Below are 72,089 nucleotides of genomic sequence, written 5' to 3' on the forward strand. Positions count from 1 at the left end.
TAATCAATGACCTTTCTAATTTGTTTATAGCTGAAAATCAGATTTACAAGGATAAGGGAACACTTATGGAGGTGATGCGACATTATGGAGTTGTCAAAAAATTCAGATTTCTTGTATCTCGTTGTAGTTCTTATTGGTAATAATTTAATTGATTGTTTGTATGTGTAGTTATTTTTGTATGAATTTGGTATATAAGTTTTTGATGGATCTTTTTTGTTTTCTGCAAACTTTATCACATGCAGTGTCCTTCTGAGAATTGTTCCTAGTTGATGAATTCATCATGTTTGAATCAATCGGGGCTATTCAAAATCAGAAAATACTGTGCGGATCACACTTGTTCCATTAGAGATAGAGAGTATGCAAGGCGTCAGGGAATCACTGACGTTGTAGCAGTTTTGATAATGGATAAATTTATTGATCCAGCAATTGTATACACTCCGAAAATTATAGCGGAAAACATGTTGAAAGTACATGATATTTCGCTGACATACATACAGGCCTGGTGAGCTAAAGAAAAGGCAATAAAATTGGTGCGTGGAGATCCGGCCTAGTCATATGCTAAACTACCAGGTTTTTATTTGAACTAACTTTTGTATTTTATTTTATTTTATGAACTGAATTGGTATGAATTTTAGCAATGCAACAATTTGGTAGTCATTTGGCATGCAGTTTGTTTACAGATTGGTATCCATTATCCATTTGATTTCCATTGTGTATCCTATTGATATCCATGCTACGTCCAAACTGAATCCAATTGATACCAGTTTGTATCCAGTTAATATATTGCTGTGTTGTGATATTCAGATTTCAAATTGTAAAAATAATTGTAACAATGGAAAAACTTTCAGGTTATCTATACATATTGGAGCAGACCTATCCTGGTTCTGTTTTAAAATTTGAAAGAAATGAAGGTGATAGCTTCTTATATGCATTTGTTGCATTAGAAGCATGTATTAGAGGTTGGGAGTATTGTAGGTCAGTTGTAGTGGTTGATGGGGCAGCCTTAAGAGACATACGGTGGTACAATGTTGACTGCAAGCACTATGGATCCAAAAGGTATTATTTGAATCTTTTATATTTATATGCAAGAATAATTATGATATAAGGTGTGTTTTCAAACTATATGATTTTTTTAAAAAATAATGCATCAGATCACATACTTTCACTTGCTTATGCGATAGTGGATTCTGAGAATGATGCATCGTGAACCTGGTTCTTCGAACAGTTTAGGGAAGCATATGGAGAAAGGAAAAACATGTGTTTTATGTCAAATAGAAACGAGAGAGCATATGAAAAGGAACTGCAAGAGTATATCCTCGATTAGAACATTATGCTTGCATATGACACTTATGCTGTAATGTTTTGAAAAACTTTCATAGGAATAGTGAAGATTTGAAGAAGCTTTTTTTTTACCATGGCAAAGGCTTATACAATACAGCAATTTGAGGCGATTATGCAAAGAATAGACCAAATAGATCTAAGAATAAGAGGTTATTTATTCCATATCGAGTTATAGCAAATGATCAAGGGCTTATTCAAAATGTAAGCGAATATGGACCATGACTTCAAACATAGCCGAATCTTTAACTAATGTTAACAGGATAGCAAGGAGGTTGCCAATGATTTCACTTCTCGAATTTATGAGGATAACAGTTCAAATATGGATTCATAAGCACAACAAGGAGGCTACAAAAACTAGATCAGAGCTGACGAAAAAATATGATCTTAAGCTCCAGAAAAGTATTGCTTTGTCTACCAATATGAGGGTATGATTTTTCATTTATTCATTTATATGCAAAGGTATTCATGTATGCAATTTGTATTATTACTAAATGAATTTAGTATAAACTGCCAACTAGCATGAACAGTACATTATACAAGTAGTTGGAAATAATTGGATATCCATTTTGTATATATAGTTGAAACTGTAACACCCCAGAAAATTTTTGAACTAAGACTCAAACCCTTATTTGTAATGAGTGAGATTTTTGCAAGGAATTTAAAATTTCTTGAGTGGTAAGGTCACTAGACGTAGCACCTTGAGTTCCAAAAAGAATCAAATTGAAAATGGCAAAATCTGAAATTTTGCAAGTTAAGCCAAGTATGAGTTATGGATCCACTTCAAACTACCATAACTCCTATATCAGGATGATTTAGGTGTGCTACAAGATACCTTAGGAAAGGTCTTCGAATTATCTTTTCAACGCCACCAAGTTCGCTCAATTCCGAGATCTAAGTAAGAAGTTATGACGGATTTACTAACGTCATGCAAACCTGGCAGCAGTTCCGCGATAGCTCCGCGACGCAGAGCCAACACGGACCTCACTTCCTGGCGAAAGATCTTTTCGACTCCCAGCTCGTTTTAATTATTTCTTTAGGGGTATTTTAGTCCTAAAAACCCTTAAGAGGTCATCTAAATTGCCCTAAACGTGTAGAGAATTAGTTTTCTTAAATCTAAACCCTCTCATCCACTCCAAAGATTCTACGCTCAAGAAATTGAAGAAAAAACTAAGGCTAGGGTTCTTCTTCAAAGGTTTTCCTTCAAGTTGCTTCAAGAGGATAATTCTTACAGGTATGTAAGCTTCCATAGTGTTGGATTTGTTCACCCACACGCCAATCATGTTAATTTAGGCATTAAGTTCATTCTAGAAGTTGAAAGTATAATGTTCTTGAAATTGGCTTTAGTTCTTGAGTTTAAATCAGATTGTTGAGTTCTTAATGAAATCATGTTGATTTTAGAGTTGTATATGAGTAGGTTCTTGTGTTAATGTGCTAGGTATCTAAATCTAAAGAGGGATTGAAAAAAATAATCGAATTTAGGCGAATTGGGTTAGAAAATGAAGAAGGACAAAAGTCGGGTGAATCTGGTAACCAAGTCCGCGTCGCGGACCTGCATCCCCATTTCACAAAGTTTTTCTTCGCGTCGCGGAGAGGTCACGAACCTCTCTGCCTCAAAAGTTAATTCACGACCAAATATGTTAATTCATCTTTGCGTCGCGGACTTGTTTCCAAACAATGATTTCTTGATCATTTTTCATGTTTAACTATCTAAAAACACTCTTACACATCACGAGATCATTCCTATCACAAATCACAACCTTGAATTCATAAATCACATTCAAGGTGGAGTTGAGAGTCAAGTCTTGAAAGTTCTCTCAAACATTTGTTGGAGAAAGTCCCTTTGAGTCCTTTGAGGAGTCTTCTACAAATTCTAATAACTTGTTTCAAGACTCGAGCAAGTGAGTAGGGGTGAGGAGAATGTATTCATGAGTCTACTTTATCATTACAAGATCCTTCATGTCATGAACCATAACTCTTGAATTCATAATTCACATTCAAGAAAGACTTAAGAGTAGAGTTCAAGAAAGTCTTTGAGTTCAATTATGAATCCTTTGAGATCGACAATTGATTTGAACTAAGTTTTGAGGAAGTAAGTAAGAGAATGAGAAGAGTCGTATACACGAGTTCCATATTGATATTTTGACGCTTGAGTCGAGTCGTTCATGCCTATAACTTCTGCATGAACTCCATCAGTTTAGAATCTTTGAAAGGAGTAGTATCTTTATGTCCTAAGTCTTGAGTATCGAGTTCCAAAGCCTTGTGAGATTATAGTCCTAATCATGGGACTATTACCTATTACCCATGAAGTCCATGAGTTGAGTTATTCATGCCCATAATTCCGCCTGAACATTATAAGTAAAATAATCTTGAGATGAGAAGTATCTTTGAGTCCTTGAGTTGAGTAGTCCATGCTCATAATTCCACATGAACCCTCTGAGTTGAGCATTCTTGAAATTTGTAGTATCATTGAAGTTTTTGAGTTCCAAGTATATGAGTCTATCTATGGTTATTGAAAACCTTGCATTGAGTCGTTCAAGTCCATAATTCGGCATGAACCATATGTTTAAGAAGCCTTTTACAAATGTTTAAACTTTGTTTTAAGACTTAAGCCTTGTTTAAGTTGAGTAAAGAGTAAGAGTAAAGTTCATTTTCTTTAAAATTGTAATGACCCGAAAGGTCATTTTGGTAATTTTTCATGGAAATGACTATTTTTCCCTTTCGGTAGTTGCCTCAAGTCTCATGTTTTGTGGTTGTAAAGTTAGTTTGAGGAAAAGTTGGTAAAAAGTTGAGTTTTTTATGAGTTAAAGTTGGTTAAAAAGTGCTTTTTTGAGTTATTTGGAGTTTCGGGACTCGGATCGGATTTCCGTCGATTCCGGCAGTTTTAGAATGTCGAAACGGGTCTGTGTGTAGTTACGGAGTTGAATTTGGAGTTGAAACGAAGAATTGAGGTCCTAAGTTGCTAAAGTTGTGAAATTTTGATAAAGAGTTGACTTTGGTCAACATATGAGGTTCTGAGACTCAGATTGAAATTCCGAGAGTACCGTTGGTTTCGGGAGGCGATTCTAAGTCTAGAATGAGTCTTGGTTGAATTTTTAGACGCTTCGTTTGAGTTTCAAATTTTTTTGGCGTTAAACTAGTTTCTTGGCATCTTATTGAATTTCGGGTCAAGGAGTCCTCGAATTCAAATTCCGACGGTTCCATTGAGTCCGGAACGTCGAATTTAGTGAGGGTACATATTTAGTTTGTGTGCACGAGATTTCGAATGAATTCCGAGGGTCCAGCGGGGACTTAAACTTTGGTGTTATTGTTGTTTCAGCTGCTGTGTTTTTTTTTAGCTGCAACAGCAGGTTTTTACTTTTTTAAAGCCAAAAACCAGTAGCTAAATTCCCACAAACTTGAAAATACCCATTTCTCCATTTTTAGACTTTGAGAGCTCGAAAATAGGCGATTTCAAGTGGTTTTTCGCAAGGAATTCATTGGGTAAGTTATTTCCAACTTATATCTTTGATTTTCATCGATTATTTATGGATTTTAACATCAAAATTTGAGATCTCAACTGTAAAATTTGGGGGGTTTTGCCTAATCNGAAGAGCTTTGTGAAGGTGTTGGAAATTGAAAATTTTATGTTTGTTTGAAATGGGTTTCGGTGAAAAAATTGATTTTTGAGTGCTTTATTTTATTACTTTGATTTGGGAGTAATAACTAAATTTGTTTAAAGGTTCTTTGATTATGTAAGAGATTGTTAATATGTAGAATTCCTGAAGAAATTTGTAGACATTTGTGCTGAAAAATAAAGATAAAGCAAAAGTGTGAAAAAGAAGAAGAGGTGTAGGGTGAGTGTGAAGAAGAAGAAGTGTGGGGCGGTTGGGGTGGGGTGGGGGAGATTATTTTAATTTAATTAGAAAGAGAAAGGAAATAAAATAAAAATATGAAATAAACATAAAAGCAACCCTATTTATTCGCTTTTCACTCTCTCAAAGAGAGTGAAATACACTTTCTCAGCCAACTCAGCATTAAGGGTTTATTTATTCTATTTTAAAACAGTTCAGGGGGGTGATAGTACCCCCGTAAAGTTTAAGTGGGTAGTTGAGAATCTGGTAATAGATTGGGGGGCATTTCACCATTTTCTCCATTTTCTTTAACGAACTAAGTTATTTTTACTGTTTTATAAAGCTTTTCATATATTGCATGTGTATGGTTGCTTTATATTGAGTTGAGTACCCAGAGTCGAATATCATATCTTTTAGTTGAGTATCTTATCTTTGAGTTGAGTATCTTATCCTTGAGTACTTCTGAGTTGAGTAAGTTTGAGTAGTTTTGAGTATCCTTGAGTATTCCTTGAGTTGAGTAAGTTTGAGAAGAGGTAAGTACGTTTCCTTTTTATCAATTTTCAAACTTATGTTTATGTTTTAGAATTCCCCTTACATACTCGTACATTCCACGTACTAAGCCATTTGGCCTGCGTCTTTCCATGATGCAGACACAGGTATTCGGGATCATCAACAGGAGATTCGTTGATACATTCGGGAGTTCGAGTTAGCTATGGTGAGCCTCCTTATTTCTGAAGGATTTCATTTACTTTTCAGTTTAGTCAGGATGTCGTGGGTATTGTCCCAATTTCCATCTTTATCAATTAGAGGCTTCATACATAGTCAGTATAGTTGAGAAGTTTGTATTATTCATTTATTTTATTAAATATTTTAAAGACTTAAGTTGTCTATTTTATGGAAAGTTGAATATATTATTTTTATTCTAAGTTGTTCATTTGAGTTAAAGTTTCGAAAAGTTGAGTTTATTGAATTTTATTCAGTTTTAAACTTTTGCATGCTTAAGTTAGTCTTCCGCTTGTAGTCAGTCAGGATGAGGGTTCGCTTGGGGACCATCAATGGTTCTTGAGTGTCGGCCACGTCCAGGGTGTAGACTCGGGTCGTGACAAACTTGGTATCAGAGCCCAGAGTTTAAGTGTCCTATGGTGTCTATAAAGCTGTGTCAGTAGGTTCTCGTTTAGGGTTGTGAGGGCCCCACTTCTATAAATGAGGGATTGCAGACATTTAAGAAAAATTTCCCTTATTTCATACTTTTAATCGTGCAATAGAGCTATGCTATAGAGACTTATTCTAACTCATGCGTTTCTCAGAATCATTCGACTACCCATCATACTAGAAGTTGTTGAAAAGTAGAGTCAGTTCTTTGTCGATGAGTTGTTCTTAGCAAGAGTTTTGAGGAAGTCATGAGACTCCAGTGGGGCTTAAGAGAAGTCCAAGAGTAAGCTAAGTGTTCAGTTTCAGAGGAATGCACCCATATTCATTTGAATCGTGCGTTTGAGCTAAAAGTGAGTTGTACTCTTTTCCTTAAGCCTTGTTTCAGCTGAGATCCTTATGAGGAAGTATTTTAGAGCTTGGGTAGTATTTTCACCGTGATGGGTAACATAAGTTATGAGATCATGAGCAATAGTTGTGAAAGAGCCAAGAGTTAGAGGAAAGTATGTAGAGGTTTAGTAATCTAAGTAAGGGAGATGGTGTTGTGACAAGCTATGTTACTATAGTCATGTACCTAGTAAGTTAGTAATGAGGAGTTTTCCCTTATGGATAGACTAAGCAGTGATGAGTTGTGAAGATTCCGTCATAGGAGGTAGAGTGTGTTGTAGCTAGAAAGGAGTTGGTGATGAAGTGTCATTGTGTAGGAAATAACTAAGTGTAAGTGGTGAATAGAAGAGAAAGAGTATTCATGAGGTTATAGCTCTAATCTAGGCTTATGAGTTTGAGGGAGAGCCCATAATATTCAAAGTGTAATAGAACTAATTAGGCATTGATAAATAGTGAATGAGTGAATAGTACTTATGTTGCGAAGTCGAAGGTGATAGTAATTGTAAGTATAAAGACTAAGAGATGACGATTGACTATTTGTCAAAAGGTCCTAGTGGACGAGTGCTTCTGAATTTGTATATAGTAATTATAAGTTAGTATAGTAAGCGAGCAATCATATTAATATTTGGGTTTAGTCATAAACATTAAGCTTGAATTTGAGATGAATGTCATGATAAAAGGAATGGCAACATGAGGGTAATGATGTTAGTCTTAAGATTTGATCTAGAAGACTTGAAGAAATCGAGGTGATTAGCTGCAATAGATATGGGTGGTACAAGTGAGAGACCCTAACGTTTAGATAAGGGCAGTGAAGTGTGTCTAAGTCACAAGAGTAACAAGAGCATTAAGAAGTGTGTCGAGACAGTACGTTACCGGATGAGGTTCCAATTAAGTTATAATTTTCCATGTGTGCCTAGATAGCATAATTGAGTTGTCAATGTAGAATAGGTCCATAGCCTTCAAGTGTNAGAGACCCTAACGTTTAGATAAGGGCAGTGAAGTGTGTCTAAGTCACAAGAGTAACAAGAGCATTAAGAAGTGTGTCGAGACAGTACGTTACCGGATGAGGTTCCAATTAAGTTATAATTTTCCATGTGTGCCTAGATAGCATAATTGAGTTGTCAATGTAGAATAGGTCCATAGCCTTCAAGTGTTAGATTTAGACCTTAGGAAGAGATAATAAGATGAGAAATCAGGTCACGTGTTGAGAATTTCTAAGGAGCTGGATAGTAGGAGTTCATGGAGTTGTTAGAGTACTAAGATTGAATGTGGTAGTAAAGAGTAATAGTTTGAGATGAGATTCCCTATAGAGAAGTATAGATTCTAAACTTAAGGATTTGGGTTAAGATTGAATATAGTAAGAGCAGATCATTAGACTCAAACCTTAGTAAGAGTAACCCATTCCATACCCAGTCCAGTCAACATTCGAGGACGATTGATCCCAAAGGGGAGATATTATAACACCCTAGAAAATTTTTGAACTAAGACTCGAACCCTTATTTGTAGTGAGTGAGATTTTTGCAAAGAATTTAAAAAATTTTGAGTGTTAAGGTCACTAGACGTAGCACCTTGAGTTCCAAAAAGAATCGAATTGGAAATAGCAAAATCTGAAATTTTGCATGTTAAGCTAAGTATGAGTTTTGGGTCGACTTTAAATGACCATAACTACTAGATAAAAATGATTTAGGTGTGCTACTAGATACCTTAGGAAAGGTCTTCGAAATATATTTTCAACGCCACCGAGTTTGCTCAATTCTGAGCACTGAGTAAAAAGTTATAACGGATTTACTAACGTCGCGCAAACCTGGCAGCAGCTGCGCGACCCGGAGCCAACACGGACCTCACTGCCTGGTGAAAGATCTTTCCAACTTCCAGCTCATTTTAATTATTTCTTTAGGGGTATTTTAGTCCTAAAAACCCTTAGGAGGTCATCTAAATTGTCCTAAACGTGTAGAAAATCAGTTTTCTTAAATCTAAACCCTCTCATTCACTACAAAGATTCTATGCTCAAGAAATTCAAGAAAAAACTAAGGCTAGGGTTCTTCTTCAAAGGTTTTCCTTCAAGTTGCTTCAAGAGGATAATTCTTTTAGGTATGTAAGCTTTCATAGTGTTGGGTTTGTTCACCCACACGTCAATCATGTTAATTTCAGCGTTAAGTTCGTTCTAGAAAGTTGAAAGTATAATGTTCTTGAATTATGTTCTTAAAATTGTCTTTAGTTCTTGAGTTTATATCAGATTGTTGAGTTCTTGATGAAATCATGTCGATTTTAGAGTTGTATATGAGTAGGTTCTTGTGTTAATGTGCTGGGTATCTAAATCTAAAGAGGGATTGAGAAAAATAATAGACTTTAGGCGAATTGGGGTTAGAAAATGAAGAAGGAAAAAGTCAGGTGAATCTAGCAACCCAGTACGTGTCGCGAACCTGCCTCCCCATTTCACAAAGTTTTTCTTTACGTCGCTGAGAGGTCACGGACCTCTCTGCCTCAAAAGTTAATTTGTGACCAAATATTTTAATTCGTCTCTGCATCGCGGACTTGTTTCCAGACACTGATTTCTTGATCGTTTTTCATGTTTATCTATCTAAAAACACTCCTACACATCACGAGATCATTCATATCATAAATCACAACCTTGAATTCATAAACCACATTCAAGATGGAGTTGAGAGTCAAGTTTTCAGAGTTCTCTCAAACATTTGTTGAGAAAGTCCCTTTGAGTCCTTTGAGGAGTCTTCTACAAATTCTAATAACTTCTTCCAAGACTCGAGCAAGTGAGTAGGAGTGAGGAGAATGTATTCATGAGTCTACTTTATCATTACAAGATCATTCATATCATGAACCATAACCCTTGAATTCATAATTCACTTACAAGAGAAAGTTAAAGAGTAGAGTTCAAGAAAGTCTTTGAGTTCAATTGCGAATCCCTTGAGATCAACTATTGATTTGAACTAAGTTTTGAGGAAGAAAGTAATTAAGAGAATGAGAAGAGTCGTATACGTGAATTCCATATTGATATTTTGACCCTTGAGTCGAATCGTTCATGCCCATAACTTCCACATGAACTCCATCAGTTTAGTATCTTTAAAAGAAGTAGTATCTTCAAGTCCTAAGTCTTGAGTGTCGAGTTCCTAACCCTTCTGAGATTATAATCCTAATCATGGGACTATTACCTATTACCCATGAAGTCCATGAGTTGAGTTGTTCATGCCCATAATTTCGCATGAACATTATAAGTCGCACAATCTTGAGATGAGAAGTATCTTTGAGTCCTTGAGTTGAGTAGTTCATGCTCATAATTTCGCATGAACACTCTGATTTGAGCATTCTTGAAATTAATAGTATCATTGAAGATTTTGAGTTCCAAGTATTTGAGTCTATATATGGATATTAAAAACCTTACATTGAGTTGTTCAAGTCCATAATTCGGCATGAACCATATTTTTAAGAAGTCTTTTACAAATGTTTAAACTTTGTTTTAAGACTTACGCCTTGTTTAAGTTGAGTAAAAAGTAAGAGTAAAGTTCATTTTCTTTAAAATGATATATGGGAATTAAGTATTCCCAAGAGTAAATGTTTTCACATTTAAGATGAGAGGAAACAGAGATTTCCAAAAGAGTTTTGAGCAAGAAAGGGAACATCGATTCCAAGAGAGCTTTTAAGCTAAGTTTTTGAGTAATTATCTCAAACTAAAGAAAGAATTTTGTTTTTACAAATAAATGAGCTAAGTGTATTTTAGGGGTAGTATTGAGCACCGATATAGGGGAGAGTTTGAGTTCAGATAACTCACGTCTTCATAAACCATGTAGTCATCATGGGTAGTAAATGATCATACTTTTTAGATGACTCCTTAAGATGATTATAGTATAGACTAGTGGATCCACTTAGTGAGTTAGGTTCTATACCCCCGACAAGGCATAGGACGGTCCTTGGCATCGTGAGGTAAAATGTTGTATCACCACTTAGGCTATTAGTGGTGGTAGTCGGTTAGAGAATCACCCACAGAAACTATACTACTCTATTATATAATTAAAGTTGAGTTTGTTATTGCATTTTCTTTAACGAACTAAGTTGTTTTTACTGTTTTATAAAGCTTTCCATATATTGCATGTGTATGGTTGCTTTATATTGAGTTGAGTACCCAGAGTCGAATATCATATCTTTGAGTTGAGTATCTTATCTCTAAGTTGAGTATCTTATCCTTGAGTACTTCTGAGTTGAGTAAGTTTGAGTATCCTTGAGTATTCCTTGAGTTGAGTAAGTTTGAGAAGAGGTAAGTATGTTTCTTTTATATCAAGTTTCAAACTTATGTTTATGTTTTAGAATTCCCCTTACATGTTCGTACATTCCACGTACTGACCCACTTGGCCTGCGCCTTTTCATGATGCAAACACAGGTATCCCGGATCATCAACAAGAGATTCGTTGATACATCCGGGAGTTCAAGTTAGCTATGGTGAGCCCTCTTGTTTCTGAAGGATTTCATTTACTTTTCAGTTTAGTCAGGATGTCGTGAGTCTTGTCCCGACTTCCATCTTTATCAGTTAGAGGTTTCGTAGATAGTCAGTATAGTTGAGAAGTTTGTATTATTCATTTATTTTATTAAATGTTTTAAAGACTTAAGTTGTCTATTTTATGGCAAGTTGAATATATTATTTTTATTTTATGTTGTTCATTTGAGTTAAAGTTTCGAAAAGTTTAGTTTATTGAATTTTATGTAGTTTTAAGTCTTTGCATGCTTAAGTTAGTCTTCCGCTTGTAATCATCCAGGATGAGGGTTCGCTTGGGGACCATCATTGGTTCTTGAACGCCGGTCACGTCTAGGGTGTAGACTCGGGTCGTGACAGAAACATTTTTTGTGGCTTATTTTTTTGTGACAGCATTTTAATGACCAATATTTTAGTGTGTTAGGTAATACCATCAACAGTTCATATGCATGTTGTTGTTGATTGACCAAAGCGGTACAGAGTATGCTTAAACACCATGAAATATAGTTGCGGAAGATTTCAAAATGATGAGATACCATGCGGACATGGAATGGCAGTTCTTTGGTATAACATACTGCACGAAACATATTATTTCTCACCTTTTTATTGCTTGAAGAATTTTCAAGATGCATATGCGATCCCTATTGAACCTCTCACTTGCGAGAGTACATAGGATATACCAAGTTATGTTTCAAAGCCTAAATTGATGTCGCCTGGTCCAAAGAGAACGGTAGGAAGACCGCAACTTAAACGCTGGAAGGGGTTTGTTGATGTGAAATTCAAAAGGCTTAAAGTTACATGCAGTAGATATCGTCAAATGGGCCACAACAGGATGACATGTTCAAATTATCCTGCGCCAAAAAAATGATAGTTTATTTGTTTAGACTATATAAAAATTTTATTTTATTTTGTCTTTTAGACTCATGTTTTGTTATGATATGAAATAGAATTTGTATGAAATGCATTACAGCTAAGTGTTTAATATACTGTTCATGTTTTATACAAGATTTATTCATTAATTATACAAACTGCATACTGCTGAAAATAAAATTCATTCCAGTTTAATATATAAGATAGTGTTCATATTAGTGATAATTATATAAAGTAATTATGGTATGCATTTGGTAGTCTAATAGCAGTTGATATTATTTAATGTAAGTTTTCATGAGTATTAATTTGGTATCCAACTGGTGTCCTATTCTAAATCAAAATAAAACAAGATGTAATTAATTTTGGTGCAAACGTTAATGATCGTTGTTTTAGATTGTCAGATTCGTTTCTTTCAGTATTTATACAAATTGTATATCAATTTCATACATCTTTAAAGTACTTAATCATGCTTGTTAAGAGAATATAATTTACAATTAGTAATAATTTGGTATCCATTAGGTGTCCAATTTGAATAATATAAAACAAGATGTAATTGACTAATTGAGGTTGTTACAAAATACAATGATCACTATTTTACATTGGCATAATCATATCTTCAAGTTATTTATACAGATTGGATACCAACTTCATTCATTTTTTATTTTTTTATTTTTTGTGTTAGAATATAAAGTAAAAAAATCAATCATGAATGAATTTGGATGTCATAAGTGTACAGTTTGAATACCAATTATAAGACAAAGTTGGTTCATCAACTATAAATTGATATTCTTTTTTGTTTCTAGTTAGTAATACACAGTAATATCAGTAAGTCTAAATGGTGAATTCAATTGGTATGCAGTTTATATATAATTGTCATCCCAAAAACTATTATACTCAATGTGTGATATATCTTTCAAATGGTGTATCCAAATGGTATGCAGTCTGATATACAAGTATCCTGAATTATAATAGCCTGTCACTAATTCAAATTTAGATGGTATCTGACTAGAATAAAACAATGGATATTATATACATCAAATACTGAAACACAAAAATATTGTCCAAAAGTTAAAAAAAAACATGTAATTCAAAAAAGTAGAAGGTGCAATCAACTATCTCAAAAAAAAATTTGTGGTCTTCGTGTAGGATAATTGCTGGTATTCGGAGCATGTTCTTTTGCTATGCGAGGTCCATCAAATTTGCTAGCAATTGTACCAGTTTCTTCATTCTCGTTAATCGCGCCATCCTCATACTTTGTTTTTCCATACTGCCATATGATTGTGGCATACCTTTGACAATGGTACTTTGCATCAATATCAACAGAACTCATATCAAAAACACCATTACTGATGTATTCAGCAAATAGACATGTGTACAAACCACAATCACTGGAAAAAAAATTAAAAGAAAAATCATTTTAAGAAATAAATTAAGTTAACTTTCTGATGAAATCAGTAAAGTATAGAAATACATACTTGGAACTATCTTCTTGTTGAGGCATATACATCATATGCTTGAGTTCAAGTGGGTCAGATTGAGACTTGTCAACATATTTGGGGAGTTAATTGACATACAGATCAAGCCTTTTACCATAAAATCTCGTGCTCATCAAAAAAAGTGGTATCATTGTAACAAGTTTACCAACAGCTTCATTAACTTTCTTGGTGTGAACATATCATTCGCTCATCGAATCATATAGATGTAGACATCTAAGCTTGATTCGGAAGACAACCAACAACCAATGAAATGATTCACTAACATTGACAGGAATAATGACATCATCAACACTGTCCCAAGGAATATTGGCAAGCAGTTTGAAACCTCTGATGCACTGACCAACATCGTGGTCAGGAGAAATGGATCTCATGTCGTAATTTGAATCTCTCCATTGTTTCTCAATGTTATCAACCCACGTCATAAACCAACAGTCAACCGTACTGTATGATAGTGATATNATTTTCTACTCACCAACCAAACATGAGAAAATAAGTCAAAAATCAACTTGTTTCCTACATACCAAACACACACTATATATCATCAAATACTAAAACACAAAAATATTGTCCAAAAGTTAAAAAAAAAACATGTAATTCAAAAAAGTAGAATGTGCAATCAACTATCTCAAAAAAAATTCCGTGGTCTTCGTGTAGGATAATTATTGGTATCCGGAGCATGTTCTTTTGCTATGCGAGGTCCATCAAATTTGCTAGCAACTGTACCAGTTTCTTCATTCTCACTAATCGCGCCATCCTCATACTTTGTTTTTCCATAATGCCATATGATTGTGGCATACCTTTGACAATGGTACTTTGCATCGATATCAACAGAACGCATATAAAAAACACCATTACTGATGTATTCAGCAAATAGACATGTGTACAAACCACAATCACTAGAAAAAGAATTAAAAGAAAAATCATTTTAAGAAATAATTTAAGTTAACTTTCTGATGAAATCAGTAAAGTATAGAAATACATACTTGGAATTATCTTCTTGTTGAGGCACATACATCATATGCTTGAGTTCAAGTGGGTCAGATTAAGACTTGTCAACATATTTGGGGAGTTAAAATTGGCATACAGATCAAGCCTTTTACCACAAAATCTCGTGCTCGTCAAAAAAAGTGGTATCATTATGACAAGTTTACCAATAGCTTCATTGACTTTCTTGGTGTGAACATATCCTTCGCTCATCGAATCATATAGATGTAGACATCTAAGCTTGATTCGGAAAACAACCAACAACCAATGAAATGATTCACTAACATTGACAGGAATAATGACATCATCAACACCGTCCCAAGGAATGTTGGCAAGCAGTTTGAAACCTCTAATGCACTAACCAACATCGTGGTCGGGAGAAATGGATGTCATGTCATAATTTGAATCTCTCCATTGTTTCTCAATATTATCAACCCACGTCATAAACCAACAGTCAACCGTACTGTATGATAGTGATATTGGAGAGTACTTTGCCTTCTTTCGCAGATAATACATAATGGTATTAACATGTTGTTACCAAAAACAAGCCATTAAAAAATGTTTCAAATATATAGAATGAATATCAATTTCATTCTAGCTACTTGTTTAATGTTGTTCATGAAAGTTTGTTTTTATACCAAGTTCATTCAATAATCATACCAATTACATACATGACCACTGTTGGATATAAAATTCATGCAAGTTTAATATATAATGTATTCTTCATATTAGCAAACATTTTATACCAAAGTTATTCAGAAATCATTCAAAATGCATACATGGTGGCTACTGTATAAAACCATTATATAAAATGGATATCAATTTCAAAACAGATTTTAAACAAAAATTACAAATATAATTACAAAAATCTGGAATATGAGCTGTAAATTAACTATTTAAAAAGTTGATAGATATGACTTACCCCGTGTTCCCAAGGCCTGCCAGTTTTAACCATTGTGTTGAAACTATTCATTTTTGAAACTTTGACAACACCAAAGTCCATTTGAGGTTCAAATTTATCGTTGATCTTTGAATAAGCAGATTTCATGTGAACATTAAAGATGTATAAAAAACATTGTATACGCATTGATTGGATAATATTTAAAGAAATAAATTGGATTTATTTACACATATACCTGCCACGCCTAGATGAAACATTTTTGAAAACTCATTTGTTAAACTCATCGATCAACTCAGCTCCAACCTCAAACCCATTGTGACTTTCAAATGAATGTTTGATACGACAAAAAATATGAACTCTTCTCAAACTGCTTTCGCCTTTCGACAATTAAATGTACGGAGATGTGTCATACTTGTCGGGGTTCTTATTGTTTGGTTGCACATCTGGAGTTGTATTAGCATTGAGAATTGGATCAAGTTCAACAATCTGTGTCATGGTCAAATCAGGATAATCATTCAATGTTGGTGGTTTTGAAGTTGATGATCCAAGTATATCAGCATGATCCACACGACCAACTGTTTGGTCAATTGAATTCTGCGCTTCAGCTATATATTTAAAAAAGAAAATTTAATAGTAAAAAAAAATTGTAAGTGAATATGCATATTATATTAGAATTGGTTCTCATACCATCGGTGTTTGAAATATCAACGTATTCCCTCATTAAAACTGAAGGCTAATCCATTGGAGCTTTTTCAGATTCTTCAACATGTTGATGGGCATCATCCTAATGTATGAAGTAATATAAAATTCAACCATACAATCATGCGTGCGTAAAAACTGTCTCATACAAATTTTATACAAGATTAATACTAATTTTAAACCAACAACAATAACCTGACATGAATAGTGCCTTTCAGAAATTTAATACTATATTAATATCAAAATTGAACCAACATAAAATAATGTACAATACCAATTCATACATTATTCATACAAAAGCTAATACAAATTTTATAATACCACTGACAAAAACCAACAAAAAAATGCATAAGAACTACTTCATTCAATATTCATACCAACATAATATCAATATCAAACAAACATAAAACTGAAAAATAATGCATAAGATTTGCTCATATAAAATTCATACCAATATAGTACTAACTTCAGTCCAAAGTCATACCAATATAGTACTAACTTCAGTCCAAAGTCATATCAATATAGTACTAACTTCAATCCAAAGTCATAATTACTGGCACATACACAATTCATACCATGATAATATCAATTTCAGACCAAAAATAGAGATACAACAATTGATTCAATTCTTAACTTTCTCAAATCCTTTAATACCTCTTGGTGTGATGTTTGTGTAGGTTGACCTCTTGAAGACCTAATCTCATCGATTATCAACTTTGTCGAATCATCGACATATGCTTTCAATCCGGTCATGTGCTTATCAACCTTGTCAATAGATATAAACATATATGTTAAACATTAAAATATTAGACAAAAAGAATTAATATTAGTAATTGAAAAGGGATTGGGAAAATAACATTATCCTTCAGTTCTTTCAACTCCCCTCAAACCTGTCATTAAACATTAAAGAGTGAATAAATTCTTTGTAATATGTAAAAAAAATATTAAATGATAATTTTTTATTGTATACCTCTGCAATTTTCTTTTTCAACTCAGTATATTTTTCATCGAAGTCAATATCGTTCCTTTCTAATGTTGCTTGATTTTCTGTCTCATTGTGACTAGAAGATTCATGTAAATTGTTCTGATCAATGGCATTCATCTTTTCGTCAGTAAGCACTATGTTCTTTAATTTATGCTGTAATAACAAAATAAGATGTGAGAATTAAAAATTATAAAAAAAAATAATAAATGATAATTATTAAAGGACAATAACTAAAAAATGACTTTGTTGCTATATGTTTTGAAAATTGTATTATTTAAGTCATCGAAGAAAATACTCTCACTCGATGTCTTCCAATTGAGAATACACGGTGTGCCAGTTGCAACACGGATAGCAACTGTGTTGTCAAAAGGATGACAACACTCATAAAACCAATTCTACAACGCTAAGTGGAATTGGCTAAATTTGAATGATGTACGATTATTTCTCAACCTACAACTACAAGCTTTAAGAGTCAATCTGAAACATTCATTACCCCATGAAAAGTTGACATATTGACCGGACTCAACCAAATCAAAATACATTTTAGGTATGGTTATTTTGGATACTAATGAAGTACAGAACACCAATTTTAAAATGGTCTTCGGGCTCAAATAAGTTAGCCTCTTTAAACTTATTCAAGAAGTTTAACTCAGGGACTTTGATCATTCCACCAAAATACTTTTGGATAAGTCTATTTGGAATAGACGGATCTAAAACAAAGTCGATAAGGAGTTCACATTTGAGACCAGTTACTGCTGCGAATTCCTTAATTCCAAAACGTAGTACTGTACCGTTTATTTTGACAATAAACATGTCATCTCTAACGTTTTCAGTTTCAAGAAGTAACAAATGGCGCAATAACTGACATTGAATCTTTATGTGGTGTATCTCATAAAATACACCAAATGGTGTTTGTTTCAAAAATTGTTGAAACCTTTCTTGCCCGAGGAATTTCAACATATCACCAAAAACATTCATGTTTGTGCATGAAGACCAGTGTGTGGATACCTTCCTTGCCTATAAAATAAAATTGTTTATACTAAATTAAAACATACTTCATACCAATATTTTTCATGTTTCATTTCAACACCAACTTCAATTTATAAGTAGTTATAATTAAATTATATCACATAAATTATATAAAAAATAAATCAATTTCATACAAACATTCATAAAACATATATAAAAGTATGTTCATACCAATATTATTCATGTTTCATACACATAAATTTTAGTTATACATTATACCATATTTGAAAAAAAATTCACACCAATATTATTCAAACATCATACCAGCTTCATGTGCACTGTGACATTTAACAAGCTACTTTCATAAATTTATCCAACTACAATAAAAATAATTTTCAAAACAACATTTAATATCAATTTATACAATTTTCATACCAATATTAAAAATTTAAATACATTAATGGATAAATTGAAAAAGAAACCTTCCTATTATGAAAAATCCCAATTTCATATTAATATTAGTCAAAATTCATACAAAGCAGAGTAATTTAACAATTCATACTATTTACATACTAATTTAACAATTCATACCGTATACACATTCAAGAGACAATCACACCAATGTTAAAACAGAATTCATACCATTTGCGTACCAATGTTATATCACAATTCATACAATATCCAAAAATCATATATTAAAGTCAGATTCATACACATATTATTCAGATTTCGTACAAGTTTCACCCAAACAAAAGTTTTGAAACAACAATAAGCATAATGTGATATTTTTAGTAAAAAAATCATTAATTTGAATAATGTGAAAAATAAATAAATATAGTACTTACCCTAACAATTTTTTTGCTTTTTTCGGACTTTGAGATTTCTGATTCCTTTTTTTTGTTGTTCTTCTTGTTGATGGTTTGGAGATTGAGCAACTTCTACATTTGATGCTTTTTTTGTTTTTTCTTTTTTATTTCACTAACAAAATCAGAAGGGGTTTCTACAATTTTCCCCTTCTTCTTCTTTTCCTTTTGATCTGCCGGACTCACCCTTTTCTTTGCTTCGTTTTTTTCTCCTTTTGATCCTACAAATGAGAGGAACCACCATTTGCCGGAGTTTTAACATTTTTTGACGGCGAGATTTGAGTCAATATATTGAAAGTTGGAGCATGTACTTCATCCATAGAAGCTTCTTCAACTAATCGAGGACTCTTTCGAGGCGTTACAATGATTTTCTTTGACATGATGATGATGAGAAACGGAACGAGAGGGACGATTGTGAAGTTGGGGTAGTGGAGAGGTGAGAAAGATGGGAGGAACGATTATGAATGTGGGGTAGTGAGAAAGATGGGAGGGACGATTGTGAATGTGGGTAGTGGGGTGGTGGTGTGTAGTATTGGATAGGCGTGGGGGGGATTAACGTATGGGAGGTTTGGAGTGTAACAGTAATCAAGAAACTCTAATCAATGTAAATCCTTAAATTTGTGTAACTGATAATTTTTGTTTTAAAAAAGGGACTGCAATCAAATTAAATAACTATTAATAATTAATAATATAAAAATATAAAGAGATTAATCATTTATTAAATAAAATTGTAATTGATTTTTAAATAAACTTAAATTTAATTGATATGATATAACTCGTAAATAAACTGTTATAAGTAAGAATTTTTTAAGAGTGTTTAAAACCCATAGTATTATCTCTTAAATGTGAATATGGTGTGATTTTTCCATGAAATATTAGACCATAGTCTTATGTTTGTAATAACTTGCAAATTTCCTAACCGTGGTATAATATTTTCATTTACTTAAAAGGTCCATTAGTTACGAGAGAAATAAAAAGAAAAAGAAAAATCACGCGATTAAGCAAACTTATATTACTTAATTACTCATCATAGCTATAGTTTGCTATAATTACCACTTGCGACTAATATTATACATAAATTACGTGGGCTGACTTTGAGTTTGTATAATTAGTCACGTTTGTATATGTATAATTCGCCAGAATATACAAATACATATGTATAATATACAATTACATATGTATAATATACAATTATCTAACCGATATACATATACAATTCACATCTCTCTCATTCTCTGCCTCTCGCTCGCTCGCCTCTCTCCTTCCTCTCCCAATCTCGCTCGCCTCTCTCCTCCCTCTCCCAATCTCGCTTGCCATATATACAAAGACATATGTATAATATACAATTATCTAACTGATATACATATACAATTCACCTCTCTCTCACTCTTTGCCCTCTCTCACTCACCTCTCTCTCCCAGTCTCGCTCGCCTCTCTCCTCCCTATGACATGTAGGTACGAATTGTAATTATCAAACTATAGTTATGTAGAGTAATTAGGCTATTTTTGAGTGACTATATGTAAAAGTTCCCCAAAAAAAAGGTTATTTACTAAAAGTGAAAAGTGGTGGAAGTGCATTGCCAGTCATTTTGGACTGCTTATAAATAAACACTTAAACTTACATAAAATTGAACAAATATGAGAAAAATACATTAAATAATATGTAAGTCTAGCTATAATTTAAAGTAAAAATTAGGCAAATGACATAGTATAAGAAAAATTCTTGTTAATCTCCATATCAACGAAAATTATCATCTTGAATCCAATTATGAGAAAAATACATTAAATTAATCACTACTAATTCATATAAGACTTTCATATTCTCTTTATGCTATCTTCTGCTCTAATTAAATAATATGTAAGTCTAGCTATAATTTAAAGTAAAAATTAGGCAAATGACATAGTATAAGAAAAAAATTACTTTCTTTTCGTACTTTTTCATTAATTACCAAAAATTCCTTTTTTTAGTGTTTTTCGGATACATAATATAGAAGTGTGGATACTTAATATAGCAGGGCAAATACTTTAATTAATAACGGACGGATACTTAAATTATTAAGTTGTTAGCAGCACAGATACTTAATTAACGGGCGGATGCATAATATATCAGCGCGGATACTTTAATTAATAACGGGTGGATACTTAAATTATTAAGTTGTTAGAAGCACGTATACTTAATTAACGGGCGGATGCATAATATAGCAGCGCGGATACTTTAATTAATAACGGGCGGATACTTAAACTAATAAAGTATTCGGTTAAGTTGAATTGGAGGAAAATAAGGAATTTTTGTATTTTAATAAAAGAGTAGGGAAATATTGAAAATAAATAAAGAAGTGTTGTGTATTTAAGTAATTTTTCCAAATTTAAATAGTTGTTCTAAAGGTGGCTACATGGATAAAATTCACAAATAGTTACGTTTTTTTAAATTTTTTTGTCATTTAAAAGCAGTAGTAATTAACGAATTATCATGGAATTTTATCCGTAGCTATTTTAATCACAAAATCAAAAGTTATAACTTGTTCTCTAACTAAACGTGCCAACGAAAGAGATTATGAGTTTTTTGAATTGTAATTAACGAAAGTGATAGAATTTTAAATCAAACTTCCTCATCTTTATAATAAATATAATTTTCATAGTCAGAAAATAAATATAGGAAAATTTAAATAATACCAAAAATAATAATATTGGGTTTCTTATCTTCCTCTCTGTAAAGCCTTCTCAGCAGTATCCATTTCTTCCAAGATTCTGACCTTTCTCTTCGCCGGAATGGGCGTAGTCGGCCCGAAACTAACATAATGGCCAGAAACAGCATTGAGTGCCGAATATATATCACGAAACGAAGCCCGACCCAACAAAGCCTTCTCTCTTCTGTACTTAGCAACCCAGTAATTCGACGCTTCTCTTAACTCAGCAACTGAATCAGCTATGTTCGGATCTCCTTTATCCATATTCAACGTAGATCTCACCTTCTGTATCACTTCCGATGCTTCCTTCACGTATTCCTCGTCGGTAGCCGCGAATGCTGACGTAGCGGGAAGGAGAAGGGATGGAGAGAGGATTCCGGCTGACAGAGAGAGGAATTCGCGGCGGCGGAGGGTGGTGGTGGTGGTGGTGACGGAGGAGATGAGTTTTGATCGGATTGGAGTGATGAGGGATTTGGGGGTTGATGTGGATGGGGTGATTAGGGTTGGAGAAGCCATTGATTTGATTTTTTTTTTTTTGAGAGAAAGGGAAAACTTGGGGAAAGAGAGAGGTGTTGTAGTTTTGGTGAGGGAGGGACATTAGTGCCACGTGTCTTATCATCTTATCAAGATACTATATAGTTTATGGATGAGAAAAGGTATAGTTAGATTTTTAGTATGATATATGGGAGTGACCTGGACATTTGCTCAATTTCTCGAAAAGTTTAGATTCTACGATAAAGTTTTTCTATTAGACACTATCGAATTAAATTCTTCTCAATATATATATATATATTACATAAGTTAACTATTTAAAATATGTCATTTTGTTTAATTATAATTATTAGCTTTAATAAGTTGAAATTTTCGAGTTTATTTCAATTAAGGTTAATATGTATAATTAAGAAGGTGATATACATCATATAATTAGTTTATACATGTAATAGACACTTGAAAACCATGTGTAATGTTTTTTCAAGAATTTAAGGCATAAGTGTCTGATAGAATTACTTTATTGTGTGTTTAGATGGTTAATTAAAAGGTGAGTTGTTTTGTTAGGACTTAGGAGTTTTTACTATGATTAAGTTTGAGATAGAAGTGTCAAAATGAAGATGGGCCAAGTCAGGGGGGTGTTTATGGACCTATTAAGAATATCATATCTTATGCATAACAGTCCTTCTTTATTGATCCATTATCCACAAGCCTAAATACACAACGAAATTATACAATCGGCTATTTTTTATTTAAAAGAGATATATATATATATATATATATATATATATATATATATATATATAATGAGTATGTAATGTGTACTGCTTAGGACGACTATTTGTGTAATGATTCCTATGGAGAAAGCCAACACAGCTTCTATGGGGGGTGTTTGTCTAAAAGACTTAAAAAGTAGGGCAAATTTAGAATTTAAAAACTATGATATATCATATGTACAATATGTATAGACATGCCCCTACTACTAATTATAAGGTGGAAAAAAACTCATAACTTAATTTATTTTATCAAAGATTGATAAATTAATAGATCTTAAGAAGATTGTCGTCCAAGATCATATAAAAAGGTCATTCCATCCCTAAAATGAATGATGTGAGTCTCAAACACCCCCACCCCTCCACACGTTCAGGACTGGACATCTGAAGCATGAACAATATAAAAGGGGGCTGACTATAGGACTAGGACTATGATAAATAAAGAAATAGATCTTGAGTCTAACTCAGGGGCGTATCTAGAGGGGGTGCCATGGGTTCACGTGAACCCATGCTCCCCTCTCTAGATCATATATAGTAGTGTTATATTTTAAGAAGAATATTTAAATATAGATGTGTGAACCCACGTTTAAAGTATCATATAATAATACAATGATGATTGGGTGCACCTCTCTAAGTGAGGATAGAAATTAAAATCTTATATCTATCTTATCTTTTTGAATAACACCTCTCCAAGTGGTTATCAGTTACCCAATTGGACACCCTTTGGCTTTTGGCGTTTCAACTAATTTTTCTTTTGTTTTTTTCCTTAAATTTTTCAAAAATTTTAAGTGTGTTACATTGAAAATTCCTAAAAAATTTAGCACTGTAAATTTTTTATATAACTAAATCAAATGTGTGCATTAAAATTTAAAACTAGTAGTATTATATATTTTGCATCTATAATTTTTAAAATTTAATGGTTCATATTAAGAACTTAAAAGTCAAATTGATCAAATTTATATTTAAGATGCATTTTATTCGTAATTGTGCACCCATCTTACTGAAATCCTGGATGTGCCTCTGGTCTAACTCATTTAAAAAACTAGCTCACCTATTACCCCGACCATATTAGAAGATATTTTCATCCGTAAATATACGACTCCAACATATTGTACAAGAACTTTATATGTACGTATTTGTATGATTGAAGATATGTGGAAGAGGCTAAATGTAGAATACAGACACAAGAGGTAGTTGACTTTAAACATGATAAGTATGTTACAAAATGAAAAGGACATAAACCATGAATACAATTTGTAAATGATAACACAATATAACCTTGTATATTACGCAATTTTAAATGAGCAAAGTTGTATATAACAAGTAGTCTATATTTTAGCAAAGTAGAATGATTATGACCATACACATCATGGTCTTCTTTACATGTCTGAAAAGCATTGATCTTCTTCAAGTCATCATTTCTGACTAGTCATTTTCTATAGGACATAAATTCTCCATTATTACATTTGTGATTCTTAGATTTTTATTTGTTTGGTTCGGTGTTTGTTATTTATTTTGAGATTTTGATTCATTTAATCTCACGTGCTGACAAGTTAGGTTTGTTCAAGTGGTTAATCAAATAATACTTTCATCATCAATTAATAGGTTGAGAGTTTGAGTCACGTTGAAGGGTAATTAAGTGGGAAAGAAAAATGTTTCTTATCAGAATATTTTTCATCTACTATGGATCGAAGGGTAATTACATATTTCTAAAATAGTGAAAAATCGATCAACAAATTCCAAAACAAAGTGAGACACTCTGAATATAATTAAAGTACTCAAAAAAATAAAAATAAAAAGTGAAATGAGTGTTCAATCCATAACTTAACGTATTTTATTTATATAATATTGGCTCCCATAGTAGATTATTTAAAGCTTGGGTATTCACTATGTGCAAGTTGGGTTGAGGTAAGCAAATGAATCTTTGGATCACTATATGGATTATGGAGTTGTAGTACTCAAATAAAGTGAAAAGCATGCATGGACCAAATAGGTCCCCAAAAACTTTCACTACGTGCTGAGTATACTGGCATTATTTTGGGTGCGCACTGGGTAAATTTATTTATGTGTAATAGCTCATAAATCGAACAGAAAATATAAATAGCATTAGACAAGTTTGATGTGACAAGCTTAACCGATAAGATGTTGAACGGAATGTAAATCACACTAATCATATATTGGCATTATGTCATGGTTTTATGTTGAATCAACTTTGTGTAGCATGAAAATATCTTGCCTTTTTTGAGGAGTGAATTTAGGTGAATTAATAATATTACACACATTATTTATTTTCTCTTATATCCCAGAAGAAATTTCACCCAATAGTCTATTTGTACAGATGCAATCATTCTCTAAAAATATTTTGTATTTGTAGTCAACATTAAAGTTACTTTTACTGTAAGTTTAAAGAATTGGTTTTAAATTTCAAAAAGAAAAAAATGAGTTCAAAACAAGTACTTAGATTTCATTGAAACTTTCTAAAAATATTTATTGGTAGCTCAAATTATCTGACTGTGATTTCTAAAAATAGTTGTCTCAATTTATTTATCATTTTATAAGTTCAAGACATTATATCAAAAATGATTATTAGCGGCAATTAACACTCTTTGTATATGTCCCTAAAGTCTTTAGCGACATTGGTTCTAATGTCACTTAACTAATGCCGATAAAGACTTTAACATTCTTTATTAATGTCAATATTTATTGCCGCTAAAAGTTGTTTTTGTGATAGTAAAAATGGTATAAAAGAGAAATACGATAGATAATTTGATAGAAAGAACGTAATATAATGTACCATTAAAAACTTCAATTACAAAGCTAAATTAATTAATTTATTGAACCTCGAGAACCGTCATTAGTAAAAAATAAAATGCTTGTGTTTTAAAGAACGAACTTATAAATGTTGACCAATGTTTTCTAATAAACTAAAATTTCCTTGATCCCCTAATCCTTGTACTTTATAATTAACTAGTGAATTTGATTGCGCTTCCCACGATTATAAAATATATTGAGAGCTATTTTTTTTACAAAGAGTCTTAAATTTAATTTATTTTTAGTATTTGAATTTTACGATTTATTTTTAGATATTTTAGTAGATAGACGAGAGCTTAAATGAATTAAATATTTTTATAATTTAAAGTTTATTAAAATGAAAAAACTAATTTATTTTTAAAAATTCATATTATGATGTTAATACAATGTTTTTTTAATTTAATATAGTTTAAATATATGTATTTAGGAAATAAATTATTGCTTTCATCAAACGGTAAATTTTTTGTTCAAATGATCTTTTCTGTTCAATTTTTTTTATATTTTATCCTTTCATTGTCCTTGTTTATATATATATATATATATTTATTATTATTTTTCTTTATTCTACTTACCAATAATTTTTTCTAGTAAAAAATATGCATCTTGGTTAGAACCTTAATCGTAAGAATTAGAAGAAAGAAAAAGATACAAAATCAGTGCATAATTTATATTTATTGTTGTTAATTTTTATAAAGTAGAATAAATGAAGAAATCTTTAAAGAAAACATAAATGATACTACTTATTACCATAAGAACTACCATAAAAAGAGATATATTCCAACATTTAATATATATTTTTAAATTATCAATAATATTGTTTGAACATAGGTGAGTAATTATCATATTCCAGACAAAATTACAATAACTAATTTGCATCTAACAAAGGTACATATTTGTGACAGTAAAAAATTCATAAAACTTCAAATAAAATAAATTTCATGGAAAGAAAAACACAATGCACACATCTTTCTTATGACCTTAATCATAAGAACATGGTGATAAGAACAATATAAAGTTAATGCATAATTTTTTAAACTCTTATCGACACTATCTCCGACAAACTAAGTCTTCTTCACCGAGTCAAGCTAAATCATGAATTTGATAATAATAATATAAGCAAAACACTACTTCAAATATGAAGTGAAAAAGATAGTCTTGAGTAGAAATCATAAAAACTCAAACCGAAGAAGTTACCTGAAAAGAACACACAACACACACATCTTCCTAATTAGAACCTTAATTATAAGAAAATAAATGAAAATAGAAATATAGAATCAATGCATAATTGACATCCCTTTTGACAAACTAATCAACATCCAAAAGCCTTCTTCATCGAGTTATGCTAAAAGATGAATTCGATCCTATAATAATAATATTAATATAATGATTAACAATGAAATAAAAAGAATAATCTTGAGTTACATGGAGAGAACACACAATTACACACATCTTCCTTAGAACCTTAATCATAAGAAAATACATGAAAATAATAATACATAAACAGTGCACAATTTTTGTTACTCTTGTCCGACATCCCTTTTGACAAACTAATTAGCATTCAAGAGCCTTCTTCATCGAGTTATGCCAAAAGATAAATTTGATCCTATAATAATAATATTAATATGAAGATTAACAATGAAATAAAAAAAAAATCTTGAGTTACATGGAGATAACACACCTTAATCACAAAAAAGTACATGAAAATAGAAATACAAAATTAGTGCAAATTTTTGGAACTCTTGTCCGACATCCCTTTTGACAAACTAATCAAAAGTCAAAGAGCCTATGCTAAAAGATGAATATGATTCTATAATAATAATATAAAGATTAACATTGAAATAAAAAGAATAATCTTGAGTTGGGGTCCCATGAAACAAAATATTATAAATTTATAGAGATAAAAATTGAGGAATAAATATCATAAACTGTCTTAAATTTTGTAATTAAATAACTAGGGGTTATGAATATGAAAATTTAAAATTCAAGGAGTTAATGATATTATTAAAAGTAGAAGTTTAATAGGTATAAGTTATGAATAAAAAATTTTAAAAACAAATAAAAGAGAAAAGAATACAAATAAAAACAAATAAAGGAGATAAAAGAAATAATTTATAGGAGTATTATATATAACTATGATTTTTTTGGATTGAATAAGTAAAGAAACAGTTTCAACAAAATCATAATGTGTTTTTGAATTGGAATAACAATAAATGCTGCCATAAAGGTAGCAATTCAGCAAATAATTCTTTAATACAGCCTCAAATTTGGGAAGTGGGTGTAATTTTTTTTATTTTAAAAGATTTGATTTAAAAATTAAATATGATAGAGGAGACGTGATAGAGCATTGTATTAAAATGCTAAAGAAAATTAAAAATTTGAGAAATTAAATAAATGTCTATTTTAGTCTATAAACTAATAGCATTGATGATGGAATGAGTTAAATATGGCTAATTGACTATCTTTAATGTTATAAAATATTTTCAAGTGAAAATATATCTTTTAAAATCACAAAAATGGTTCAAAAACCACAAAAAAAAAAAAAAATATAAATACATCCCTTAGAGAGCGTCATGTCACTATTTTCATATTCAGCTTTATATATAGAGAGAGATGATACATTACTCCTTTTTGCATAATTTTATCATCATATCTTATAATTTCAGAACATTAACTTTAATTGAGGAATATAGAAGGAAAATAAAGGACTAAATGAATTAGCAGAACAAAGAAATTGAAAGAAATTAATAATGTCGCGACTAATTTCGATTCCTTAAATGCCAGATTTGCTATTCTGTCAAACTTTGTTTTTCCTTTCTTCTTTCATTTTCTTTTCTATTCTGCTCTCATTGTTTTTCCTTTTCCCCTCCCTTAAATTCTTTCCTTCTATATGAAATATTATCTCCTCTTAATTTGATATAAATTCCACAAATAGATTGATACTTTCTACAAATAATTCTTCTTGCCTTTTAACACTCTCATTACTTTTCATATAAATATCTCTAACAAAATGAAAAAAAAATCGTAGTATGTATCTCCTTATTGGAGAAACTACTAATTGAAATGAGGAAAAGCTCATTCAATTAGTTATAGGCATTGATAATTAGGCCCATGAAACATGTCATTTCAGAAGGACTTTGAGATTGTATATCTTTCTCTTAAAGAAATATGCACATCTCAGAAGGAAAAGATTCAAATCGAAGGAGCACTTGGTTGCATATTCCTTGACCCTTCTATTTTATATGCGAAAATAAGCAGTTTTGCCTTTTCATCTTTCATTTAGTAATTGAATGCATATAGATCTATCTTAATGTATATTGTTACTCCCTCTGTCCCAATTTATATGACTCACTTTCCTTTTTAGTCAGTCCCAAAAAGAATGACACATTTCTATATTTAGTAACAATTTAACTATAAAATGTCTATTTTACCCTTAATGAAATGATTTACAGCCACACAAATTTCTATCATTCATTTTGGACCACAAGTTTTAAAAGTCTTCCTTTCTTTCTTAAACTCCGTGCCGAGTCAAACTACATCACATAAAATGAGACGGAGGGAGTAATATTTCAGTTTTTTGGCCTTTTATCTTCCATTTAGTAATTGAAAATGCATATAGATCTTAATGTATATGGTTAATACTTTCAGTTTTTCAGTTCTTCTTAAAGTATAAATAAGATAAATAAAAAACAAAAATAAAATGTAAAAAAAGGAGATAAATTATAAATGGAATGTTGGTCATAGAGAGGTGTCACATCACCTTCTCTAGATTCAGCTTTATATATATATATATATATATATATATATATAGAGAGAGAGAGAGAGAGAGAGAGAGAGACAGAGAGACAGAGAGAGAGAGAGAGAGATTAGAGAAACCATTTTGAAAAGGAAATAAAAATTATTTTGAAAAATATATAATGTTGAGTTTACCATATGGTCCTGTTGTGTAATCATGTATATTGTGTTGATTGCATTAAAAGAAAATATCTTTTTGACTTTCACATTACACATACCGGGAAAGCAGTCAAGATTTTTCTCCTTTTTCCTTTTGTTATATTAGTGCTAAATCATGCTCCCTACGCTACGTTAAAAATGATTTTTAGCGGCAATTATTTAGTAGCAATTAATAATTTTTGTATATGTCCCTAAAAATTTTAGCGACACTAGATCTAATAACACTTAACTAATGCTGATAAAGATTTTAACACTCTTTATTGATATGTCTATTTATTATCGCTAAAAATTATTTTTATTGTAGTTCTATCTAGTAAAATGCAAATATTCCATTCCCCTAATTGAATATATCTCAAGCCTTAGTCATTGAATTTTATACAAATGAAGTTGTTATTCTTTAACCATGACAAATATATTACTAGGGGATGAGGTGATCAAGGTTGGGGGTTGGTGAGGTGGGTGTCTGAATTAGTATTTTATATATATATATATATTCAATGAAGTTCTTAAAATAAATATATGAGTTGAACCAGAGTTATTAGAGTCGATTGGATGGATAACCCTTATTCTAGCTCCAGTAGTATTATATTCTTGTTTAGAGTGTTATTTGTGAAATTTGATTAATTCATATTAAGGACCCGTTTGGTCATACGATATGGAATCATGATATGATATCATAATATGGAATCATGATATGATATCATAATATGAAATTATGAGATGAAATTGAAGTTTATTTGTTTGGACATTCGATATGGAATTTTTGTGTTGCATATTTTCTCATANATTCTAGCTCCAATAGTATTATATTCTTGTTTAGAGTGTTATTTGTGAAATTTGATTTATTCATATTAAGGACCCGCTTGGTCATATGATATGGAATCATGATATGATATCATAATATGGAATCATGATATGATATCATAATATGAAATTATGAGATGAAATTGAAGTTTATTTGTATGGACATTAGATATGGAATTTTTGTGTTGCATATTTTCTCATAAACACAAGAATCTCATAAGTTGTAAAACTATTAAAATAACCCCAATTGTTTATTCATTCTTACCAAATAAACAAAAATTTATAAAATTACATAATAAATTATTACAAAGCTATTTGTTCTCCACTTAAGTAATTGTTTCATCTAACGTTAATTGATCAAACTTTAATTCAATAAAAAAATATGGGAAAAGGGTCTGATATACCCCTCAACTTTGTCATTTAGAGCAAATATACCCCTCTTTATGAAAGTGACTCATATATACCCCTGATTATATATAAATGGCTCACATATACCCTTTTCCTCTAAAGGAAATGAAAAAAAAATAATTTTAGTTTTATTTTTTTATTATTTTTTTAAAAAAAATATAACCCCATATGGGTATATTTAATCCTCCTCAAACATATTTTTTTTGACTTTTTTTTGTTTCAATGACTAATTTAGATTTATTTTTTTGATGGTCAAATTTAGTTATGTTTCACTAATATTCTTGTAAAACTTGTTATAGATGACCAATTTTTTTTCTTCAAATACAAAATTAAATTACAATATAGAAAAAAAATAGTTTTAAATTATAATATAGCCACAAAAAAATAGTTTTAAATTTTTTTCTTTACAATAAGGAATGAAAGAAAAAAATAAAATAAGAATAAGAAACTCAAATAATGATAATCAAAGAAGTCAAAAAATAATTTATGTATGAAAGAGATTAAAATATACCTTGAACTTTGCTAGAAGAATCATATATACCCCTAAATAATTTTAAAAAAAGTAAAAGTAAAAAATATAAATTTAAAACTAATTTTTTCACTTCCGTTAAATGAAGGGTATATGTGAGCTCATTTGGTAATGGTAGGGGTATATGTGAGCCGTTTGTATAACGGTAAGGGTATATATTTTCCACTTTCATAACGAAGGGCATATCAGCTCCAAATTGCAAAGTTGAGGGGTATATCAGGCTCTTTTCCCTATTTGTAGTGTACTAGTTTTTAATATGTTCCCCTACATAGTACGAACAATCTTCTCACGTTGAACTTACATTTCTCAATCATATGACCGAGAAGACGAACCAACATTGTTACTTTTAGTCATTTGTTAGTCAATATCATTCACAACTATATTTTCATGCTCATATACCATAAATATTTCATAACTCCTTTGGTATTCTCACAAATAATTATGTAACACTGCACAAGCTATGACAATTTTCACTTGTATGTCATTGGCTCGAGGCATTTTCTCTACCCCTTCTTACCCTGAAAAAGCAGGGACACCTTACGTTCTTGAACCGATAACCATCTTTCGGCTAACCTAGCCTCCTCCGTCCCTCGGGACTAACAAGGGGTAGTACAGGAATATTCACCTGTTGTCCATCGACTACGCCTTTCGGCCTGATCTTAGGCCCTGACTCACCCTCCGTGGACATATCATAATGGTTCAAGTCTTGTTTCGCTTGTGTGCAATTACACATTTTTAGTGCATTAATTTCATACTAAAACAAACATATTGGAAGTAGTGATTATCAAACATACATCACCAATTTTGTCTTTTTTTCATATTAAATTGTTTTAAAGATTTTCATATGTAGTCGAAAGAGAAGTTTTTTTTTATTATGAAAAAACAAAAAAGTATTACTTCCTCCGTTCTTATTTATATTCACCAAATCAATTCCTACTTTATCATTTATATTCATCAAATTTAAAGTAATAATAAATTTATCAAATTTAAAGTAATAATAAATTTTATGTTGGTGAGAATAATAATTTTCAAAAGTAATGATGTGACTATAAATTTTATTTACATATGAAATAAATGGTTAGTAAATATAAATGTGGGGTTGTTTTAACAAAATATAAACTTATGGATCAATTTTTGTATTTAAAAATCTCAAATCATGATATGAAATGCTCATATCATGATTTTTTGGAGAATATGGGATTTCATCTCATGATATGAAATCATGAGATGAAGTCAACATGAAATCGCATGTCCAAACATTAATTCCATCTTACGATTTCATATCGTGATATGATATCGCATGGTCAAACACCTACTTACTCTAGCCTTGCATATCAGTAGTATTCGCCTGGTTTATGCTACTACATGTAATTTATTGTGCTTTAGCTATATATCAATTAATTTAATTGTGGTTACTATTCTTTTTCTTCGTATACTTTAGAATGATTCTCTATTATTTGCGATTTCTTTTTTTTAAAAAAAAACTTATTTACTTCAAGAAAATATTTCCACAAATATTTATTTGAAAATATTTTTGTCCGTACCAACCATATGTCTATAAATGACATCAAGTTAGATTGCTAATCCTAAAATAATGTAAGTGGAAATAACAGTCGGTGCATATAAATGAAGTATCTCATTAATTAATATATGGACAAAATGCTGAAATAATTTTTTATTGTAAATATAGGACATAAGAAAACAACATATAACTAAAACTTTAAAGAGGAAAAAGGGGTAAAAATATATGAATGAACATGCAAAATGAGAAAAAAGGAAGGGATGTAGGGGCAGTGGGAAATAAGTATACTAAATCTTTGTAGATTCTTTTTATTAAAAAAATAAAAATTAAGCAGAAATGAAAACATTAATAAACTAAATAAAGGTATTACTGAAAAGATGTTGGATTTTCAAGGATATTAAAAAAGTAAGCATAAAAAAATACCATTTGTTTTTTCATATATAAACTACTATAGATTTAATGACAAATAAGACTTAAAAAGTAGAAATATGTGACTACTGTTTAGTCCACTTATGGAAAGAGATCTTCTTACATAATCCCAATTGATGAAATAAAGCAATACTAATTAATTAGAAGCAAATCCAACTTAGTGGGTTTTCCTTTTTTGTCGCTTTAATATTTTTTTCTTCTTTACTAGTACTAGTAAAATATTTCTTACAAAAATAACTTGAAGTGTGCATTATTTTTAAACAATAATAGTCTACATTATGCCATTTTTTTAAATTTCTCATCCGATGTACTTCTATATTAGTATTAATACTCTATCAATATTAAAAAGAGAGATTTATTTTGTCGCGAATATATAGAAAATTTATGTTATAAAATATGATTTTCTTAAAATTTAATTTTATCGTACGTACGAGCTTACTGAGAAGATCCATAGTGGAAACAAATTCACATGCAATATTGTTTTCCACTATTTTTTCTTTTTCACCGATTCAATCAAAATATAAATGAGAATAGCCACTGAACATTTTTTTTTGTGGATTTAATGAAAATTAAATAGAAATTTGCATTGGAAAATCTGACGTTAAAAACAAAAGAGTAAATTTTAGGTTTAGCAAACATAATAATCATATTTGTATGTTATAACTATAGTTTGTATAATTGCGCTCCATAACAAACTTTATGTTTTCGGTATACATATACATAAAAAATATATATTTGGGTCTATTTGTATATTTCGGTATACAAATGGATCCTACATTTGTATATTTCGGTCTATTTGTATATTTCGGTATACAAATGGAATGGCAAAAAACATGGAATGTACGTTTGCAGCGAATTACAAATAAAAGAAACTATATATGGCTATAAAATTTAATTTGAATTAATAATTTGCTATTTCATACAATTTTTCCAAAATAAAACGCTCTCTAAATTAAAAACGACTCTCCGTACTTAACAAAGTTTAAACTAAAAACCTCTATCGGTTACATTTTGCCTAGTGCATTCACTGCGATAGTTACTTGATTGCTTTTGCTTCAGAATTAAATTGAAATTCCACCAAAAAAGGTAAAAGAAAAAACACATACTCTATTAATTAGATTTTGAAAGTTAGGTCAAAATTAAAACTATGAAATTAATTTGTGGGGCATTTTTCTCTTTTTACTGTTCTAACATTCGGACGGACGAATAATTAAATAGATTGAAGAAAGGAACTAACGAGTGAATTATTTAAATATTTGCGAAAGGACATCCTTTTTTCCAAAAATTATTACTAGCATTATCTTCGAACTTTATAACCTGAACATGAGAATATAATGGACATACTATTAAAAAAATACTATGTTTTCACTGGAATTTCTCATTGAAAAATGTCTAATAGCTATTTCATAAAAAAAAAAAAATGAGTGGGTAAGAAAAGAAAAAATGATACAATAATATTTTCATACAAAAAAAATTAGGAAGCCTCTAACTATTTTGGTGAGAATTTGTTCATAATTTTTTTCAATCAGCTGATTTGGTAAGAAATAAATGAAAAAATCATATTCCATGATATCATTTATTAATCTGCAATAAAAAAATAATCTTTATTTCTAATAGCGACACACCTTTATCTTAATTATTTAACATTTTTTTGTGTAATAGTGACACATCTTTTCTTAATTATAAATAACATATATATGTTGTAAAGGAACAAAACAAGTTGACAAAAATCATTGTGGAAAAATTGTGTCTTGTTATTTGATCACAAAAAAATATGGGTACAGCTATGATATAAAATTGGCTGTCTTATACTTCAGTATTTAGTATATATAAGTTGTATCAATTTGAGACAAGAAAGTTCTCGTGATTTTTCTTTTATGGTATATTTACAAGTGGATTCAAAAGTTGCCCCTTTTATTAATTTATAAATATTAATTTAACAGTTTTTGGTTGGACAACAGTATACTTGTGAAGTCCATCACTGATTCCCACCATGAAAAAAAAACTCGAATTACTAAGAATTTCGATTAAATTTGAATCTCGCATTGTATGATTCGTTTGAGTATGACACTCTCAATAAAATTTTCTTCATATTCAGAACTCAAAAATTACTCGTGGAGCAATCCCATTACTGCACTACAATCCATATTGATTAATCGTTCAATAATTACTCTCACGCTCAAGCAAGAATATTTTTTTTATAACTAAAATATAGATAATTAAGCAACATATTCCTTCAACATTAAACATTCTAATGAAAAAGTAATCCAACCTTAAATACTCAATTTAGAATAACATATTCTCAACTAGTGTGTACCCAATTATGTGTAGCATAATCAATTAAAACTGAATTATCCCATTCATGTTCATCATTAGATGAAGATCAGATTAATAGCCAATCACATTAAAATTATATTTACAAGAAAATTAAGCATATATAATTTACGGAGAGAAATATTGAAAACACTCCCGAATTATTAATTTCATCGTCAAACTATTGACAACCTTAAAAATACCACTCTACTTAACTAACTAAATTAAGATTGAACACTATTTTTTTTATTTTTCACTCGATATTTGAAATCTACGTTGACGCCTAAGAAGAAAAAAGATAATGTGAACATCTTTTTATGCAAATATATTGGAAAGAATATCTTAAAGACTTTTGATTACTTTTTTTTACGTGTGTAAACTGTGTAGTAGTTGGATGTTGCAGGAACCTACCCTTTTTCCCACCATTCATTCTTCCAACTTTACAATCAACCTACGTATATATTTACGCAAGCAGACCAATAAGAATCGTGATAGAATGGTAAGTGACATTATTTTTAACCAAAAAATCTTGAATTTTGAGTCTCTTCAAGTATGAAGTCGCTTTTGTTAGGAACGTTTTACTCTTCAATGTGGAATTTTTTATCACTCCAATGTGGATACCGAACACCAAGTGGAAAATAAAATAAAAATATAAGTAAAGCTAATCTTTGAGATACGAGTTCAATCAAATACAGTAACTTTAATTAAAATTTATATTTATCTCAATCAACTTAATAGAGTAGACCTTCTCATTCATAAATTTCATATTTTTATTAGTATATATTTATTTATAAAAAATAAATATAAAAATACTCCCTCTATCCAACAATTGTTGTCCACTATTGACTTGACACACCCCTTAAAAAACTATAAATAGAAGGGTAATTTTTACTCTATAACCCTTTGAATTTAATAAATAAAATGTCTTGAAAAATGTAATAGGAAAATGACTATAATTAATGATAAGGATAAATTAGGAACTAGGGGTCGTTTGGTATGAAGGATAACTTAAAATAGTCCTGAGATTAAATTATAGTGCAACTTAATTTGTTGTTTGGTTGGCAAGTCCGGGATAACTTATCTCGGGATTAATAATTAGTACCGAGTTATCCCTTCCCATGGGTGGTATAGTAATCCCGAGATAACTTATCTCGGGATAAAATGACTAAATGACAAAAATGTCCCTTTAAACACTTTTTATACATTACTTTTCACATCCACGAAGGGTGTTTTTATAAATGTATATGTTGTTCTTAAGATTTATTATTTTGAATACAACAAACCAAACACTCAATAAAAAATAATTTTAACATAATTTATCCCATCATAACTTGAATTCAAACTAAACGACTCTTAAATGTAAAATTATCCATGAATTTCATAAAGTGGACAATTATTATTGAACATCTATTTTTAGCACAGTAGACAAGTATTATTGAACGGAGAAAGTAAGATTTATCAGTGTTGCATTTTAACATATTTTGATATCTTATTATAAACTATGATTTTCTTATTAAAACAGAATATATAAGAATCAGGAAAGTTTTGACAACTACCTTCCATATTTATGAAAGAAGTATAATTTTTTTAAATAAAATTANAATAATTAGTACTGAGTTATCCCTTCCCATGGATGGTATAGTAAGTTATCTCGAGATAAAATGACTAAATGACAAAAATGTCCCTTTAAACACTTTTTATACATTACTTTTCACATCCACGAAGGGTATTTTTATAAACTTATATGTTGTTCTTAAGATTTATTATTTTGAATACAACATACCAAACACTCAATAAAAAATAATTTTAGCATAATTTATCCCATCATAATTTGAATTCAAACTAAACGACTCCTAAATATAAAATTATCCATGAATTTCATAAAGTGGACAATTATTATTGAACATCTATTTTTAGCACAGTAGACAAGTATTATTGAACGGAGAAAGTAAGATTTATCAGTGTTGCATTTTAACATATTTTGATATCTTATTATAAACTATGATTTTCTTATTAAAACAGAATATATAAGAATCAGGAAAGTTTTGACAACTACCTTCCATATTTATGAAAGAAGTATAATTTTTTTAAATAAAATTAAATTTCAAATTATGATTTCAGAGAAGCAAGGGTCAACGCTTCACAAGATGCCACGTAATCTGGGCCCACAATTTAGCTATGGTATATGTAGGCTGTCGCGTGCTTTATCTGCATCATGATTTCATGTTGTCGCGCGTGGAATGCACTCTCCATTTGATTGATTGATTTGAGCGGCAATTCCACTTGTGAAATCACCATTTACTTCTATTAGTCGCAAATCGCAATTTATGTGAAAGTGTTTGAATCGAACATGAAATGTGAAATAAATCGTAAATATTTATTTGAATTTCATGTAAATAACAATGTCCGAAAAGTGTTAATTTGAGATGAATTTGAACTCTATATTTTTTATGTGATATTAATTGATTTTACACAATATTAAATTTTCTTAAAATTTGTGGTCTAAGTAGATTATTAGATATTTTGGCTGAAAAATTATTTTATTACGGATAAAAAAAGTGAAATTTTAAAATTAAATTATTTTAAATTATAGTAAGATGATATTTGCTTAGACAACCTAAAAAGAAAATAGTGTCACATAAAGTAATAGGTTTGTGTTGTCCTCACGAACCATGTCCCAATTACTGTCTACAATTAAGCTGAAAAGGGTAGTTAATACATCATGTCTATCATGACATTAATATAATTCTTTGCTTTTCCACAACTTATTCTGCTTAATTAAGATACTTTGTACCTCTAACATAATTTCTTAATTCCTTGCTTTTCCAAAACCTTTCTATATTTAGTTATGAATTAGTTTAATTTCAACTACCCCATAGAATAGGAGTTTTTCAAAAAATAAAAAATAAAAAATTCTAAGATAAATTTAAGAAAGTTCCAAAAAAGTTTTCTTGTATTTGCTAAAAGAATAAATTAATGGTGGAATTAAAAACTCTAATAAATTGATTCAAGAAAATGTTAAACATGTCATAGTTGGAAATCAAACCTATAACTTGAAATAATTTAAATTACATTCAATACTACTCGACAAGTTTCCATTATGTAAAAGAATTTCAACAATTTATTTCATACACAAAAAATCATTTGTACTTATATGCTCAATGTTGTTTTCTGATAAAGAAATGATGTTATATATGTTATACTAAAAAGAATTTAAAGATTTTTTTTTAATTTTACGTACAGATGGTATAAAAAAATGTCTACCAACCAATCAAATCTTATTCGACACAATCGATATTTATATTATAGTCTGACTAATTAAATTAACAGATTGAGTTATTCTAGAGACAACACTCATAGTAAAAACTCTTTCATGCTCAAACATCAAGCCCTAAAAATTCTACTTTAACTAAAAGCGTAAAAATTTCAACTATCTCACTACAATTTATCATGTTAGTACAATATAGATTAGGATGGAGGATCAATATATTTTCAGTGTAAATATCTCAATCATCTCATCACAACTTTGTTATCTTAGTAGAGATTCAATATATTTACAGTGTAAGAATCTTAATCATCTCACTACAACTTTGACATGTTAGTACAATGTAAACTAGGATATAGAATCGATATATTTTAAACGTAAAAATCTCAACCATGTCACCATAATTTGGAATCTCAACCATGTCACCGCAACTTGGAGGTTAGTACCACATAAATTGGGATGGAGAACCAATATATTTTCTTCCTTAAAAGAATGAACCTACCCTCTCCTCTTCAGTATTTCCTTTTTTATGCTTTTGCAATTAATTAATGCCAACTTCTATCTATTCCCATACTTCTCACTCTCTTCCCTTCTTCTCCTTTTTTCTCTTCTATTCAACAAAAAAGACATAACTTACATTCTTGATCCCAGCTATCACTAAACCAAGTTGAAGGTACCATTTTTAACCAACCCTCTCTTTGTATATCTCTTTCATTTTGCTTTTCCAACAATAAAAATCTCATCTTTTTCAAGAAAATTCCAAGTTTTTGCCGTCTTTTTCTCAATTTTCTGTGTAGAGTTCAGAAATGAAACCCCATTTCATGGTCTTGGTTAATTCTGCAACTTGGGTTTTAATGCCATGAAAAAAGGGGTTTGATATTTTGCTCCCTTTCTTGAATTTTGATTTTATTTTTTTTGCTGTTTATACTTTTCTAAGTTATAATGCTTTGATCTGATGTTGTTTTGCTTTTGGGGTTACGTAAAAAACGATTCTTGTGTCGACAAAATCTACCACTTTGTTAGAACTCTTTTGCTTTATCTGTCTGCTCCACTAAGTAGTGCAAAGATTCAAATTTTATCAGACTGTTTTTACTCTATCTTTGGGTTTACCTTTTTTTGTAACTTTGTTTATCCTCTGGAAAAGACTGAAATTTTGACATTTGAGGTGAAAGGTTGAATCTTTTTGACATTTGTGTGTAGTAACTTTTCCTTTTCAGTTTACTTTTTTTCAAATCTTTATACCTTGTTTTCTTTTGGTGTTTATGCGATAAATCTAACCATAAAATCTTTACCTATAAGATCTATAAGAAATACTAAGATTTTTTGGAACTTGGATTATAAATCTTTGCCTTCTCTGTTTTGGAAATGGAGAATTTTGTGGATAAGTTTTGATTTTTGTGAACATGGTGACAGATTAAAGAATTTGAATAACCGTGGGTGCTCTACCTAGTTTCCTGTTTTTGTGTTTTTTTAAAAATGTTTTCCAGAATATTCTGTTTTTCTGTCTACTTAGCTTAATTGTTTAATTAAAGATTAAGGGTGCATAAAATCTCTCAAATTTGATTTGTATAATTGAGATTCCCATTGGATGATGAAAGCTTAAGACAGCATAATATTTATATTATATTGATCAATCACATGCTAATCTATTAATCTGTGTGTTGGTTAGTTAGTCTAGTTTCAATTTTTGTAGGCATATCCATCTTGTTATGTAGTATTAATAAACTATTAGTATATTTATTGATCTCTTCTTGTGTTGTTTACTTGTTTAGTGACAATATTTTGACCAAGATAAAAACGAATCGCGTTGGATGGTTGTGAGTTCTACAGTTTTTTTGCTTAGTTGACATTCAGTCTGATCCAGTTTCATTGGGAGGAAGAACATTTCTTTACTTGTGGATCAGATGGTCTTTTAGTGTGTCTGAGAAAATGGGGGGTTGTGTTTCTACCAGCAATCATAGTACTTGTAGTAGCAGGAGCAACGGAGAACGAGTTTCCCCTGAATGTTTGGGGATAAGTATGTTTAGTCGAAAGAGGATTAGAAAAACTTTTTCTGATCCTGTTACTACATTGCAACATTTGACTTCGATACCTAATCGGATATTCAAAAATGGAAAGAGCAGGACTTCTTGCATATTCACTCAACAGGGTCGTAAAGGCATAAACCAGGATGCCATGGTTGTCTGGGAAGTAAGTACTGCTCGCTTGTGTAGAAACACTGTTGTCTGTTTGGAGTGTGATATGTTTAATTTTATGTATCTGTTTGCAGGATTTCATGGCTGAAGATGTGACCTTTTGTGGGGTATTTGATGGTCATGGTCCACATGGCCATCTTGTTGCACGCAAAGTCAGGGATGCGCTGCCCTTGAAGCTAGCGTCGTTTTTGCAATCATTTGACTCAAAGCACAATGGTTCTACAGCAAATTGCTGCAGTGTTAATGAAAAATTGGATGTGGTGGATCCTGATAAGGATGGAGGGATGGAGGATAAAGTGGACTACTTGTGGAGAGAAGCTTTCCTTAAATCATACAAGGCCATGGATAAAGAACTAAGGTCCCATCCTAATTTAGATTGCTTTTGTAGTGGAAGCACTGCCATTACTTTAGTGAAACAGGTAGTCAATTGCATTTGGTTATGATTGTCCTAATGCAATTTCTTTCATTCCCTTTTCGTCTAAGCTTATTATTAATATTTTGTGTCACAGGGTTCAAATCTTTTTATGGGCTACATTGGTGATTCTCGGGCAATCATGGCATCAAAAGACAGTAATGATTCAATGGTAGCAGTTCAATTGACTGTTGATCTCAAGCCTGACTTACCTAGTATGTCTATAGTAGCTAATCTTTCATATTATATGATCCCTTTCTGGAATGTCTTTGCTGATATTGTGTTTTGTGTTGCCAGAGGAAGCTGAGAGGATAAAACGATGTAAAGGTCGGGTTTTTGCTTTGCAAGATGAGCCTGAGGTGCAGAGAGTGTGGCTGCCATTTGATGATGCCCCTGGTTTAGCAATGGCACGGGCATTTGGGGATTTCTGTTTGAAGGAATATGGGGTGATTTCTGTTCCAGAATTTTCTCACCGTATTCTTACCGATAGGGACAAGTTCATTGTTCTAGCTTCTGATGGGGTATGTATCCCTCTTGAAATATTTGAATATTTTGCTAATTTAGTTATCAAGTTGTTGAAGTAGTTGAATCCAAAGTGAAATTATGCATGCCATGTTGTCCATTATGATTTTGACAACCTTTGTGATCTTGGATTTTTTGTTTTGTTTTGGATGGGATCACACGTAATGATCTGGAGAAAAGGGGTATCTATGAAAATAATTATGAAGTTGATAATTCAATTTTCTTTTTCATTTACTAATACAAGAATAAATAGAAAGATCATGCAGCACGTATGATCTCGCCTATTGAACTTCCATCATCAGCTAAGAATTCAAAGTTTAAGTTCTCAACATCAGTGATTATCTATACCGATGTAGTAAGGTATTCAGTTGCCATTCTCATAAATATTAATGGTGCGAAGTGGCTTCATTTCTAAGTATGCTATGAAGGTATTAGGTTGCTGTTATATTAAGTTGGCTGGTCAAAACCTTTGTCATTTTGGCGGAAGGAAGAAGTGTTTTGTTTTTTATGCAAATCTAGTGCATTGGACATGTGTTCACACCTGGTCTTTGAAGGGAAGGAGTTAGATTTTCTCAAACTAAATGTGCCTGGAATCCTCATAGGTAAGTGGTAACAGTCACTTCAGGACTTTGAAAAGTATTCGCTCATTCTGGTTTGAGGACAGAGTGAGGATAATGCCGGTCGCTAGAGCCTGGTACATTCTGCACGAGGTAGAAATCCAATAGGCAGAGGAAATCTGTCATTAGTTTTAGTACCTGACTTGCCAAGACTCCTTATGCAGTGAACTTAGATTAACTGCTGATGTGTTAGTAGATATCTTACACATGAAGAATTTAGCTTAGATACAGACAATTTTTGTTGCTTGTTTGTTGTCGGAGGAAAGGGGCCTTGCATATGCATCATGTACTTAGAATCTTTAAACAAATCTTTTGCAGTTCTGGTTTCTAAACATAGAAAGTATTCTATTCTACTTGCCAAGACTCCTTCTGGATATTTTACCCTTCCTTAAGTTACCTTAAGTTAAGTAAAGGTCAGCTTGTTGAATTTCTTTTACGGTCTTCGATGAATTTCTGTGAGCTTTCTTCCCTTTTCCACAAAACGGCTGATTATATTTCTATTTCACTACTGGAACTGCATATCCTGAAATATCTGGGCAATTATCTTTTTTTGTTTATGATTTTTTTTCTTATGCGGGGTAATAAGAACTTCTCTAAATATTTGCACTAAGCCAGTGGATCAGGCGTAATTACAGAAAGTGCAAATTCCCTGTTGTGCCTAGTATTGTGTCACTTTTTTGGTCATGAATTTCCCTACCTGAAGTTATTTTGATCTTTTTTCTTTTAATTGCTAATGCCATGATCATCCTAATTTCTTTATGGTGTCAATGCTGAGTTTTGATGGCAGTTGGTTTCAAAGACGGATTTTTTATTGGATAACCTGTTAGACATTGTAATTGATAGGAATTTTGAAACGGCTTTCCTGATTCTGGTAACTGGATGAAATGAGCTATACCACTTGTATCTAAAGTAAAGTGGAATATGGTTGGATAACGTCCTCGGTGATTTCACTTAGCATTTATAAGAATTATTCAAAAATATATTTGTAAGAATTTATTAAGCATCATTTTATTTTTTCATTTGAAGCTCCCACTTAGACGAGTAGACCACTTTAAAGCCTTTCCCATGCTGGAAGAGATGTCGTTTGCTTACGCCTTGGTCATTAATTACTTCATGCTGTTATAAAATGCTACTCTGTTTACCCTTCAATTCTTGTCCAACCGTGGGCTAGTATCTCGACTCCATGTATAGTTGAATTCTCTTTCAATGAAGTATGAACAATGAACATAGTGAGTAATTATTTTCATATCCAAAAAACTAGGCTAATTAAATGTCCGATCCATGCTAGGGAGCGGTGAACCAATTATTACTAGCAAGCTAGCTGTAAGAAAAATGCATCCCAGTAGTGTATACTAAAGAATACAGAGGCATATATTAGCATCAGTTACTGTTTTTGAATTGATGATATATATATTGTTTCAGGTTTGGGACGTCTTGAGCAACGAGGAAGTGGTTGAGATAGTGTCGTCAGCTCCTACACGAGCATCAGCTGCCCGAATCCTGGTTGACTCAGCTGCACGCGAATGGAAAACTAAATATCCAACATCAAAGATGGATGATTGTGCAGTTGTTTGCTTATTCTTAGATGGGAAAATGGACTCTGAATCCGATAACGAGGATCAATGTTTCTCCTCTGCTACCCTTCAGAGCAACCACTCTGGTAACGCTGTGGAATCAGACGATGGACAGAATTCCGAGCCATCTCTGCAAAGGAACTTCACGGTCAGATCTGCTGAAGAAAACGACACCTATAAACGAATCGTTGCAGAAGTAGAAGCAAATCAAGAAGCTATGTCAACTGAAGAACAGAACTGGTTAGGATTAGAAGGTGTCACTAGGGTAAACTCCCTAGTTCAGCTTCCAAGATTTTCTGAAGAAAGGCCAAGACCTTAAATTATATATTTGTTGTTATTTAGATCCCTTTCTTAAAGTCTTATGGATATATATAATTTTGCTGCAGCATATCCTAGTATTGTTTATGACATATTTGGGGTTTGGTTTGTTCACTGGGTTAAACTGACATCCAACTAACTGTAAAGTCTTAAATCTTCTTTAAGATACACTAGTTGTTTGTGTATTCTTTTAGCTTTTATGTGTGCCACAAAATTTTAGCCCCTCATAAATGATTTACTTTCTTTCATAAGAAACAACAGGTTTACCACCAAATGATAGTGGTGGAGTGGATGAAGTTGTTTTTCTGTTAATTAGAGGTCTTGGTTCAAGCCTTAAGTATGAAAAAAATCTTGGTAGGCCACATATTCCTTTTCAATTTTCACTAACATCCTTTACTTTTTGTGACTAGGCAGGCGTCAACCCTTATACATGGTCTTTCAACTTTGCGAAGAACTATGCCTTTGGTACACAATCCTTGTGACTCCCTATGTGGGGAGGCACAAACACATGTTTCATCGAAGTTACAGGACTATTTTATTGAGTTCCTTCGAGAGAGTTGTCTTACGTCCCTAAGTATTCTCTCTAGAGTTCAAAAGAGCCTTGCATGTTGTGGGGTTTACAACTTGTGGAACATTTTCATTTCTTTGACATGATGAATGCAACGTGCTAGTGATAATATAGGGTACCCTTTTTTAGGGGGGAAACAAGTGACTTTAATCAAGAAAAAATTAAAAGAAATGTTACTTTAATCTTATCTTTAAATTGACAAATCAGTCACAACATAATTATTTTTCCCAACATCATTATCAAAAACCTTTATCTTTAAACGTGTCATGTACTCATTCATCCATATGATTAGACAGCATTGCTCAATAATTCTCAACAAATAACTAGACACCCATAAATTACCTTCTACCTGCAATCACATCCTCTTCGATAAAAAAATATTCTTTCGTTCACAATCAACGTCTTTTTCTTTAAACTCATCTCCTAAAATGTATTTCCCATCATTCTCAACTTCTTCACCCGTAACATTAATATTTAAATTATCGCGTGAATCGACTCCGATTTCATCCCTAAAGATCTATACAACTCCTCCATAATATGTTCATATCTATTTTCTTGATTCATATTTAGGTCACTTAATTATGGTCATTTAGCAATACTCTTGATATTAATTACAATAGGCCCCATTTGTAATTAATTTTCCTCTTAGGTGATGTTGGCCAATAACACATGTCACAAATCACAATACAACTAATACTATGTTCAAGAAAAATACCAAAAAGTGTTACATATTAAATCCTTACACAAAAGAAGCAATTTTCTGTTGGTTCAGTTTTCTTTTTGGGTGTAGAAATTAGGTGTTAGATTTTAAAGAAAATTGTCCTTGCAAAAGTAGTTATTTTGTGATAATGGACCGAAAATTGGGTGAAGATTTTAGAGAAATATACATATATAATTGGTCGTCAAAATAATATTTCTTCTATCCTACTTTATATGACTTGCTTAATTTTTTTAGTCAGTCTCCAAAAAAATGATAATTTTTTATATGCAGTAACAATTTAACTTTAAAATGCTCATTTTATCATTAATAAAATAATTTATATGTCACACAAACATCTATGACTTATTTTAGATCAAAAGTTTCAATTTTTTTCTTCTTAAACTCTATATCAAGTCAAACTAAATCATATAAATTGAAATAGAGAGAGCAGTTAGTAAATATTTATACAAACAATATAAATTGAAATGAGATAGAAAAATAATATATTTTTTTTATACAAAATAGTGTTTTTAGCGACCGCCCGAATGTATAACTTGCCCAAATTTTTTGTCTAAATTTCTTTTTGTAAAAATTAGGTAGGATGATCAATTTTTGAGCATGCTATGAATTTTTTGTCACCATTAAAAACATATAATGTAGGTTTGAACCTCATGAATCGTTCCTTATTTTTAAATCTCATAAATCCTCTTCTAGTTTTCACTTGTTAATCCTTTGAATTTTAGAAATGTTTATTGGAGCTGTTCCATATTTCTTAGGGGTATTTTAGTCCTTAGTATTTTTCATTTTAAAAATATATGGCTAAATGTTAATAGCTTTTAAAATATTTTGATACATTCCACATATCTTTAATTTACTATCATATAATTCAAAAGTCCTCATTACTTTTTAAACATCAATTCGATCAAATCAAAATCATACAAACAAATTGAAACGTCTGGACTATAATGCATGCACCACTTAAAGACTTAAACAACAATCTCTGGCCTAGCTCATAATTCACCGCCAAAACACCACCAACTTTCTCACATACTTTCTCCTATATATAAACAAAACTTCTTCTCCATTTTACTCCATCAACTTCAACAATGGCCAACATTATTCATTCTATTTTCTCCTTCTTTTTCATCATCAACATTATTTTTCTCTCTTCCTCATATTATGCACTAGGAGGACGCGATATCCCGAAAATCAACGACAAAATTATACACCCCGATACGTTCATGCCATACGATGGTACGGTCCTAATTCCCGGTATTGGGAGGGTTGTTGTCCCACCTATTGGCACTCATGTTAATCCATTTACATACAATCCTATCACCGGCTCTAATAATGGCAACGGTTTAGTTATTCCAATTCCTGGCTCTGGCACTGGCATTGGCTCTTACATTCCTGGTGGTGACGATACACTTATTCCCAACCCTGGAGTCGAAGTCCCTAGTGGTGGTACCATTTCTGTACCACCATAGGTATCGTCATTAATAAAATAAAAAGGACAGTCTGATGCATGCATAGAGCATTGAGTTATTCACGTTATTGAATTTCTTAATTTTGATTTTGTGAAATAAACATGGAATTGCATGTAGTTGAGTAAATTTAATTATGTATTATAGTGTTTGTTTTTGTAGTGTTGATGTGTGCGTGCATGTGCGGCATTAATTTTCTAGTGTTTCTCTCCAATACATTTCATTGTATTCAATGTGTTTTAATTTTGTGCAAATTGAATTAGTATTATACTTAATATTGTTGTGTTATTTATTTGGTTCAATCTAAAAAATAAGATGGGATCGATCGGCTATATGAATCTATATTGTATATGAATATTTATGTATTTAAGTTCAAGTTATGTCATCATCGTACAACAAAAATTATGCCTCTGACATAAACTAGAACTACACATATTCCTCATTTAATTTGGAATTTTACACTGTAGAGGGCTAGTGGCCACCCAAAATAATGGTAGACAAATATATATAATTGATTTGTTATTTTCAGTTATTGCCCAACAAGTTATGATATATCATGTTTAATACCAGAAAATTTATATATCTACATTGTATTCATAACCATGTGATCATGTTCCCAACAGTTGTACTACTGCTTTTTAATTAAAGATCAAGTCAACAATCACATGTAGAAACTTAACTCCTTTGACTTCTAACCACCTATTCACACAAATAGATCAGATGTCATCTTCTAATGTCTTTGTCAATGTCTAGCAAAATCTTGAATGTTCAATATTTAAGATATATAGTTACCTCATGTTACTTAAAAATAGATGGTCTAAAATAGTTACTTTTAAAGAAATCAAGACATAATTAGTTGTTTGTTTTCACATTTATTCTTAGTTATAAATATATAAAGTACTAATGTGGCGCAAACTAGTTAATGTTTTCTTAACAAGTGTGTAAAACAAAACATGACAATAAAATGAATCGAAGAGAGTAAATTCTAACTAAAAATGAAAAGCTTGCCTGGTTTGTGTTGTTCATTTCAACAATCCGCAGGGCATCTTAGTATATAATAAAGATTTGAACTCCACGAATTCTTATTTTGGCTTAATGACAACCGATGCACTAAAGCTTCCGCTATGCACAAGGTCCAAGAAAGGGCCCAATCACAAGTGCTTATTGTATACAGACTTATCTTGCATTTCTACCAAAGACTTTTTAAGGCTTGAACCCGTGACCTCTTGGTCACATGGCTAACTGATAATCATCCCACCAATTTTTTACCACAGAGGGACAGTGGCAGTAGCTAGATTTGTAAGAACTAACAAAGTACACAATAGAACTACCCATCATTAATGCTGCATTTTGCAGGTGAACCTTACGATGTTGTGGTCCATAAGCTAGAAGGACATTCACCAAACAAAAACTCTTTAGTATTACAATTACAGTATGTTAAACAAGGCTGACAAGTGACAACAACAATAATTATGCATCAGTTGAAAAGAATGAAGATGATTTCAGATAGTAATAAGTGTCAATTGAGCATCAGAACTTAAGTGTTGCATCGACATATAAATTGTGAGATTAAAAGAACTAAATGTTATATATATATCAAGTACATTAAATAGGTAAGTCATGTGGCACAGAAGAATTTTGACATATATCGCGAGTACTGTGAAGACTTCATTCCCTCTAGATATCTCAGTCTAAGAAGAAAACAATCTCTAAACTGGAATAAAACCAGCACTTGTGTCATAAGAGCTTGGACTCTCTTGATCTGGATATAGCTTATAGTTAACCTGAAAATTACGACATGTTTAATGGTCAAAAGAACAGTTCACAATAAAATGAGATAATTGCAAGCTTCCATCCATGTGTTTTGGGGGTGGGGAATATGCAATTTCTATATAAGTAAGGGATTTGACATAAATATCTTAATAGACAATACTCATGACCGCCCGCTAATTTTTCAATAGAAGCAACCATACTTCATGCATTTCGACTTTTATAAAGTCCCAACTTTTCTAAGTTGGTGGAGATGGCTTCACTCCTTCCCTAAGTGCATGTGTTTTTGGAAAATGGAGATTCACGGAATACTCAAGAGGCTGGACATGTTTGCACTTGCCAAAATAGCAAGGTGAATGTGCCAGCCATGCTTGCACCTGAGAGCCTCAAATGGCAAAGCAATCCTCAAATGTCTGTTCTTTCATTTTCTATATCCATTTGGTTTCATTTTCAGGCTGTAGTTGAAAGATAAGTAAATTCTTCACATTTTAGTTTTCCGAGTAGCTAGAACAATTAAGTAGATAAAACTAGAGCTTCTCAATAGCCTAAACACAACTACTTCTCAATCCCAAACAAGTTAAGGTCAGCTCTACGAAGCATCACTTCTCCATAAGTTCAGCTGATGTCATCATCAATCTCTACTGTTTTTTTCTGTGTAACATGGAAAAAGATATTCATACAGAAGCCACGATTGACTTTTGAGTTCTCTACGCAATCTGTAATGCGACTTTTCTTTGTATATACTTTGCACCAGTCAACATTTTTCTGCTCTATAATACACCTTTTACCAATTAAAAAAAATAATAATAATATTAGAGGTTCTTTGACAAATAGAAATATATTAGAAGTTCTTTAACAAATAAAAATATTAAGAGTGTCACACCTAGGATTTGAAATTATAACCTAAAGCAATTTTTGAACCCCTTTTACTACAACACTAGAATATACTCTTATTTTCAATAGCCTAAACCATCAAAAAAATTGTAAACATCATTCCTGAAATAGACTAGCTGATAACTTGACCAAAAAGCTCAAGAAGATTTGGATCCGAACTTTAGTTTGCAACCAATGTATCACATAAATAATAGCATCATCTAACAAGATCTCTATCATTTTAGGCCATTACAATTCAATATCCTCGTGAACCTTTGGTGGGTGATGGAGAAGAATGGAATTCAAATTAAATATATAAATGTCCCTAAGGACATGTATGAAAGAGCCATTACTAGCATGAAAACAGTAGGTGATATGAAGGAGTTTTCCCTAACAATGGGTTGACATCAGGGATCGGCATTGAGCCTCTAATTATTTACCCTAGTTATGGATGAGCTAACCAACACAATAGAAATTGAGGTCCCATGGTTTATGCTATATGTTGATGATTTGTGTTAGTTGACGAAATTAGCGAGGGTGTCAACAAAAGCTTGAACCATCGAGAAGCACTTTAGTCGGTATGAGAAGAGAGAAGTTAGTCAGTATGAGAAGAGACAAGTTAAGGTGCCAAAATGCTTTAGATACCTAGGCTCATTGTTTCAAGAGGATGAAATAATAGATGAAGATGTTACTCATAGGATTAAAATCGGATGGTTGAAATAGAGAAGTGCTACCAGGTGTTATGTAATAAAAGGATGCTACCAAAGTAACAAGCAAGTCCTATGATAGGATATCTATAAGGCCAACAATGTTATATGGTAGTGAATGCTGGGCTGCTAAAGTTCAACATATCCACAAGACGAATGTTACGGAGATGTGGATAAGATTACAAATGGCTACATTCTCCAAAAGGTGCAAGTAGCACCTATTGAGGATAAAATGCAAGAAGGCTGCTTGAGATGGTTTGTGCATGTTGCGTCAACCTACAGATGCACCAGTTCGTAGGTGTGAAACTACGGTAAGTGAAGGCATTAAAGGGGGTGGGGTAGACCTAAAATCATATGGAAGAAAACTGTCTCAAAAGACCTACAAATGCTTGGTATTAATGTAGACTTAACTAAAGATAGGACAAAATGGAAGAAAAAGATCCATATAGATGATAGCTACTAGTTTGAGGATAGGTTTTAGACTTGTTAAAGAACTTCTAATATTATAATTACTATTATTATTTTTAAATTATCTTTCACTTATTTTATTTAGTATGATGATGATACGACATGGGCTTAAATGAAGAAATGGGAATTTATATAGCCGACCCCAACTTGTTTGGGATTGAGGCGTAGTTGATGTTACAAGTTTAATATGCTTATGCTCAAGTCAGCAACCACCACCAAAATAAGTTGGTTGAGGAGCAAACTAAAGACATCATAGTTAAGCTTGATACAAGGCTACTCATAGTACAAAAGATCCAGATTGGGATGAAATGAAATAGAAGTTCCAACCAGTTATTCCACTCTTAGTTATAGTAAATTGTTGTGAATAACCATTCATCCTGGTCATCAGGGGCGGACCCGCCCTATGTCAAGGGGTGTCATCCGACATTGCTTCGTCGAAAGTTTTTAATATTATATACATAAAAATCTGGAAAAAAAACAAACTATCACTACAAATAATATAAATGACACCCCTTAAACGGATGTGCAGTTTTGACTTGTTGGTTTGGCATGCGGCTGGAGAGCATTAATTCTCCCAATTGGTCAAGTTTGAACCTCAGTAAGTGCACATTTTTGTTTGATTTTTGGCTTTTCCAGTAAATTTTTGCACAACAGTTGAACTAGAATAGAGTTTGTGTAGTATGGTAGTAATTTAATCACTTGTTCGAAACAAAACTCAACACAATAATAAGTTATAAAGTTAAAACTAAGTCATCAGGAGAGTAGTTAGTATGCTTTAAACAATTTTTTATTAATATAGTATTGTTATATCAATTATTCATTTATTATTCATATCGACACCGCTTACAAAACTGGTCATGCACCAAAACACACAAACACACCCCTATAATGCCGTCAACAACTTAAACACATTAACTTGTCTAACTCTTTTCTAGAAAAGCTCTCCATCAAAAGAATTTTATCGGCATCAGAATTTCTTTTCCTAAATATTCACCTATTTCGCATGATCCCTTTTTCCAGCATTGACGTACATATAGACAGGGGCGGAGCTATGTAGGGCAAGAGATTCATCTAAACACCTTCGGGGTATAATTAAGGCCCTTTGAATTCACAGACTGCTAAACATCCCATCATTAACGTACCACTAAACTAGAGATTTATTTATATTTTCCAAATTAACATGGGGATACTAATACAAGCCAAAGACTGTTGATATTCTCAACACTAATTTTTTTAGCAAGGATATGATCTAAGCTTTGAGAACCAACTCAATTTCAGTTAAGGTATCAAATTTCTCCATTCTACAATTTACTAAACAAAATCCAAATGAACAAAACACTTGGATAATAAGTATATCTTCACAAGCTTACAACACTTGTGGTCATTTAAAACCTCCAGGCTCCATGAAATGAAGTTTCCAATTGATGCTTTTTCGCTTTTTCTTGATTGTGTTAGGGAAGTTAGCACTTCTAGTCCTCAAATATTGACAAAAAATCCAGTTTTGGTCGTCTTACTTTTTAGTTAAACAAATTTAACTTCCAACTAAGTTTGGTAGGAGGCATATACCTTTTAGAAACACAATTCTACTATAAGTATTTTCCTGGCATGTCTATCGGAGTGTGTAGCAGTAAAGCAATAGCTCTTGTCCATATTGATCTTCTGCCTAAAAACTACTTCATATCTCCTAAGCTATCTCATAATAAGCTTAAGGAAGTGTCTGTCCCAAGAAGAGAAGATGATAACATCAGAATTAATTATTGGGGACAGACAGCCTGGTAAAATAGCAAGTTTACATAAAACCCATTCTTCATATGGTTTATGATTTACTTTTTAAAAACGATCCACTTTATCAAATCAATTATACAACTAATATCCCCTACAATATTCTCTTCTTCTTTTTATAACCGTAATGTTTGGGCCAGTTTGCATCTACTTAGACTAATTTCACAGGGTACCTAATACCTCCCAGCAACATGTACCAGGTAAATCTACCCACTGATGCTAGCCGGGGCGTAGCTACATTGACTCAAAGGTGGCCACTTGAACACCGTTCGTCGAAAAATTATAATGTGCATGTAGAAAATAATATTATGTATATAGATCAAAAACAACTTATTAGAGATATACTAGAGTTTTGAACACCCTTAGCAATATTCCTAGCTTCACCACTGGCAGTCTAGGACAGATGCAAAAAGATCACATGCTTGAATTTGAGTATGAGACCTCGGGATTAGAGCGTGAGACATTATGATGCTCAACCCACTTCATTGACCCACTAGGCCACACCCTTAGGCCTTGGGTATATGTACTACCTTAATCACAGGTTTCTATAGCAAGATTTTCAGTCAAAAATCGAAAATAAACTAACAAACAAATAAAGATTGCCCCTTTTATCTTATCAAAAGGTTCAGGCATCGTCAATCTCCCAAATTTCGGATCTCAACATTCACATTACCACACAAACACACAAAACAAACATATTCAAGCTCAAATGCAATGTGAAAGGACAGAGTATAAAACGAAATGGGTATCAAAAGAAACAAAAATTAAGGAGAAAATTGAAAAGGGGTTGCTAAGAATCACCTGAATAGATCAAAGTCCCGCTATTTTGAATAGAATGTAGCATAGGAAACAGAAGAATACGAAGAGGAAAAGATAATCTATAAAGACGAAGAATTTGGTGGATCCGTGATTTCTATTCACCACCTTCTTTGTCTGCTTTGTATCGTCTCCGTTTAACTCCACCTTCGCCATTACTCTTCACAATCAAAGATCCACAGATCAAATAGATCTCCCTTTCTTCTTCTTATGCCCTTTCTTTGAACACCAGCTGTTTTATCTTATTTCATACTCCCTCCCATGTGGCATTTTTTAGTTTATTGAGAATTTTGAAGTTAATTAATTAGACTATATTAAATTAATAGTTAAAATTTATCTGATAAATATTATAAATTGTTGTGTCAATATGATAAAAATTACATTTCAAAATATTAGATCAAAATTGATGTACAAAAATATCATATATAATTAAGATAAAAGAAGCAATTTTATGTTATTTTTGTCATACAATATTCGTCACTAGTTGATTTGATAATATTCGTGCTATACATTATTTGCTATATAAAGTGATGATTTTTTAAATGAAAATATGACTCGAGAATTTATATTTTATAGAAGCAAAAACAAACATCATTTTGAAATTTACAAAAAAGAAATTCATATTCCGCCGTGAAAATTTTTTTTGTACCACGAAAGAAGATATCAAAGAATAACTAGTTGTCAGTATTATTGACTGTTTCACCATTTAATTATGGAGAAACTAAGCAAATACTACATAAAAGTAAAATAATTACAAATATATACGCCTTTACATTGACACCCCACTAAATAATTAACTATATACCCCCAATTAATTTCGCTTAACTGATCCTAAATAAGTATCATATTGGTATCATTAAGATTGATAATTTCGCATAACTATACTAAATCAGTATCATATATTGTATCGATATTATTAAGGCTTATAATTTCTCTTCATTGATACTGAATCAGTATTACTGTATTAGTATCATTAATGTTTTTTGTTCAGAAATTACTCATTAGCCAATTATACCATAAGGGGTCCTTTAGTTTGAATACAAATTATGATAGGATAAGTTATGCTGAGATAAGTTATACCGAAATATATTATGCTGGAATTATTTCTTATTGACTGTTTGGTTGGTTGCTTTCAATATAATATGCATTATATAAATTCTAAGAATAAGTTATTTGTTTACAAAAATACCCTATTTAGTTTTTTAAAAAAAAAAAAAAATCTTTTCATGCTTTAGTTATTTATTCTTAAAAATAAAACTTTTGTCTTATTTAGCTTAAATATTTTTGTTTGTGTATTTCCATAATTGTATCAAATGTATTTAAAAATAAAATTTTCATCTTAAATTTGTTAAAGTACAATATAATTTATTATTTATGTCACTTCATTTAAATACATATCATTCTTAAATTGTAAATACTAAAATTATCTTATTTTTTAATCATATTTCATGTTACTATTTCCTTTAAAATTTATGTGAAGTAACAATAGAATTCTTCCTGAAATTAGCGTACATGAGATGAAAAGAAGATAACAAAAAAAAATACACAAAAGATCCAACTAAAAAGAATATATACCAACATAAACTAATTTAAGAGAAAACTGCACAGGAAGCTTGTATTCAGTACCGTAGCATTTCGTTTTATCTCTCATTTTAATTGATCTATAAAATATAAATTTTTAAGTGGCTAAAAGAATATATAATTAAAAATATGTAATTCGATAGTAAGAAAATTAAATTAAAATATAAATAAACATAAGCATTAGTCAAATAAATTCATAAATAAAATTATATTTATATAGCGTAATTTTTTACTGAAAAAATATGAAGAATTATTGTAATAAAAATAAGGAGTAGTGAAAGTTATGACTATTATTATACATGAGATTAAAAAAAATGATTTTACATGGACATAAAAAAATGAGGTATAAAAAGAGTTCAAAGGGACACTTATGTCATTTTATCTATCTTATACCGGGATAAGTTATCCCGATATTACTATTCCACCCAAAGATAGGGATAACTTATCCCAGGACTAATTATTAATCCTGGGATAAATTATCCCATGTTGTGCAACTAAACAAAGGATTAAATGGTGCTCAAAATTTATCCCGAGATTAACTCCCCTTATCCATCACACCAAATGACCCCTAAGAGTATATGTATACAACAACAATATAATAGTATCATCAACTAATGAATAATTTCTGAACAAAAACCTTTAATGATACTCTCTCTCTATATATATATAGGGGTTGTGATGTATCTTAATACATGGTATGCAGAATTCGTATGCATTAATCATTTTTTATGCTGTATAAATGTCATTTCTTTTTAATATACCTTTTGCATTTTTGTATTCAAAATATTTTTGTATTCTTATCATTTTTATCTCATGGATTGCTATGATCAGTTTTATAGAACTTAGGCTTACTGATAAAAAAGCCTTCTCTAAATCATGTATAGATTTGTCTAGGTTGTATAGAGCTATGCGATGTTTCCATACTCTTTTTCTTACTAAGTGTAAATGATATTGAATATTTTTCATTTTATGCTATTAGCATGAATGATGTGTTGTGCTTGATTAGTACAATCATAATGATATTTTGATTCCCTGTAGGTACTCATTACTTTTTATTTCAGAGTAAAATATACAATAAGTACATGGTTAATCCTTATGATAACAACGTTAAAGAATATAGAGTTTATGTGTGTATACCTCTCTTTTCTTGTTCATCAAATAGCTTTATCACCGTCTCAGCAGTTCTTCCTAAGTGCCACACAGCCTTCGCCTCTCATGACCTTACGTCTTTCAATGGCTATTATTGTTGTTCACTGTTGGGCAGAAGATTGCAACCTTCACTTGTGGCTTTTTGATGATTTTTCCAAGAGATATATTCAAACAAAAACTCTTTATTCCATAATATTTTACATAAGGAGTGACCTTACACACTATTTTACATTAACTCTTTAATATAAAAGTACTTTTCCCAGACGGGAGGAGTTACTCTCTTTTCTCTAAGGTACCTAACATTTTTTCTCTAATGTTTTTTGAGAAATCCCAATAAAATGACAGGAGATGTCCCATTAGCACCTAGTGCCAAAAACATCTCATTGGTAAGCACATATATGCCAAAACCTGAGTCTAAGGACAAAGGTAAAAGCCGAGCAGAATCAAAGGATGGTAGTTCTTCGAAAGAAGAAAAAAACACAATCTCATCCAAAGATGAAAAAATCATCTCTGGGAAACCAGATAGTAATTCTTTTGGAATATCTATATGACAAACTTTTTCATATGAATTTCTCCCATATTCTAATGAAAGTCCAGGATTGTTACTGGAACTTCCTATTTCTTGTGTTTTTCCAAAACAAATTTCATATTTTTCTAGAATTTGTGCTTGTTGAATTTCTGCTTCAACAATTCTCACTATTTCTGTACATTCTTGATCTATTTCTATTATTCCTTTATTTTTATAGACACTGCCATAATTAGAGTTTGTAACTGTATATAGAACTTGGTAATAAATGCTCATGATATGGTTACCTGGTTTAAATAGGTCGTTTCTTTTGACATGAAAATGTAAGCTTAAAACATCATTAAAGTTTGCATCTTTAAGTGAGATACAGTACTTGAGATAGTATGTAAATAGAAGTTTGGTATAAGCTAAGTTGCCTTTAACTATACCAAGATTTTCTTCTCTGGCGTTAATGAATCTTTCATCTAAAAGATTGATGACAATAGGGCAATTTATCCCTTCTTTAAAAGTTGATTTGATTAAAATTTGGGATCATCGAGCTTCACAGCTCAATTATTTGAATTTGGATACCTAGACCGGGTTTACGTTAAACCAAATTTACAAGAAATATCCAAATTACCATCACAACTGGTAGAATCGGTAAGATATATATATGAAAAAATGATCTGAAAAATACTCCAACTTTGGCCGAAATTGCTGTTATGATACCAAACTTTATGGAGGACCTTTTACCCCCCTGCACTATTTAAGTGTGTAATTTAAAGGTATATATGTGCTCACGTAGACACATTACTATTTAAAATGATGCAATATTTATGATGTCCACGTAGGCACATATATACCTTTAAAATACACTATTAAATAATGCATGAGGGTAAAAGGTCCTTTCCAAAGTTTGGTATTGTTACAACAATTTCGGTCAAAGTTCAGATATATTTCAGACCTTTTTCCATATATATATATAGTGTAAAATCTAAATTACCTTTTATCCCTATTCTTTTTCTAATTACACAAATTCCATATTTTTTTAGGTATTTCGAATACATAAATTAGGATCCAGATACATTATTGTATACATTATGTATCAATCTGTTGCACTTATTAAGGGAAAAAAAAAAACTGAAAATCAAATTAAGATCTCATAATATCCATTTGTTGCACTAATTAAGGGGAAAAAAAACAGAAAATCAAATTAAGATCCCATAAATTACGCTATTTCATTTCAAATTAGTGTCAAGAATTCAATCATATAGTGTAACAAACCAAATTCAAAAATTAAATTTCTTCTTTCTGTTCATCGTTCTCTCTGTTTCATCATTAGTCGAAAATTTCATACGATACATAAAACCCATGCTTTATGTAGGACCAAACTTCAAAGAGTGAGTTTGAATTTGTTTGATCACATATTTCAAAGACTGTAATGGACAAAAAATGACAAACAATTAAATATGATACAAAAACATGTTAATAATGATACAAAAATAACAAAAAGTTACACACGATAACCAATAAAACAAACAGGAACAAATTATACAAAATTGCCCAACATTTAGGCATGATATACTAATTGCCAATAGTTTAATTTGATACAAAAATTACCCAACACTTACACATGATACAAAATAATGTCCAACATTAATAGTGATACAAACAATGACAAACATATAAATTAGTAACTTGTAATGTATCTTATGTATAAATCTGGTACATTTCAATAAAATTTTGAATAAAGTACTTATTAAAACCATTTAAGATGTATCTGATACACATTGATTAATAGAATTTAATTGATACATAAATTAGATGAACATAATTCGTACATGCATGTTACATTTGACGAGATCGAGTGGAGTGATAGCCATGTGAGTGAGACCACAACTGAGGATACCACCGAAGGTACATGCAACATAGTACATCTCGATCTTACTAGGTTCGGTATGTGCCGGAATAAGGAAGTTGTTGTTGGCAGGAGGCAAAACATTGGTTGTTTCTGGAACAACAAGGGTTTTTGGGAGTTAAAGAAGAAAAAGAAGATGTTGGGGAGTAGAGAAAGCTTGGAAGAAGAGACTGACGACGGGAGTTCTCCATTTACAGAGATTGAGATCGGAGAAGGCAAATGAAGAAACCTGAAAATTTCATCTCACTCTCCGAATACCTCCTTTTTCTATGAAACTAATGTATCAGATATACACACGGATAAAAATTATAAATTACTTGGGTTCTTTGAAAAAAGTTGTGGAGCGATCTTACTGAAAATAGAGAGAATAAATCTGAAAATTAAAAAGATGAAGAAAGTAAAGATTGAGGGAGTAAAAATAGGAAGATATTGAATGAGTGAAAATAGAAAGAGATTGAGGGGGTGAAATAGGGAATAAAAATAGGAAGAGAAACGTGTACACAACTTTATGTATCCAGAACAATGGGGTTTGAAAGGAAAAAGAGGGATTTTAGAAATATTTTAAAATAGTAGGGAATAGTAGAAATTATGGAAAATAAAGATGTGTATATGGGTATTTTATCCTTGGGGACGGGAGGGAGGCTCACGACGAGCGCGCGTCGTCCTCAAGTGTTTAAAACGTGTTCGCGGGTCGTTTTGCTTTGCAAGTTTCTGGATCCGTAACTTCGGAAAAAAGATTGACTCTGAGGGCTGGGCACGGAGGTCCCAGTCCTGAACCCATCAGTTGTCGGTGGACTGCTCGAGCTGCTCCTGCGGCGAGAGCGGGTCGTCGTGTGCCGATCGGGGGACGGACTGGGAACGGTTCCTTTAGGGGCCTTCCCCAGGTGTCGAACAACCAACTCAGAACTGGTACGGACAAGGGGGAATATATATATATTGATTTAGTGTCAATTAAGCGAAATTATCAGCCTTAATGATACCAATATAGTATATGATATTGATTTAATATCAATTAAGCGAAAATTATCAGCCTTAATGTTGATTTTTTTTTTGAGAGAGAATGAGTATTTCTTGAATTACTTCGGATTGGAGTATGAACGTGTAATTATTTTTTAATTTTATGATCCACTTATGTAGTTTTTCCTTTAATTATTCATATATTGAGGATAATATTTTATCTTATAAAAATAGTTAAAACATATCATATTTCCTTTATCCGAAAGCATACTTTTTAATTAATTAGATGTTAAGTATGTTGAGTTACATATCTGATATCACAAGACCAAGATTAGTATTCCTTGAATTATTTGTGGTGATTTTCTTTTGCACACTCCTTAAAAATATTAATTGGAAAAGTTGTTTAAACCTTTTTTTATTTTTGATTGACATTTGAATAATCATAATTAAACTAGCATTTAATTATAAATTTTCGATCAAAATTTTAAAATTATCTTCAAATTTCTGTTTGATCATAAATTTACATCTTAAAAATTTGTCTTCAAAATTTTCATGTTCTAGAAATTGGTCTAGATCGACGACTTCTACTCACAACACTTTGAGATTTATTTCAAGTAAAATGCATATCCAAAATAATTTCAAATCCCAAAAATTACAACTTTACAAACTTAAATTCTAAGTTTTCAAGTTCAAATCTATGACCCAACGGGAGTAAATGTTTATAAATTATAGAAATCAAGAATAATAATTACTGAGGATAAAAATAAGAAAAAATAACTAATTTTTATTTTAAAATTTTAATACGATAAATAATTTTAAATATTACCTCAGATAATTTAAGATGGAAGAAGTATTACATTTGGATACTTCATGTTTTTTTTGGGTCTTTATCGTTTAATTAAAAATCTTCAAGATCTCGGATATTCCATTCTGTTCTTTGATGGTGACAAATTGACAACAGAAGAAAATGAAAGGGACCAAAATCATAAATACAGAAAATTCGAAAAAAAAAACTCGAATTAGGAAAATCCAATAATTCAAAATTCAACTCTTTTAAACTTCAATTTTTTTTGAATATTATTTTAATATATTTACAACAATTCAGCCGGAGAAGAAAATCATATGAGCTCCGATCATCGGGGAAAATCAAGGTTTCCGGCGAACCCCTAAATCGTAGCTGATGCAAGGGGTAATATCGTTAGGATCGGAGCATTTGAATCGGGTCATTCATGACCTTTTCAGTAGTTACTCGCCTCCTGTATGGGCAACACTAATTGCTGGAGTATTCATTGTCATCTCTCTCACACTCTCTATGTACCTCCTCTTTGAACATCTCTCTTCTTACAAAAACCCTGAGGTTTGTGTTTTCTCAGTTTAAGAATTCTATGTATATAAATTGTTGATTTTTTTGTCATTTGGGGTTTTTTTTTATTTGTTTTTTGCAGGAACAAATGTTTTTGATTGGTGTGATTTTGATGGTGCCTTGTTATGCAGTTGAATCAGTAAGTTCGTTTGGAAAAGAAATTTATTTGTTTAATTGTAATGGTTTGTATCAATGTGGGAGTAGCATATAGGCTATATCTTTCTGCAAGGACAAGAAAAGTGTGTTTTTTGGGCATAATTTTGAGATGATCACTAATAAAAAGTGTAGGAGGGTTTTTTTATCCTTCCCTTTTGTGGTGAAGGTTCTGTGAGTTCTTTAGCTTCTCCACATTTTGATTTAACTAGTTTTGTAATGCCCTTGGCGGGTAAGCATCTGAGAAATGGAGAACACATGGTAGGTTTTGATTGCTGATTGGGTAAAAAAGAAGGAACAAATGCTAAAAGGCTGGTCTGCTTTTGCTGGCTATTGAAGTGCAGAAATACAGTGACAAGCACATGTCTGGTCAGCACAGCACAAGTTGTGCTATCCCATGTTCCTTACTAGTGGGATGTACCTTTTATTATAGCTGCTCAGTGTAGTCTTTTTGTTGTTCATAAGGGAAGAAGGCTTCATCTTTCAATCTACTGGTTTTGTGGTGTTTTTGGTTAAGTTTTAACTTTGATTTATGAAGAATTTCTAAGCGTGTTTTTTCTTTTTATGTACATCCTATATGTTCTATTGTGCCCTTCTAGTTCTCTTTCACATTCAATAACACTTATATTTCTGAAGCTTAAAAGAGAAGGATATATATTCTTATGTTTTAACCCGTTCGACTGAGTAAGCACATTAAAGCACCAAAACAGAAAAGAAAGTAAGGGAAAAGGAGGCTTACTTCTCAAGGTTATTGTTTCCTAAATATCGGAAGAGTCAAGTTTACTAGGGATAGAGGAGAAAAGGAATACATATGGTGCAAAGNNTGCCCTTCTAGTTCTCTTTCACATTCAATAACACTTATATTTCTGAAGCATAAAAGAGAAGGATATATATTCTTATGTTTTAACCCGTTCGACTGAGTAAGCACATTAAAGCACCAAAACAGAAAAGAAAGTAAGGGAAAAGGAGGCTTACTTCTCAAGGTTATTGTTTCCTAAATATCGGAAGAGTCAAGTTTACTAGGGATAGAGGAGAAAAGGAATACATATGGTGCAAAGATATCCATATTTATTGGTCATAAATAGAAGTCGATAAGCTATAGACTGCCAAGAACTTATAAGTTGATCTAAAACGAGTTGTCTGGAGAACTGCTCTAGTTTTAGCAAAAGCGGCTATGTGGGGTCATATTGATTGGTTGAAGGACCTAAAAGAGAACGTAGTTTGGGGTGGGGTGATAACTGTTTGTGCCAGATTCAAGAGATTAGTGCACCCTCAAAATTGAAAACATTCGTTTGGATAAACAAAAGAATATATTTGAGAATGCTAATAGAAAGGAGAGAAGGACAACATTCTCGATTATATAAGTAGCTATGAGTTCTTTTACCTGTCCCTTTCATCTCTTTATACATAAGATAACAACATTCATTAGCAAAGATGTTTTGCTTTGGACTGTATTTGGTTAAATTGAATAAATGAGACATATATTTAATGTTAGAATGGGAATAAGATTTATAATGTAGTGTCTATAAATAGAGCTCACTGTAACAATGTGTGTATTCAAGATTTTTCTCCATTGTTTCTAACATGGAGATTTCATGAGAAATCTCTGTGATAAAGAAGCCTATCACTGCACCTTCATTTCGGTGACTTTCAAATCTGACCTGCACCACATCCACCCACGATAGTAGTTTATGAGAATTAACACCACAACAAGGTCCAAAAGGTACCTGTGACCAAACCCTAAAAAATCAGTGATGCACCATCATACACCTGCCAGAGTTCTGACATACAGGTGGTGCGTTTGTCACATGTGCCGGCGTGTGAGCTTTTTTCAGCCATTTTTTTTTGAGATTTTTTCCCCCAGTCAGGTCATGCTGAAATTCCGACCTTACCTATATAATTTTTTATAGATTTCCGATCACTTCCATTTTTTCGGCAAGATCCAAACCTGTTTCATACCATAAGGTGATCAGCACAATCGACACACTAGGCTATAGAGTATAGACACCATCAAGCCTAGTGTATCGATTGGGGCAATCACTTAATGGTCTAACCAGTCTTCTCGAGCATGGTTTGAGATGTTCAGCACAATAATTCAGGAGTTTGACATGACTCATAGGGAAGTTGATCACTTTGTGTTTTATCTTCATTTTGCTCCAAGTTTATGTATTTATTTGATGGTTTATGTTGATCATATCGTTATTATCGACAGTTTTATCAAAGGCGCAAAGCGCAAATAAAGCGTGGGCTTTAATAAAAAAAGGTGCAAAGGGAGAAAAAATACAAATGTATATGTTTAGTCCAAGACTAATATAACTATAAACAAGAATGACAAATATATGACCAAAGAAATTGAAAAAAATTATGATAAAGTGAAATATCAATCCAGTACAGTTTTAATATTGACTTTTGAGGAATAGACAATGTTACCAATATCAAAAAAAAAGAAGTGAAATATCAATTGTTTAGTGTCACTTCTTCATAAGAGGCTCATTGGCAAGAAAAAGTTTGTCTTAGTTACTTGATGATGACACTGAAGCGCACATAAAGCGAGGCGAAGCGCTCAACATGTTTTGAGCCTCGCTTCAAGGCTTAAGCGCGCTTAAAGCGTGCTTTTGATAACACTGATTATCGATAATGATCACGATAATATCACTAAATTAAAGCAACATCTCTTTCGACATTTTCAGACTAAAGACCTCGACAAACTAAAGTATCTTCTAGGTATTGAGATTGCTCAGTCCAAACTTGGTATTGTTATTTCATAATGCAAAAATGTCTTGGACATTCTTGAGGAGACATGAATGATGAGATGTAGACTCATTGATACTCTATGGATTTGAATGCTAAACTTCTACCGAGAGAAGGAGAGTCATTTAGTGATCCTAGAAGACATAGGCAGCTGGTTGATAAGTTGAATTATCTCATAGTAACTAGACCTGCCATTTCTTTTCCTATGAGTTTTGTAAGTTAGTTAATGGATTCTCCTTATCAAAGTCATTAGGATGTAATTTTCCGTAGGCGGAATGACCTGAAAGACCCTTGTACTTGGCTCATTTTGTCAGTTGAACCCTTATACTTATCACTTTGCCAACTAGACCCTTAAACCCATCAGAAAACAACATTTTAAACCCTTTTCTCCTCCGGTCAGAGTGCGTGTAATGGACGCGATTACACGTGAAATTCCACATCATTTTTAGTGCCACATGCGAAATTAAGTGCTAAAAAATTTTAAAAAATCAAATAAATCAATTTTTTAATTTCTTTAACTTTTCAAATAGTCATCTTCTTCATATTTGGTCACAAATTGAGCACTAGATTCATACCCATCAGATCAAATTCTTCTAGATTTAACTTGTAAATTCAACTACAAGTTCACCAACACAAACTCAATGAACCCCAATCAAAAAATTTAAGTAATTTTACAAATTCACAAGACCCATTTATTATTTTTTAAGCTTATTCAAACTTATCAATGGAGTTTTAAAATTTTCAATAGTCACAATCATTCTTCACATTATCTGCATCTCCTCGTTGAAACCAACTAATAAAAGAATGATACTAATATTTTTCAAACCTAAAAAACGAAAATTTTAGAAGAAGTTGAGGCTACTGATTTGTATTAAAAAAAAGAAGAAGAAGAGGCGGAGAAAGAAGAATGGGCTGGAGAAAGAAGAAAGGTGAGGGATGTGGTGAGGGGTAGAGGAGAGAGGGCTGGTGGAGAAGAAGAAAGGGTGGGTGTGGGTGAAGGAGGGTTGAAGAAGATGATTTTTTTTTAATTTTGTTAAATTGTTTTTTTTTAAAAGAAAAATATTGTTTTAACTCGCTTTTAAGCGCGTGTAATCACGCATATTTCCAACTCACCAATATTAATGCCACATAAGCTCGGTCAATGGTCAGAGGAGTTTAAAATATTGTATTTTGATGAGTTTAAGGGTTTGATTGGCAAAGTGATGAGTAGGAGGATCCAGCTAACAAAAGGAGCCAAGTACAGGGGTCTTTCAGGTCATTCCGCCTTTTCCGCATTCTACAATATATAAAGTCAGCTTTAGGTAAAGGAATTCTCTTCGAGGATCAAGGCCATGACATGATCGTTGGATATACAAACACTGACTAGGCAGGATCACCTTTTGATAGACGTTTGACATCCGGATATTTTGTTTTAGTAGGAGGTAATTTGGTGTCCCGGAAGAGTAAGAAACAATGCGTGGGTTCTTGATCTAATGCAAAAGCAAAATATCGAGCAATGTTTGTAGCAGCTTGTGAGCTAGTTGCTCAGAGTACTAAAATTTGGTGGAATCAATCAATCAGGAGGAGCTTGCATGCAATAACCAAGTGGCCATTCACATCGCATCAAATTCGGCATTTTGTGAGATGACTTAGCACATTGAGATTGACTATCACTTTGTCAGAGAAAAGATACTCTCGGAAGATATTGTCACAAAATTTGTGAAGCCAAGTGATCAACTTGTAGATATTTTTACGAAGTCCCTCACTAATCCTGGTATTAATTACATCTATAACAAGCTCGGTATATATGATTTGTATGCACCGGCTTGAAGGGAAGTGTTAGAATAGGAATAAGAATAAGATTGTATATAGTATCTTACGTGGAAACAATTGTAATGTAGTTTCTATAAATAGGATTTATTGTAACAATATAGATACACTATTTAATACTCCCTTCGGTTCAATTTGTTTGATCTATTTTGACTTGGCACGAAGTGTAAGAAAGTAAAGAAGACTTTTGAATCTTGTGGTTTTAAATTAAAGATATGTTAAATATACCAAAATATCCTTTAATCTTGTAGTTTGAAACATGTCGTGTGGAAAGTTGAAATTAGAAAGTTGCTAAAAAAAAGGAACGAGTCATTCTTATTGAGACTAAAAAGGAAAGTAGGTCAAATAAATTGAAACAGAGGGAGTTATCATTTTTCTCCATTATTTCTCACATTTTTAGAGTCGAGAGTTTATCGGAACAACCTCTCTACCCCGCAAAAGGTAGGGGTAAGGTTTACGTACATCTTACCCTTCCACATGTGGGATTTCACTAGGTATTTTGTTGTTGTTGTTGTTCTATTTCTCACATTCATCATTGCATGCTTCTACAAATTCTATATGATATGAAATTGATACAAGATGTTTCTCTAAAAAAGTTAGGGTTCTGACATTGACAGAGTTAATGTTTAGTTGCCTAGAGGCATTTATTCTTATTGAAGATCAGCTCTAAGTATTTGGTCTATCTCAACTTGAAAATATTCCCGTTCAAAAATATATTTTGTGAATTTTCTAATGCATCATTTCTTTCTCACAGTTTGTGTCATTGGTACATCCAGCAATTAGTGTTGACATTGAGATATTGCGAGATTGCTATGAATCCTTTGCTATGTACTGCTTTGGGAGGTATCTTATTGCTTGCTTAGGTATGGCTATGTTTCTTATCTTATACTCCATCTTGCAAATTTTAATTTAGGGGTCGTTTGGTTCGTATACTAGTTATGTATTATAATGCATTTTTTTTAATGTTGTGAGTAATAATTTAGAAATTGTTAACTTGTGATAACAATCGATGGATTTGTGCACTCAAGGGTGTGACCTAGTGATCAATAAAGTGGGTTGAGAATCACGAGGTCTTAGGTTCAAATTCTAGCGGAGGCAAAAACTGGTACTTGTGTTGGTGGAAGGTAGTAAGTACTTCGTGGAATTAGTCAAGGTACCCACAAGATGGCGGGACACAACAGTTATAAGAGTAAAATAATAGAAGGATTTACTTGAAGAGAAAAGCAATATGTTTAATTGTCATCAAAAAGCAATATGTTTAATATTTATGCAATGATTATCCACTTTAAGGACATTTTTATAGTAGTTACTCTTATTCACATATTACTGATACGTGCTTTCTTGTTCCACATTTTTTCCCAAAATAATACAAAGACTGCCGTATACGTTACGTTGTAGCACACAAGAGTCTGGTCCAATGGTAAATGAAGTGGGTGAAAACCTTGGAGACCGCACTACATGATTTCTTCCCATCTGCCTAAACCTTGGTGGCCAGAGTAATTCAATACTTGTGCTCAATGGTGGATCTAAGATTTTAAAGTAATGGGTGCTCGTTAATATTTAGCGGATATAGGCATTCGACAAGAAAACATAGATATATAAGTTAAAAGAACATCAAAATTTCAAAATTATTAAATTCTAAACCAATATGTAATTTGGAAAGTGTTATGGGTTTCAGTGGTAAGATTTATGGTTGAATCCATTAAATTTAAATTTGGATCCGACTCCACTAATGCATAGTCACTACAACTACCTAGTGTGTAACTATTTGAAACTGATCTTAAAATATGTAATAAGTAAACTCCAATAAATACTGTTCCCTTTTAAAAAGAGATCACTTTATTCACAATCATTCTCGATGTTCCAATTTGAAAATGATGTATCCTATCTTTATTGCTTACACCAATTTTTTTTTTTAACATATAAATTGTATATTTTGATTTATAAACACAAATTAACAAAATAAAAATGGAAAAAAGGAAGTAAAAAGAAGAAAGCAAATAAAGGAAAGCAAGAAAAGAACTGTTAGAAGTGTGTATCGATCTTCCGCATTGTGAGACAACAAGGATTTGTCTCCCCGCCGTAGCAACCAATGCACCCAATGGCTCTTTTAGTTCCTGCGTGTTGGTTCTTTTTAATTTATCCAATTTAATCAATAGTTTATATAAATATATGAGTTCCGCGTCGGAAGTAATGGGTGCTCGAGCACTCATAAGGGTCCATGTGGGTCCGTCCCTTCCTATGCTGATTCTAGGTGGCATAGTTGAGATAGCGCAAGCTGACCTAGGCACCCCCGTTATAAAAAAAGAAAGTTATGTGTGTATACATACTATACTGCCAACCAAACATTGCATTAATTATGTGGAGATCCTTTTTACTGATGTGGCCACAAAATATTGCATTAGTTATGTGGAGATTTATCTTTTCTTATGCAACCAACTAGAATGTATTCTCTCCATTCCAATTTGTGTGACATGCTTTGATTCAAGATGGAGTTTAAGAAAGAAATGAAGATTTTTGAAACTTGTGGTCTTAAACATGCCATAACATTTTTGTGGTTATAAGACTTTTGAAACTTGCGGTCTTAAACATATCACAACACTTGTGTGGTTATATCCTTATTACAAAGACATTTGTGTTGCGGTAGTGGTTCTCATTAAGGGTAAAATAAGAAGTTCAAAGTTAAATTGTTTCCAAACATAGAAATGTGTTATTTCTTTTTGGAACAGACAAGTCAGGAAATAATGTTACATGAAATGAAACATAGTATTGTGTATGCAGAGTTTTATGCAGGGATTATCTTTACTATAACAACAAACTTGCTGCTTAATTCAGGACAGTAACTTATATGCTTTACTGCATATAGAAGGAAAATATGTGGTTTACTTGTTTTAGCAAGTTGAGGACTTTTGATTGTGTAAAGTGTTCTTCTGTTCTTCTTTGATAAGAGCCCTAAGAATCACTGGAGTCTAATTCCATCAATGAATCATTTTCTTTTTTTCTCTCTTACATATTTGATTCTTTGATATAAAGGGTTGGTATGCCTTCTTGGCTGCCTGAACTTTCTTAGTAGTCCCGATCATGAAAAATGCCGATGGAAGATTGCCAAGACTAAAACCGTGTTGAAAGTTTTTATTTACAAGTCATGTACATGTTGGATTACTTGAAAAATGGTTTTTGATCATTACTTACAAAATTATTGCTTTTTACTTTTTGTTTTTTGTATTTTTTATTTTATTTTGTGACTTAGGTGGGGAGGAGAGGGCTATACTATTTATGGAGAGGGAAGGACGTGCAGCTTCAAAGATGCCACTACTAGAGCATGACTCTGAGAAGGGAGTTGTCAAACATCTTTTTCCTATGAATTATTTTTTAAAGCCATGGAAACTTGGTCAGTGGGTGTACCAAGTTATCAAATTTGGAATTGTCCAATATGTGAGTATGCTATTTGACTTAGATCTTATATTCCTTTGGACATAAAAGCTGAGCTCATCTTTTTCCTTGTGATTAACATGATGCAAAATATTCTTTGTAGATGATCATAAAAGCATTTACTGCTATTTTAGCAGTGATTCTTGAAGCTTTTGGTGTCTATTGTGAAGGAGACTTTAAGTTGACTTGTGGGTAAGAAAGACCTCTTAGTATTCTTGTACAGAAAATTTAGCACTCCCTTTGTGCTACAATCATTGCCTTTTCAGGGGAAGAAAAATAAAATAAAGAAGAAAGACCTCTTATTTTATGGATAGTGACTGCACATGCCTCAAAAGTTGCAAGTTTATCTATTTACAGCTCTCTCCTTTGTATATCATTTCTCTATAGTAGGAAAATACCTTCCTTTATTAGTATGAAATTTCGTGGAATAAAAATTTCAGAGCATTCATAAGGCAGATACTCCTACAAACTATTGTAATCTGGTAGAACTTTCAGTACTGTGCTTGGCTTACTGGGCTGATCCATTTGTTATTAATATTATCTCTTGCTTTAATTCTGCTTTTTTGTAGGTATCCCTATGTAGCTGTGGTTTTAAATTTCAGTCAATCATGGGCACTGTATTGCTTAGTACAATTTTATGCCATTACAAAGGATGAATTATCTCACATCAAGCCGCTGTACAAGTTTTTAACGTTCAAGTCAATTGTATTCTTAACTTGGTGGCAAGGTGTGGCCATAGCTCTTCTCTCTACCCTCGGTTTGTTTCGAAGTCCAATAGCTGGAGCTTTGCAATTTGAATCCAGCATCCAAGATTTCATCATATGCATCGAGGTAATTGTTCTGGAATTGGGCGTGCATTTATTACTTGTAGTGTATTCTTACAAGAATATTTGCTTTATGATTTCTAAAATTCTATTCGGGTGCAGTGTTATGATTTTAAAGTTTTTATCAGTTGTCTAAGGATGTTTGATATTTTTTCAACAATTTGACTTTCACAGCTCTGTTTATTTATCCAGTACAGATGGGTGTTGCTTCTGTAGTTCATCTCTATGTCTTCCCAGCAAAGCCATACGAGCTGATGGGAGAGCGCTATACTGGGGCTGTTGCTGTTCTAGGGGATTATGTGTCTGCAGACTTGCCAGTAGACCCCGAGGAAGTTAGAGACAGTGAGCGTCCAACCAAATTACGTCTTCCTCAACCTGACGTTGATACTAAAGGTGGAATGACAATTAGAGAAAGTGTTAAGGACGTCTTTATCGGAGGTCGAGAATATGTAAGTCTCTTTCTCTTTGCTAAAAGGTTTGAGCTATCTTATATAATGTGCATCTCCATGCAGCTGTATCAAAACCTCACAACTTTGTTTTACAAAGTTGAGACAACTGAAGTCTCATCCGGATGCTTATACTCCTAGTGTCATGAGAGAGAGTTAACAATAAAAGAGATGACGAATAAATAGTTGGGGAGTGAAATAGTTTTTCTGGGGAGAACATTCCAAGGAATTTATCCTATTGTGTTTTCTGCACCTTCTCTTTTCTGTTCTTTAATACCAGGTAATGTACCGCGATATTGGTTAATCAACTGATGTCGTTCTTGCTATTACCCAGAAATATATTGAAAGTAAAGAATTTGTTTGCCATTTTCAGAATAGCTCCTTAACTTTCTAAGATATCCTCACGTCCAAAATCAAGTTTCCTGCTTTGATTAATGACAAGTGCAGGAGCAGGGCCCAATGATCGTACCTGTGATTGAACTCTTAAGTTCCTATTTATTTTCAGTATTCATGAACTTTGTCATGCACAGCGGTCAAAGATAGGAATATCTGATCCAAAATAAGAACATGGGACAAGGGGTGAATAAAAGGGACATTGAACCTACAGTGTTGTGTTCAGCTCCAACTATGTGAATTAATATCTCTTGCCAATGCTAAGTTTTTGGAATTGATCTGGATTCTGGTTAATTTTGCGGTGGTATTGGACAACTGAAATGTGGGGAGACTGTTGATTTTCCTAGTTTATCCGACAGTTTCCTCACTTCCATCATTTGTTCTTGGTATGAGATTGGAAGATGTGTTTTGCTTAGTGGTCTGAGTTATCTTGTTATGCTTTTCCTTGGCTTGTGCGAGAAGTTGCAGGATCTATGCTTGACACAATGATAGACTGATAAAAAGGATACCCGGTCTCAAGGATGTCCCAATGGACATTATCTTGTCTCACAGTCACCATGGTTGGCCAATTTTAGGTTTATTTTTCTACCTTAAGTGAAAACAAAATCCTATGTGGTTTGCGAGTTATTGCATAGGAGCGGGGGTTTTACCATGTGCTCACCCAAAGGGTAGCGGCTGCGGGTTTTCCTTGTCATAAAAAAAAAATGAAGAATTCTCGATAGTGATTATTTGTTTTTTCCAGTGCATCTGAAAATGACCCAATTACTGTGATGTCTAAAGTGATTGCTATTACTTTCTCCTTAAGTAACTAGCTCACTGACTAGCTTTGTTGGTGATGTTGACAACCTGTTAGTTTAATTTATGAAGCTAAGAATAGTCTTGGAGCACTCTTAGATAGAAGCGTGTGAACTATATTAATAGTAATATCATTTTTGGCTGTTCCAATTTATTTGCCTATTTAAGAATCTTTAATCATCAATTTTCACTAAAAAGAGAAAGAAGGAATCTTTAAGTTATCAATTAGCCAAATGGAATAGAAGCAAAGATCTATTAGTGGAACAAAG

The 72,089-nt window shown here is 31.9% G+C and overlaps 3 protein-coding genes, 1 long non-coding RNA gene and 1 pseudogene across 7 annotated transcripts in view; 3 read left to right on the forward strand and 2 right to left on the reverse strand.

Annotated features, from left to right (window-relative positions):
- Positions 1-551, forward strand: part of LOC125876174 (uncharacterized) — a 949-nt pseudogene extending 398 nt beyond the window's left edge.
- A 21,028-nt stretch (positions 552-21,579) lies between these two features.
- Positions 21,580-22,254, reverse strand: LOC125877205 (photosystem II repair protein PSB27-H1, chloroplastic-like). Its single transcript, XM_049558542.1, has one exon. It carries the CDS (start codon positions 22,158-22,160, stop codon positions 21,654-21,656), a length of 507 nt encoding a protein of 168 aa, XP_049414499.1. The 5' UTR covers positions 22,161-22,254; the 3' UTR covers positions 21,580-21,653.
- Positions 22,255-39,435: 17,181 nt separating this feature from the next.
- Positions 39,436-44,793, forward strand: LOC125876165 (probable protein phosphatase 2C 52). Of its 2 annotated transcripts, none has more exons than XM_049557284.1 (6): positions 39,436-39,611; positions 40,711-41,128; positions 41,208-41,552; positions 41,643-41,760; positions 41,843-42,066; positions 44,107-44,793. In XM_049557284.1, the coding sequence occupies exons 2-6, from the start codon at positions 40,868-40,870 to the stop codon at positions 44,575-44,577; spliced, it is 1,419 nt and encodes a 472-aa protein (XP_049413241.1). In that variant the 5' UTR covers positions 39,436-39,611; positions 40,711-40,867; the 3' UTR covers positions 44,578-44,793. The 2 variants fall into 2 exon arrangements, with proteins under 2 accessions (XP_049413241.1, XP_049413242.1); XM_049557285.1 differs by lacking the exon at positions 39,436-39,611 and adding an exon at positions 39,693-39,809.
- Positions 44,794-48,805: 4,012 nt separating this feature from the next.
- On the reverse strand, positions 48,806-54,038 carry LOC125876467 (uncharacterized). Its single transcript, XR_007447497.1, has 2 exons — positions 53,730-54,038; positions 48,806-49,112 (listed from the first exon to the last, which is right to left on the reverse strand). It is a non-coding gene; the product is annotated as an uncharacterized LOC125876467 (long non-coding RNA).
- A 6,883-nt stretch (positions 54,039-60,921) lies between these two features.
- LOC125876310 (protein LAZ1-like) overlaps positions 60,922-72,089 on the forward strand; it is a 14,281-nt gene continuing 3,113 nt past the window's right edge. The window contains exons 1-7 of one of the 3 annotated variants that reach the window (XR_007447482.1): positions 60,922-61,211; positions 61,300-61,356; positions 66,685-66,793; positions 69,181-69,365; positions 69,466-69,554; positions 69,932-70,193; positions 70,379-70,635. Coding sequence is in view for 2 of the 3 variants with exons in the window: in XM_049557460.1 (XP_049413417.1) it covers positions 61,035-61,211; positions 61,300-61,356; positions 66,685-66,793; positions 69,181-69,365; positions 69,466-69,554; positions 69,932-70,193; positions 70,384-70,635 (1,131 nt within the window). In the remaining variant the exon portion in view is untranslated. The remainder of the gene's footprint in view (positions 61,212-61,299; positions 61,357-66,684; positions 66,794-69,180; positions 69,366-69,465; positions 69,555-69,931; positions 70,194-70,378; positions 70,636-72,089) is intronic. The other 2 variants (XM_049557460.1, XM_049557459.1) reach the window with 2 other exon arrangements.

Source organism: Solanum stenotomum, chromosome 9 (assembly GCF_019186545.1).
Source record: "Solanum stenotomum isolate F172 chromosome 9, ASM1918654v1, whole genome shotgun sequence".
NCBI classification, from domain to species: Eukaryota; Viridiplantae; Streptophyta; class Magnoliopsida; order Solanales; family Solanaceae; genus Solanum; species Solanum stenotomum.

Bases quoted from the DNA above. Each gene is read 5' to 3' on its own strand.
- LOC125876165 (XM_049557284.1), top strand. From the start codon at position 40,868: ATGGGGGGTTGTGTTTCTACCAGCAATCATAGTACTTGTAGTAGCAGG. The intron at 41,761-41,842 runs GTATGTCTATAG...TTGTGTTGCCAG, and splicing joins TCTCAAGCCTGACTTACCTA to AGGAAGCTGAGAGGATAAAA. The intron at 42,067-44,106 runs GTATGTATCCCT...ATATTGTTTCAG, and splicing joins TTGTTCTAGCTTCTGATGGG to GTTTGGGACGTCTTGAGCAA.
- LOC125877205 (XM_049558542.1), bottom strand. From the start codon at position 22,160: ATGGCTTCTCCAACCCTAATCACCCCATCCACATCAACCCCCAAATCC.